Source organism: Vanessa atalanta, chromosome 20, assembly GCF_905147765.1.
Source record: "Vanessa atalanta chromosome 20, ilVanAtal1.2, whole genome shotgun sequence".
Classification (NCBI taxonomy): Eukaryota; Metazoa; Arthropoda; class Insecta; order Lepidoptera; family Nymphalidae; genus Vanessa; species Vanessa atalanta.
In genome coordinates, this window is record NC_061890.1 from 1,744,546 (window position 1) to 1,816,634 (window position 72,089).

At 32.7% G+C, this 72,089-nt stretch overlaps 6 protein-coding genes across 6 annotated transcripts in view; 2 read left to right on the top strand and 4 right to left on the bottom strand.

Moving 5' to 3' along the window:
• Positions 1-11,153: 11,153 nt before the first annotated feature.
• LOC125072094 (esterase FE4-like) lies at positions 11,154-13,179 on the bottom strand. The gene is made up of 3 exons (XM_047682606.1): positions 13,000-13,179; positions 11,426-12,717; positions 11,154-11,337 (listed from the first exon to the last, which is right to left on the bottom strand). The coding sequence occupies exons 1-3, from the start codon at positions 13,177-13,179 to the stop codon at positions 11,154-11,156; spliced, it is 1,656 nt and encodes a 551-aa protein (XP_047538562.1).
• A 5,132-nt stretch (positions 13,180-18,311) lies between these two features.
• Positions 18,312-19,368, top strand: LOC125071901 (aquaporin-like). The gene has a single exon (XM_047682330.1). It carries the CDS (start codon positions 18,439-18,441, stop codon positions 19,249-19,251), a length of 813 nt encoding a protein of 270 aa, XP_047538286.1. The 5' UTR covers positions 18,312-18,438; the 3' UTR covers positions 19,252-19,368.
• A 14,824-nt stretch (positions 19,369-34,192) lies between these two features.
• LOC125072095 (venom carboxylesterase-6-like) lies at positions 34,193-36,689 on the bottom strand. Its single transcript, XM_047682607.1, has 3 exons — positions 36,510-36,689; positions 35,128-36,398; positions 34,193-34,533 (listed from the first exon to the last, which is right to left on the bottom strand). Exons 1-3 carry the CDS (start codon positions 36,687-36,689, stop codon positions 34,356-34,358), a joined length of 1,629 nt encoding a protein of 542 aa, XP_047538563.1. The 3' UTR covers positions 34,193-34,355.
• Positions 36,690-41,697: 5,008 nt separating this feature from the next.
• On the top strand, positions 41,698-45,393 carry LOC125071736 (venom carboxylesterase-6-like). Its single transcript, XM_047682090.1, has 3 exons — positions 41,698-41,874; positions 43,134-44,401; positions 45,091-45,393. The coding sequence occupies exons 1-3, from the start codon at positions 41,698-41,700 to the stop codon at positions 45,275-45,277; spliced, it is 1,632 nt and encodes a 543-aa protein (XP_047538046.1). The 3' UTR covers positions 45,278-45,393.
• Positions 45,394-58,478: 13,085 nt separating this feature from the next.
• LOC125071842 (aquaporin-like) lies at positions 58,479-59,458 on the bottom strand. The gene has a single exon (XM_047682241.1). It carries the CDS (start codon positions 59,357-59,359, stop codon positions 58,541-58,543), a length of 819 nt encoding a protein of 272 aa, XP_047538197.1. The 5' UTR covers positions 59,360-59,458; the 3' UTR covers positions 58,479-58,540.
• Positions 59,459-68,750: 9,292 nt separating this feature from the next.
• The window catches only part of LOC125072006 (odorant receptor coreceptor), a 9,650-nt gene continuing 6,311 nt past the window's right edge, over positions 68,751-72,089 (bottom strand). The window contains exons 10-11 of the mRNA XM_047682471.1: positions 71,896-72,051; positions 68,751-68,900 (exon numbers count right to left, since the gene is read on the bottom strand). Coding sequence (XP_047538427.1) covers positions 68,850-68,900; positions 71,896-72,051 — 207 coding nt within the window. The 3' untranslated portion in view covers positions 68,751-68,849. The remainder of the gene's footprint in view (positions 68,901-71,895; positions 72,052-72,089) is intronic.

Below are 72,089 nucleotides of genomic sequence, written 5' to 3' on the forward strand. Positions count from 1 at the left end.
GAAATCTATTGCGTTTACTTATATTTAAGAAGTTCATACCTCAATAACTTTACTGATTATGCCGTTTAGAACATAAGTAAGTTTTATCTGAGATTTTTTTATTAGTTAAGTATCTATTATATATATTACTTTTATCAAAAAGTAATTTGTAAGAAATAAGATTTTGTTACTGAAAAAAAGTGCAAAAAATTGTTTTCTTCCAAAAAAAAATATCATCTATTTCAATTGTATGCAGGAAAACGAAAGCAAAACGAAAAGAAAGAAATCCACTCCGGAAATTATAACTTTTGACGTATTTCTTTGAATATTAAAAAAAAAAAACAATTCCTCGAGGCATATAAAATTTCGGTCGAGATTTATGACTTTGACGATCATTGTTTTGGAGTTAAAGCTACTTTTAACTATGAATAATGATGGTAATTTAAAAATATACTTTTGACACTGATTGGTCAAATCAAAACGATTTGATAAATCCAATCTATAATTATGATAAATAAAAGTTATTTTATTTTATAATAAGATGTTTTGAATAAGTCCTTTAAGGTATAAAAGTAATATGTTAAAGTTTATTTAAACAATATCGTGTTAATTATAAAAATGTACTTTATTCCGTAGCATAATATGTTACAATAAAATTAAGTCATCGTCAGTCACCTATGATATTCTCAATTCAAATGATATCAAAATGAATTGTTTATTGATATAATTAAATTATTTTTATATAATTGTTAATGTATATACATACTGTGGTTTCTTAGTTATTTGAAATAATTATTATAGGGCTGATTTTAAGTTTTATCTATGAAGCATAACTTCGGTAAAATTTGTACTTTCAGTAGTCAGTTCAACAAACATCTCATAATAACCGTTATTGGAGATATTTTTATTAAGAATGAAACAGATTAATATTTATGAAGGAAAATGTCCTCTTTGGCTGACTATAAAGGTAAGACGCACAAATAGAGAGGCACAAATTGCAGAAATCTTGAAGATTAGTTCCGTAAAAAAATTTATTGCAAAATCTCGATTTAAGTATTGCGTTGCACATAATTTTAAGCTTCATCCATAAATACCATTCCAAACTATTTTCATTGAAAACACATAAATATCAACATCAAGATTTAACTATTTGAATTACACTACAAGCATTAAAAAATAATACCAAACATAATTGGGGGCTTAATATAAATGAGCTTAACTTTATTGATATCAATACAAGTCAAAAAAAGTATTTATTTATCGTATTTTTTTGATTTATAACAATATTTTGAAGGCAATTGTGCAAATTAGCCAGGCGAGGCCGTATAAGCAATATCACATAAGTTGTTAATATTCTACCAACTACGGTTACTGTAATGTTATGTTCCTTGTGTCTTTTGATCGGTTCGCTACGCTGATTCAGAGTAGGACTAAATTTGCTTTGAACATCGATAATAACTCTTACATTACACGGTTTCCCTTCTGGGAACTGAGTTTGTTAATGTTAATTTGCATTATATAGCACGGAGAACCACTGGTGTTTCGCAACAAAGTTCTTACATTTCTGACAATTATAAAGTTCTAACATTAATTTGTGGATGACACTTCGGGATACACAATTCCAACTTTCCGAAGATACCTATCATGGTTATTGAGAAATATACAGGAATGTAATTAATCACTGTCACATCGAATTTTTTTGGATTTTATTGGGTCCTCCCTATTTTTCTGTTTATTATTAATTGCATGTTATGCAAAGTGGAAATCTTTAGCGCTTTAAACAAAATTGTAGGCAAAGTGTAAAAAATCTTAATATATTTTTTTGTTGTTATATATCGGTATTTAATTTATTTCATTTTATTTGAAGATAGATCTTTATGCAAACCCATCTGTGTAAAACTTACTAATAACTAATTCTACAGTCAAACAGCAATCCTCAGTATTGTTGTGGCCCAGTTCTAAGGGTGAGTCAGCCAGTGTAACTACAGGCACATGGCGTAATATAACATCTCAAATCCTAAGGTCAATTGGTGATGTAAAGAATGGTCAATATTTCTTACAGCAATGTCTATGGGTGATGGTAGCTCCTTACCATCAGGTGGTTAATTAGTCCGTCCGTCTATATATGTCATTAAGAAAATGATTTCTGAATAATATTTGACAATTCATAGCAATAAATAAAACGAAAGAACAGAATATGTCAAGTGAGTGCTGAATGTGATTGAAGGTCACGTTTAAATTTGCCTAAATTAGTTTCTTTGGTCAATATTTCATTACAAGATGGTGCGTGTGCCAAATCGATATGAAAACTATTAATCGGGAAATTCGTGTTTTTTTATGTTCTTTTAGTTTTTGTTCAACATACATAATATTACTAGTATCATTATGCTCGCCAGTTCTGTTACTAGAACTTGGCTGACACGCTACCGCGTGTCTAGAACTGATTGTATGTTTAGTTTTTTTTGCACTTGACGAACCATCATCCATTTAATTTCACACTTAACAATAATACGATTGTTGTGGTAGGAAATAATGAAAAGGGAGTCATGAACGATGAATTTATTCCGTCAAATTCTTTGCATTGGTATTCTGAGATAAGAACTCTTGTCTATTGGCCATAACCCAAGCACCAATAATACTAGGTGGTAGAACTTTTTTCAAAAACGTCTGGGTAGGTACCATTCATTCATCTAATATTCTGCCAAACAGCAAAACCTAGTTTTATTGTGTTTCGATTTAAAGTGACTGAGCCAGTTTAACTGCAGGCACAAGGAACATTTCTTATTCGTTCCCTACATTGGAAGTGATTTGATGATGTAAGAATTGGTTAATATTTCTTACAGAACCAGTGATGGTAATTTGCACAAGTCCTTTGTGTGGGTTCTTGTAAAACGCATCGAATGTATTTTAAAGCTAAAGTTTGATAACTTTGAATAACTGTGGTTTGTGTCATACATTTATTGTCTAACACAATATAATAGATACTACCTTGACTCATTGAAATAAAAGCACAAACCATTCCTTACCGTGTCAATCTAAATTGGAAATATATCGCCCTTTTGTCTGCCTGCTTCCTATTATTAAAGACGCTAACTATGAATTTAGTGGAATATATTCATAAACTTCCTAAAATAAGTAAATTAGAAACATCTTTCTAGCACGTAGACACAGATGGAATCTCAAACGAAATTTGAACTTATAATAGCTAAAAACTGCGCTGATGTTAACTGTGCGATCCATGCAAACAGGCGTCAGCCACTTACTTACAAGCATAATTAGTTGAAGATAAATTTATTTGGTCATTTTAGGATAAAAAGAAATATAAATGACAGATAACCTCATACAGTCCAGTGATCTTGATTATGGATATGTCTTATCAATGAACAAGCTTCAAACATTTCTTTCACGGATACTCCACTTCCAGCACTTGGCAAACTATTTATACTCAGTCCGTTTTGAATACTCGTTTTACAAGATTTTGGTATCTATAAAAGTACCATCCCGACAAGAATTTAGTGGTTACTCTTTATCTCGAGTAAAATTGTGATTGTTATCATTTTAATCTTGTACTGTGATTTTATCTCCCTTGTTCTGGTAAGGTATTACACTGACTGGATCATATAGGGTCACATTAACACTTAGACAATTTCTAATATCTTGGCTTGGCTTAAAAATAAAAACTACACTACATTTAAAAACTTTTTATTTTTAAATAAATATTTTTTTTTAATTTCTAAAGTCTTAATCGCTATTTTCCGAAACGTCATTAACAACTAGGCCCGCGAAAAATAAAGATTTAGATTAAAGAGAAGCATTTCATTCAGGGTACTTTTACACTTTTCTACTTCGTAACTAACTTCCAAATTAGAATCTATGAACTCAATAAACTGTTTGAGAGAGATATTGACCGTCACGAATTTCATATTTATATTTGTAAATATTAAAATACATTATACATGTACAGAGAAGTCTTGCATGAATGGTTTTGATTGTAAAATAATTCATTCGAATCATTATTATCACTGACTAATCCGGTGTTATCGGGAAGACTGCGATTCTTATCGTTACTTAGGATAAATCGGAATTATTAATAATAGTATTATGATAACCAGTAACGCTTAACTTTAGTAAGTATTACTAATTATCAATCATATTAAAATTAAAAAAAAAAGACTTGAGTTAATGCGTGATTGCAATATTATGTATTATAATATTTTTTGGAATTCTGGAAATGATCAATGATATTAATTACAATAAATATGTTTTAATAAACATTACTTGAAAACTTGAGGAAATATATTTTGAATATGACGCGAAATTTAGAAGTGTCCGTTGTAGTATGTTGAATATTCGATCATAGTGTTTTTCTTATTTAGTGCTACTTTTCGATTTTGATTTTATTAAATATATTTTTTTAAATATTTCTTAATCGATAAGATTTGCTATTGCTTGCTTACTTTGCTATTGCTTGTCGTGGCAGCAAGAGCTGATTAGTATCAAAAACATATATTATTACCATTACGAATATAAACATTGTTAATAGTTCATTTTCTCAGCAATAGTAACACTTATAAATAACTGATTATTTATGAATATTACTATTATTAAAATAGCACACGTGTTGTATATTGTCTTTATAAAGTATTTTGTTTACTATAAATCCACTCCAATCGGTCGTAAATATAATTTTCCGTGTGATTTATCACCGTATATTAAGAGTAAAAGCGCGTGCGGAACAAAGTTATGCACCTTTTTATTTTCGGAAGGAAACTAACATCTGGAAAATAACGTATCGTATCAATGATAAACCTGTTTCAGTGAAACTGGAATTTTAAAAGAATAAACATATATATTTCGAAGTTGCAACAGCTCTATGTAATTTTGCAATCTTAGGTAAACAAGTACTACCTATTTTAAACATCGATGATATTTTGAAACAAGAACTGTGAAAAATTGGTAACGGATAGAGTTAGTGAAATATTATTATTATTATGGCAAGCTTTGCTTTAAACGACCTCCAGTCGGTGAGGCAGAGTTATATTCCTTTCTGAACGCGCTGGTAAACCAAGGCTGGGACTTGCCACCGATGAGTACTGCAGTATACGGAATAAACAGTTCCATACCCTGAACCACATCAGCGACAGAGTCGCTCGGATCATCCAGCGAGAAACAAACCTGCCCCCATGGGTAAGATGACTCGTAGTGCCACACTCGGTGGCATCCCAGGAAACGAAGTCGTGAGTACCCCGCAACCGGCACTGTGCTCCGAACGAGGCAGTGGTTCGACGAGACGAGACGAGAACAGATTTCTATGTATACGGCCTCTCTAGAATACTAACATTATTTTGAATGATGCAAGCTAAAATTCAATATGACAAGACAGTTGTTTTTTTTTATATCACGACCTATTAATTACTACTGAAGATGATGATACCTAGTCAAAAAGTTCAACTGCTTCAGCTTCAGAGACGTGAGTTAACTTCATTGGTTTTCGTTTTAAATAATAATCATCAATTAATTTACTTCGACATAAAAACTGATGAAAGTACATAAGTGTATTGTGTGTTTTAAATACTGTATATAAAATTGTATAACGTCTATTTATCGCTTTAGGAAATATGAAACTGCCAATATTACTTGTAATTTATTGCTCTTATGAATGTCGACTAATCCTATCGCTAGTGTTTTATTGTTGCTTACTTTTAGCGTTTTGCTAATTAGATTTGTTTTCAAATTTGAATTAAGAATAGTTATGACTGATACCATAAGCCATCCAAAAATAATGGAACTTGGGTTATTTTAAAAAAAAAACTTATAAATGTAATATGAACATTTATATTTTACGTTGATTAAAGTCGAAAATTTATAAAATTTTCCGTATACATATTAAAATGAAACGTAGAGCTTACTTGCGCAGATTTTAACGAGCCATTCTGATCCGATTCTGCTTGTTTAAACTCGGGAAAGGTGCGACTGCGCGTAAATGTTTTAATTCATAATTGGCAGGTCGCGTGAAGTATGCTCGTCCACAAGTGGTAGAGCACAATTCTTGCGGCTGTCCTCTTTCACTACCATAAAGATACTTTATTTAACTTTTACATTATAGAATCATTTACGAATTCGATTTACAAACACGTAACTATTTAAGAATACGCAAAACGCGTTCCAAATTCTAATCTTACCCACACGACTCAAATTGACAATGTATCATATAGTTGTATATAGATTTTCTTATTTATTAGAAATTCATAAGTGTGCCATTTTATGTCCTACTCACACTACTATGACGATAATGTGAAATAATAATGGGACATAGTCATAATTATTTTGTTAATGGAACTCCGAAGGCTTCCCTCTCGTACCCTAGTGCTTCCCTTCTAGATGTACATATTTATAACCTTAATAAAGCTACTATACATCAAATAAATAATTGCTTGGTTGTAAATGCAAATAGTAAGTGTTATTAATAATTAAATAAAGTTTAAAATGTTTAAGATATTAAGAAATAAATGTATTAATAAATTATAATTGCTATTTAATACCGTAATTTCCTTTCTAGTTTAAAACGGAATCTAATTGTAATGTCAAAGATAGTATCTTTAATGGTTCTTTAACGGTAAAGCCGTCTACACATTGTCTATGTTCGTCTGATATGTGGATTAGTGACATTATTGTTATATATACATTCGTGCTGTCCATTAAACTAAACTTCGTTGTGGATATTGTAATATCAGATGCATAATAGTCCGAGAGGCAGCGTTGCACATCAAGGGACACATCATGGTTCCAGACATCATAAGAAAAGATTGGGTTTGTGCATTTATAACAATTTGTTTATTTTTTTAGTTCCTATATTGTGGTTTTCTTATAGTCATTAATTAATGTTTAATTTACTTTTTTTTTGCAATGTATGTTTGTCCTGAATGAACGTGTTCTTATATTTATTCTTGCAATTTTGATGGTATTTTCAGTTCGTTAAAATGTGTACCATCGATATTATAAATACGACAATCGTAAACAGTACTGCTGCAAGAGTCGTGGTACCCGGAAATCAATATAAAAATACAACACTGTGTTCCAGACGATGAAGATTTGCATATGTTTTTACATGCTGCATCAACATATATTTTAATATATATCGTGTATAGTCTAACAATGGTTGAACAATTTAATAATATACACACATTGACAGCTCTATTTGTAGAACCTTTAGCAGGGATTTAGTTAAAAACTGATATCTCTTTCCTACATCATGATTTGCCATTTAAACGAAAGAGAGAGCATTGCTTAACTAATAAAACTAACAACCCCATTTTTAGGTTATTTAAAATTCGAAATTAATTATTTTGTCTAATTTTTTTATTGTTAATTATTATAAATATAAGGAACAATATAATTGTTCTTAACATGTTGATGTAACTGAACGTCGTTTCAGACAAGCTGGAGTTATTTCTGTTATCAAATTAATTCTGACCGATACTCTTTAATTGCTATTTTGACAGATGATAAGTGTAAGTTATACGCATACTAATTTGAAAATCATATCGAAACTACACGAAGTAAACTAAGTTCTTAGACTCGACATTAATTAATAGTAATAAGTTAAAATATTGACAGAAGTTTCATATTTTATTGCATTAATATTTTGTGGACAGCGAGAGTTACACTGCAACCGGTCAATACCCAAACAGCTTAAGTAGTTAGAAATACAGAGCGCGTTCAAACATTTCAATAATTGTAACTGTAAATATATATATTATCGATAAATAAATAATTTAACGTATGGAAAACTTAGGCTTGAAAGAAATCTACCAATAATAGTTATCAATATATATGCAAAGAAAGCCTCCATTTTAACATATATTGAAAGCACATCATAAGATATATTTCAGATGTCGCTTGGCATTCCGTTATTACATACAATGCCAATCGCAGTTAACAGTTACTTAGTATAACACTGGCATTTTATTATTTATTACAGTAAGTAGAATTTTTGCACGAAAATTCGTACAATTTAAGAAGTCATATTATATTACACTGATTTCACAGAATACACACACAAGTACATATATTTAATATAATACGTTAAAAAGTAGTTTGTCGACTCTGACAGCTTCTGTCTAAAGTGGGTGAGAATGTTAGTTACAATACGTTTGTAAATTTCGTAAATATTATATCTTATAGATTGGTCTTATAATACTGTTGAACTGGTTACTCTCTTGGCTTTCTTAACAGATTCTATCAAAAACATATCGCATGTTGAATTTTTGAACATTTTTTTTTTCATGAAGTTAATTATTTACACAACCTATTTGCAGCCATATTGTTCTTACTGAAAGGCTTTAGAGAATCGAACGATTTATTGTTGTGGATAAGTAAGTTATGAATATTATTTTTTTCCAACCGTACTTTTGTTTATCGTTGTTCTTGACAATTTTACTCTACCTACGTCTTCTTATCTCTCTCCCTCTTACTATTAAGTATATAATATGTAAACTATGGATGATATTGCATTTATTTTAAGAATTTTAAATAAAATTTATTTTATGTAATGGCTGCAACTGATTATTTATCAAGTAAAGTTAATTTAATATGAATTCTGAGGAATTTAAGATCTAATAAGATAAGGATAATTTTTTTTTCATAATCGATGTCAAAATAACAATTCCTAATTATGTTACATATCATTTTAAATCTTAATAAATATTTCTTTAATCGGGATTTAAATTGGTGGTGACTCTTTCTGCAAGCACCGTACCTCTTTATATACCCATTCATCAGACATTGTACCGCCAAACAGCACTTAGTATTCTTGTGTTCCGATTTGTAGGGTGAATGCCAGTGTAACTAGACACAAGGCACATAACATCCTAGTTGCCAATGTTGATGGCGCATTGTAAGGTATGATTAATGTTGCTTAAGGTGATATCAGACGGTTCATTCGAGTGAATTATTCATTTTTCTTTCATTCCATGTTCACACGGCTTAGCTGGAATGGCGTAAAAAAGAACATTCATCCGTAGTTTCTTTCAATATGGCGTCGAATGAAGTCGTGTCTCTTGGAATAAGTTTAATTTGTGATCATTTTGATCAACGAGCTAAAAAAAAAAGATTAAGAAGAATGCGTTCGAGACAAAATGGTAAAATCCGAGTGAAAGTTCACTCTGTGTTCAGACTCTGTGTTCTTTCGGAGTAGGAATGAAAGCCGAATGAACCGATCCAACGTCGTTGGATCAGTTCGCTATCGAATTCATTCGGCACTTTTATTTCACTTTGTGCTTAGACATGTCACTTTGAGTGAAAGATGCAAAATAATGAACAACGAATGAACCGTCTGATTCCACCTTTACAGCGACATTGTCCGTGCGCTTTAAAGACTACTTAACATTAGAAAAAAACAAGTGAATCCGACAAAACAAAAACAACGCAATTATATTTTTTATTATTAAGCCGAGTACAATATACGAAATGGTTGACATTGTGTGTAAAATTAAATAACTGTCGATGAAAACATGTAAGCAATTGTTTCTTATCACTATGAATATGTGTGCTAATGAGAACGCACTGTTGATTTTAATTACTGGTGTTTTGAGTTTGTAAATAGTTTTATGTGTGTGCAATACGTAACTTTTGCTGTGTGTCGAATTGGTAATAAACGTTATACAAATGTTACACGGTACAATACAAAGTTGTGAACACTTTTCATATGTGTGTTTTATTTCACCCAATTTGCACCAATGAATTTTCATGCGGTGAAGGAAAAAATTGTGGGGAAACCTGCATGTGTCTAATTTCAACGAAGTTCTGCCACATATATATTCCACCAACCCGCATTGAACAACTTGGTTAATATCCTCCAAGACTTCTCCTCAAAGGGAGAGGAGGCCTTAGCCCAGCTATGGGAAATTTACAGGCTGTTAATGTAAAAAAAATAATATTAAAAGCTCTCATTTTAGTTTAAGGACGTCCTTAAACTAAAATGATCAAACCGAGTGTTTTTTATTCGAGTAAACTTCACAATGAAGCGTTTTTGAATCGTCAATATTTAAACACAGCCAGCGTTTCGAAAACCAGCCTCCAGCTAGAAGAAACGGCAAGAAACTGGCATAATTGCTCTTTTCAAATAAACAGATGTACAAAGGACTTATAATTTTTTTAAATGCTTAATAGATTATATTTCCCGGTATCTTAAGTTAAAATTAATAAGGCCATGGCGTAAGTAAAGAATCTTCTGGAACGGGTTCCCTGTAAAATCAATTAATGTGTTATTAAAAATTAAATTTTCAATCATGTTTTATGTTGGACGTACAAAAAAGGATTTTTTTCTTACCCTGTTAAAATGAAATTAAGCCATAAGTTTCTCATAACTTTATTTATTATAGGTTTTTTTTTTATATTTATAGGTTTATTTTGACGTTTTGTCCTGTTGTCTAACTACTATACTTCTGGATAAAGTACAAGCGAAAACATCGGCTTAATTAAATCATTTTATTCTTAACATAAAATCACTAGCTTAATGAACATATATATTTTTTTTAATTAAAAAAATAAATGAAACCATATAAAATGAATTTTTAATTATGTTTATTCGAAATAATAAATAAAAATAACTTTTTAATTATTGAGATTTTGCAAAAGTTAAAATGTACTAAAAATTTTTGTTTTGAGTAAAGTATTTTGTTTTGTACAAACTTTACAGAGTTTTTTTTACTTAGTTATATGTGGATATCACGATACACACTCAGACTTAAACGTACAAACCTCGAGAGGTTTCTATGTAATGAACAATATAATTTATAAATTAAAAAATGTTATTTTAATTGAACTTATAAAATTAAATTTAATAAAAAAAGAAAAACTATTATTCCTAAGAAGTTATTTCTATTTAAAATAAAAATATTTAAATTAAGTAATTATATAAGAAATACCTACTACACCTGTACTTATTAGTTAAAGCTTATTGTATGTGACAATGTCCATAGTGATCTTATTATAAGTTTATCACCTAAAAACACTTTGCAAAATACAAAAAAATAAATAAAAAAGTATTGAGTTTAGATTCTCTATAAAGTAAATACTAAGAACTTTCTTACTTAAGCAGTTTACTTTCTTACACGTACATCGTCGTGGATTAATTCTTCGTCTAAAATCGTTAGTCGAAGTTTTAGATTAGTTTAGAACTGGTATGGTGCAATAGGTTCCCTATTGCACTTTTCGTAAATTTCATCCCAAAACAGAACACGATCTTGTATAAACCCCTTTTTCAATGTTAGTTCTCTATCTATGAACATGTAGGGAGTTCCATTTTTACCTACAGGAGGCCATGGTGCTAGCGGAGAACCCTCTGGAACAGGTTTCCTGTAAATGTAATAAACGTGTTAATAAAAATTTTCACATCTTCATTTTCAATTTCCCTTTCCAACGTAAAAAAATATTGTTTTCTTACCCTGTTATAATGAAATTAAGCCATAAGTTTCTCATAAGCGCTTTCATTTTTTTGTAAGCATCTGAAAGGTTCTCTTCGTCCTCTAAATCTAAGACTGCGTTTGTCTGCGCACAGTGGGTCGCACCGCGTGTTTGTGTGTGTATAATATAATCACTGTTCTCATCAGCATATCCGTATTCATATAAGTATATTTGATTATTGCCAGCTTCCACTTGTAATTTAACAGTCTTTGCTGTTCCATAAGTAAACAAAACATCACCAAAATATTGTACGTACTTCAAAATATTTTTTTCGCCCACTGGTTCATCTCCAAAGTAGAAATGCTTAATCTTTTGCGTTATGTTATCTCTCTCTTCGTCGCTTTGGAAAATTAAATTACACGGAAGGAAATTAGTAAAATTATCATTCATCATAGTCTTCCACTCCTCAAAATTCGGTAAACGAAACATACCTTCCATCTCAGCGACTCCATACAGCATTGGTACTTTAGAATAGTCACCACTTCTCAATATATTTTCGGGATTTTCGTCTAGAAACATTTCCTGGCCTAAGTAACGTTCAACACATGGAGCAAATACTGTGCTAGAATCGGTTTCATTCACAAACGTTAGAGAGTACAGCTTTTCAAATTCTAAATTCTTAAAGAAAGCTTCTAAATTGCCTATAGTGTAGTCATCGTCGAAATTTAAATTTTTAGCAATAATCTTAGCGTTCGCAATCGGGTCAATCTGAACTGTATATGAACTAATAATGGGACCACTCTCCGGTATTACTTTATGGAATAATCCTTTCGCAAGCTTAGAAATCACGAAAAGGTCAACGGACGAAGATCCAGCACTCCATCCAGTAATTGTTACATCATTTGGATTTCCGCCAAAGCTTGCGATATTTCTTTGTACCCATCGTAACAATGCCACTTGGTCTTTCATACCGGCATTGCCAGGTATATCTTCGGTGCCAAGACAAAGGAATCCATGAGCGCCGAGCCGATAGTTAAAGTCTACTATAATTATTTCCTTGCTGTTTAATAAATTAATGGCTGTCTTAATGTTACTGTAACCTAATTGATATGCTCCGCCATAGAAATAAACAACTACCGGCAAATTACTTTTATCAGTGTCAGGTACGTAAACGTTAGTAATGAGACAATCTTCTTGAAGATTCAAAAAAAAATCGTTAGTCTCACGAACAATGTTTTCCCTACTAACATGTAAGCTTATTTTCTGTGGACATACTATGAACTTCTCAATTGCTTCGAAGGTTACATTCCAAGTCGGTGGTGGAAGCGGTGGCTGTAAATAGAATATGCTTTATTTACCTAGTTTAACATTTATCAAGATTGAGTTCTTATAAATCTATCATATTATGTTTGAATATTGTGTATATTTAAATATACAAGGTAGAATAAGGTAGAATGACCCACTGATGGTTAGTGTTCACAATAAAAATAAAAATATTATCCTGTACGTCTAACCCAGACAGGCCGACATAAAGTACTTATGAGATAAAATGTAGTGTCGTTTCTCCAAATTCTTATTAAGAAGTAGCATTAAAACAGTTCAATCTTAACTTACCTTAAACTTATTAGGGCCGGTAGGTGTGGTAGCATAAGGTATTCCATAAAAAACAAAATTGCCATGAGGCGCCCTATAGCCCTTGACAGGCCCTTGGTCTATATTGACTATACGCCAATCTGTATGATCGGCTAAGATTATATCTGCGCACGCGCACACTACAAACATTTGCCACCACATGGTAATAACTGAAAATAATATATAAAAATAAATATATTTATACTAATATCAAGAGTAGATAACTTCGTACTAATAAGCATAAGCGTTGTGATAATTTTTAACAAGCGCGTTTGTCAATATGTTTGTTGATTTTTTTTTATTTTTATTGGTTTTGGTTTCGTTTGAAACCAAAAACTAATAACATTTTATTTCAAATATCATAAAATTTTAGAAATTTTAATAAATTAAAATATAAGCATTATTACATTACATTAGCAGCCCGTAAATGTCCCACTGCTGGGATAAAGGCCTCCTCTCCCTTTGAGGAGAAGGTTTGGAGCATATTCCACCACGCTGCTCCAATGCGGGTTGGCGGAATACACATGTGGCAGAATTTCGTTGAAATTAGACACATGCAGGTTTCCTCACGATGTTTTCCTTCACCGCCGAGCACGAGATGAATTATAAACACAAATTAAGCACATGAAAATTCAGTGGTGCCTGCCTGGGTTTGAACCCGAAATCATCAGTTAAGATGCACGCGTTCTAACCACTGGGCCATCTCGGCTCTTAAAATATAAGCTCTCTTGAAATATAAGCATAAGAGTAAAAATTTTATACCAAATAGAAATATTTAAATTCGTTTGTAATTTGACTCTTAGTAATATTTTTCAGCGAAATTAATATTTCTAATCCACTAGGACTATTTTTTATTTTCATAAGTATAAATGTAAATAATCGACCCATGTTTATGACCTACCAGGTATGGCAAGTCATTTATGTATATAAGGAAGAGATGTGGACCTAAAATTGATTCCAGTAAATGTAGTCAATATAATGAAGTTCAATACCAGGGTCGGTTGTTTGGTGTTAGTGAAAAATTTAACCTTTCATTTGGAATATTTTTTTCATAGAAATTGCTAAGAGTTAAAAGTTTAAAGATACGTCTATAGTAATTAGATTGAATTTTAAAAATGCATTTTCAGACTATGTTCCATTGGTCCATCCGTCACATGTTTCCAGATGTACCCTCCCAGACTTATTATGTGGTGGTTATCAAAATATTTAATATTATTTTAAGTTCAACCTGCTATGTTTTATGTTATTTAACTTAACATATATGGTGCTCACGTTTTCCCGCCAACCGTGATAGCAAGGGAACAATTCTTCTCGCTGGCTGGTACATATTTTAACATATAAAAATATGATTACTGTATTATTACTGTAATACGACCAAAGCTCGTGACTACGACAGGTCAAAGTCTGGTACTCGGTGTTTAAAGTTTATAAACTCGGAATAATTATATACAATAAATGAAGTTGATAATGAGTGCAATACACGATAAATAAGTAACTTTATTTTATCAAACTTAACACAATTAGAGAAATATTGCGAAACATATTTTTATTGGTATTGATACAAATAATGATTTCGACGCAACAAGTGTTGCGTCAAGTGAACTCTCTGCTTTTTTTTATCTTATCTATTCTGTCACAAATTACACGCACAATGAAATCTTCAAAATATATTATAAAATTTTAAATTTAATTATTTTTTAAGTGCACAAGTCAAAATAAATAATACACTTCAAGTAGACTACTACTAGCCATCAGATTACAAGATTGAATTAAGTTTAAAGTTATACCACCTTTTCGAAATGTATTCTACCGGCAACCAGCATGAATCTTACATTCGATTAATTGATTGATGACAAGTATGCAATCTAATACGACTACGTGTCATCATCAACAGCCTGTAAATTTCCCACTGCTCGGCTAAGGCCCCCTCTCCCTTTGAGGAGAAGGTTTTGGACCATATTCCACCACGCTGCTCCAATGCGGGTTGGATGAATACACATGTGGCAGAACTTCGTTGAAATTAGACACATGCAGGTTTCCGCACGATGTTTTTCTTCAACACCGAGCACGAGATGAATTATAAACACAAACTAAGCACATGAAAATTGCCTGGGCTTGAACCCGAAATCATCGGTTAAGATGCACGCGTGTGCGTCTAACCACTGTACAAGTGATCTATAGGCAGCTATACTAATCTATCTGGTAAATCTACACAGTACATATACGCCGAGATACAGTGAGCGTGAGAGGACGTAACGAATACGGTACCTCAATCAAGCCGGTAAGGTTGAAGTATGATATGTTTATATAGGTTTGAGTGTGGGTACACTCCCACAAGGAAAATCTTAGAATTCATTGTTGAAGGCGCATGACTGTATACAAAGTGATTTATATTTATTGCATCGTCAATGTCAAACAATTAGGTGGTGTTCACGCTCGTTTGGCTTACGCAAAATAAACGTGTTCTCAAATGTAGACATTTGTGCAAACATTTGCACACAATTGCACAAATCGGACACGATTTTAAAGAGTTCAGTCGCAGGACTGATTTTTCGAGTTCTCTCTTCGGCTAAGTTTGTTATTCTACCTTCTTGTCTGTAACGTATTACCCAATCAATATTATAAAATATTACAATAACAGTTTATGTTTATTTTAGTTTTTTTAGTTTATGTTTTTGTGTGGTGTTACGCGAATGGATAGAGTAAGGAATGAGTACATAAGAGGAAGTTTGAAAAGAGTGGCACCGGTAACTGAGAAGCTATCTGGAAACCGGCTGTCTTGGTATGGGCATGTTATGCGGAGGAATGAGGACCATGTTGTGAGAAAGGTTTTGAGTATGGATGTGGATGGATATAGAGGTAGGAGACGACCCAAGAAACGATGGATGGATTGTGTGAAAGACGATATGGTTAGAAAGAATGTTACTTGTGAGATGACGTCTGACAGAGAAGTATGGAAGAAGAAGACATGCTGCGCCGACCCCAAGTAAAATTGGGATAAGTGCAGGAGGATGATATTACAATTACAGCTTATAACCTTGTGTACTTCGAAAAAATAAGCTATTAAATCAAAATTCCAAGTCTAATAAATAATTTTGTCCATTCGATATACGAACTGAGGTTGAGTTGTTGTTGAGTCTGTGATTTTTTAGACTTGTAATGTGTGTTTCTTCGTAATAAATTCATAGCTTTTAAATAAATTACATTTAATATGAGACAATGTCAAGTAAATTAAATTATTTAAATATTTGATAATCAGTAATTATATCGGTGTGTGGAGGCTCGTCACCTCTTTTGTTTTGTATAAATAGATCATTGAGACGTCATAAGTACGGCATGTGACTGAACTAATAGCGCTATATTGACAAATATTTAACGAATAGGATGAGTTGATAATGTTAATGGAATTATATAATAATTTATTTTTATTCATTATATAATTCTAAAAACTGTGAATAGCTTTAGAATTTATTTATGTTTTAATTGGGAATATTTTGACTTTTTAATAATTATGTGAGTTAAATAATAGTCTACGATTTCTAACAGACGTGCCAATAATGACACAAAAAAAATGTTTCGTTGGAGATCTTTGTGTAAGTCTGTTAAGATAGGTAATTAGATAGGTAAAAGATTATAATAGAGAAGCTAAAGAAGAATACTGAGAAGAATCGGCAAGAAACTCAGAAGCTCTCTTGCCGGTTCTTCTCGGTAGAATCTATATTCTGAGCCGGTTGTAGCATTTTATTTTATTCAATCCTGTAACATGACTATTTTTTAATTTTTTATTTATCGATTCTAATATAAGTCGCGATAGCCAAATGGTTACAACACGCAATTCTCAACCAAGAATTCTGAGTTCAAACCCAGGTAAGCATCACTGCATTCATGTGCTTAATTTTTATTTAAATTTAAATATTGAATATATCACAACTATACACATACTATACATGCATTCTAATCAAACAAATTAAATCGGGTTCCATTCAATCAGAGATAAGGATTTGTGAGAGACCGCATATTTCGAATTTAAGGAATAAATTTAAACTTCATATTGATAATGTAAGAACTAATTATGGTAAAAAAACAATTCTGTTTGAGCCTAAATAAGCCTTTTGTATCCAACGGCCCAGATGTTAGAACTGTTTTCTTGCAAATGTATGGAAATATTCATTATATCTCATTTTAAGTGAATGGCAAATTCTTATGAGAAATAAAGTTCTTTATACCTTTTTATGATTCAAGTTCTGTCGCAAGTTTTTACCAACCCGAATTGATATAGCATGATTATGTAAACCCCAAAACCTCAAAATAAGAGCAAGAGTTTGCCTAGCAGAGGGACATTATCAGGCTGTTTTTACATTTAATGCCTAGATGGCCTAGTTGTTAAAAAACGTTATTATATAGGTGAATTACTAGTTCAAACCCGCATCGCTGTTATTTTATTAGTAGCTACTAGTTCCGGTTTTATACAGGTAGAATAGCGCAACAAATAAATCGATTGTATCTGAAGAAAAACGTATAATATAATATTAGTTTTTTTAGGACAGAAACCTTCCTTGGCTTTGAACAAAGACTTACCAAATTTATAGCAAAATCGAATCAAGAGGACAAATATTAAATTGTTTTTTATAGAAGAATATTACTTATGTTTATCATTCGCATTTACATACTGTTATATTACTTTAAATTAATATACAAGTAAAACTTTGTGGAAACTATCCTACATAGAGAGAGATACGTCTGTATATATATTTGTAACATGGATTTAAAACACATAGACAATATTATGCATTCAGCTTAATCAATGCAATACAAAAGTTTAAATCATGGGCATAATTCGAAAATCGAAAAAATATTAAAAAATGGCAAGGCTGAAAAAAAAAAACAATGATTGTACATTTTAATATACAGTAAATAAAGTCCAAGTTACACATTATCGAAACGATAACTCTTGAGATTCGATACTGTTTTCCTTTTTATTTTACAGTAATGAGTTACTCGTACACACAACGGTTTAAATACTCCAAATGTTTATACTTCTTATTAGAGTATGATAAAAAATAACTTAAAAATCAAAGTTCAATGACTCCTTGATACAAAATAATGTCGCAACATTTCCGATCAAGTCTAAATATTTGATACCAATAATAGCACTGTACAGTATAGGTTTAGTTTGAACCAGTTTATCAAATTGTTTGTTTAAAAGATGACGCTCTGATAAAATATATGACATGCGAGTGTATAATTGCTCTGAAATTGCCATAAATAATGATCAATGAATCTTTACACTGCATTTGAGAAACACACGTGTGGCGAAAGGCCAGGTCTGAAGTCAGTATACTGTTAAATGTCGATAAACCTGTGATTCACGTAACAAAAATTGTGATATCTAACTCAGACCGAATTTGTTATTGTAATAAAATGGCTGTGACTAGTCGTACCGACTGTGTGGGTAAGATCAAAGTCGTGGAAGAATTAAAAAGTCGACCGGCACTCGAGATCTCGTCCTGGTGGTGCAGAAATTGGAGAGCGATACTCGGCGAACTGGTAGCAACCACATTACTAATATTTCTTTGTTGTATGACATGTATACCTATTGATGGGGTACCTTTAATTACGCCCATGTACAGCCCAATAGGTTCTGGGCTAATCGTTTTGTTCATAGCTCAATCTTTTGGACATATTTCCGGCGCTTTCATGAACCCATCCGTGACGTTACTTGCTGTTATATGGGGTAAGATATCCTTGCCTCTTGGAATAGCGTATGCCATCGCTGAATGCTTGGGCGCAACTATAGGATATGGTATGTTAATGGTACTGTCACCATCCGATTTGATCGCTGGTGGTATATGCACCACCCAACCGCATGCGGGACACACAGTATACCAAGCGTTGGGAGTTGAAGTAGTGTTCACTGCCGCATTGGGTTTTGTCATTTGTTCTGTGTGGGATCCAGTTAACGAAGAAAAAAATGAATGCACTTCAATCAAGTTCGGCCTAAGTGTGTCTGGACTAGCAATTGCTGGAGGCCCATTAGCAGGAGCTAGTATGAACCCGGCAAGGTCACTCGGACCAGCTATATGGACTGCTAGGTGGTCTTCACATTGGATTTACTGGGTCGGTCCTCTATTAGGCGGGGCAATGACTGTGACGCTATACAAATTGGTATGGCTTAAGAGGGAACCAGTTACGCAGCCTCGATTGCTCGCTTGGAATGATGACAGTGAAGCCTAGTTTATGGATTATTATTATTTTATGATTATAGATATTGTGTGACATATGTGATTTTTAATTTAGTGACAGAGTGATAATTTGAAGACTGGTATTATGTGTTGTTAAGTTAGTTAATAAGTACGCAATTTAATTTAATTATTACCTTTTAAATAAACATATTTCCACGTGTAGTTTGTTCATATTTCTGGTGTTTTTTTGACGAACTTTACTTTTGTCATCAAGTTTGTTGTCAAATTAAACTTAAGAAAAGTTAAGAATAATTAATATTATTTTCAGTTGTTTACATACACAAATGTAATACGTGTTGAATGTTTATATTAATCTAAATACATCTGCAGCTTCAATCCATCTAAACTACAAACTTATCAAGGTCTTAAGGAGAGCTTTAATCGATTTTTAGATAACTTATTGCTCCAGAAATATGTATATAACCAGTACGGCACGATTTTCTCTTCAGTTTGTCCACCTATAGTTTTTCTATCATTTCTGTTCGCTATTAGTTAGTAATACCAATAAATAAACATAGTAAATAAGAGTAGAATAAAATGTAAACCTATAATATTTTCCTCAAAGGAAATGTGCAACGGCCCGTACAGACTCGGCCAGCCAATTGTAATGGACACATAAAAAGAACTTGTATATTATTAAAGTAAACACTGGTACTAAATATACTACAGAATATCTTACATCGTTCACAGTTTTCAGTAATTAGACAATACAAACCGCTATGTCCCTGCGTTTTAAATCTGTAATATCTTCGAAAATATTCATTTGGATTACATGCTGTAAAGAGCCATATTGGTCTATATTAAACGCACAATGTATTTAAGGTACTTAATTGGATAAGGATTAATGCTGTATTGTTTAAAATTGCTTAGAAAATAAACCATTATTTCTCGTAAAAAGTAAAGGATTAAAAATGGTTATTGAGGGTTATCCCTGAGAGATAGACATATACCATCGCGGACTTTTTTGAGAACCTTTTTAAAATGTACAATACTGTACTATACTATTTTGCTAGCGTTTGCAATGTAAGCGCTAGAAAGGGGTTTATTTACGACATCACTTTAGAAACCTCTAAAATTATCAGTGTTTCTCTACTATATTGTGCATGTATTATACATATAAACCTTCCTCTTGAATCAATCTATCTATTAAAAAAAACGGCATCAAAATTCGTTTCTTAATTGTTAAAATCTAAGCATACATACGGACAGACAGCGGTAAGCGACATTGTTTTATACTATGTAATGATTAGTGATCTTTTGTCTTGTATATTTTTGCAGACTAAATATTCGAGATTCAGACATATTCACTTGAAGTGAATATTATCGTGCTATTGAAGTGTATTACATACAGGGACATTGTTCTTTTGTTGCTATAGACTAAATGATAACAGAAAGTATTTTAACTTTTTATTTTCAAGAACGTTATCTACACCATGTTAAATTGATACGTTATTGAGATGCGGGGAGGCGGATTGGTGGTCCAAGATGCGAAAAGTCAACTTAATTAGATATTCAGTTCAAAATTAACTGCAAGTCAGTTGAATAAGCAAAACAACAGATGTCAGGTAATACAACTGTAAACGTAATTAATGTATATATTTCAATTTATGAATACTAGATGGCGTTATGTCAAATTGTAGACAATTCTAAATAGCGATGGCAAGATTCGCTAATTTTTTGTATATAGCACTTTGGAAATTATTAACCACGCGACCTCACCCAGCAATGACCGCTTCCTCGTCACGGGTTGACCGGCGCTCGCCGAGGCTCGATCGCTCTGTGGCGTGAACCCCACCCGGTTTATACATCACGGATAATATCCACCTAGTTTGTAGTTGCAGACAGCGTTGCCATCACTGTACTGGGCAAATGCGGGCCTGCGTGGATATCTCATGAGAATAAATATGATTACCAGTGGCACCTAATAGTTTTATTAGTAAAACATTAGTATTCTGGAGCATCCTGAGGATCGAGTGAGCTAGTTGTTCAACAGCCGAATATGCTTTGTCAAGCACCACAAGAAAAATATTTACCATCCGAGTCACAATATCATATAAATAAATGAAATGAAGTTCTTCAATTCGTTTGATGAAGCAATTACCCATTCAGTGATTTAAACAAATTAATATTCTTATATCAATTAATTATTATTGTTATTTATTTTTACGTTTGTTATTTATTATATGTATATCACAATAGTTTAGTCACTTTTACTGGCTTTGTGTAAGCCCGTCGGGTAGGTACTACCCACTTATCATGATATATTCTACCGCTAAACAGCAATACTAATTAAATTGTTGTGTTGTGGTTTAAAGCGTGACTGAGCCAGTGTGACTACAGGCACAAGAGACGCCTTAGTTTCCAGGTTTGGTTGCATCGACGATGGAAAGGAAAGCAAGTAATCAAGTAAAGTAAGAAAATAATGTCTATGGGCAGTGGTGGCGTTTGCTAGTCCGACTACCTATGCTATAAAAAAATAAATAAATATATTCTAAATATTATACCCGTAAAATTCGCTTGTACGAATTACCAGAGAGATAAATACCATTTCATAGACTGGTAATATCCAAATTTTCCGAATACCAAAAAGGTAGTGTAAATTAAATAAAAAAAAAAATAACATAAATTTGTTTAAATATTACACAGGTATTTCTTAGTATTATGAATGTTCAGTCAATATAATATTGTGGTCGAATTTCGACAACTTCGATAAGTACCTTAGCTATAAATTCGTCACAGTCGATACCAATATGTAAAATTATTAACTATATTCGCAACGACTTGAACTCGTAAGAGGTGAATGGCGTCTAATAGCTCGGAGCAAGTAAGTCCGCCCTACAAACAATATGAAGACGGTTTCCGTTTCCAGACAACTTAATTTCCAGTCGCGAGGAAATTGACAAACAGAAACTTAAGCACGATAAAGCAAGTCTTGGAAAACTAGTTTACACTTACTTTAAACGTACGCAATCTGTATAAACGAATAGAATTGAAGCGAAGTAAAGTAATATCGTAATAATATCCATCAATATGAACATTTATGTATTTTAATGTATATCACATCTTATCATTATCATTGATTTTAGGACGGAATATATTTAATACATAATTATATTTAAATTAAAAAATATATATGGAGATTAATTTTAATAATTTTTGAGACATACTTCGATGTTCTCTATCCGAATAATATTAAACTAGTTAAAATGTAAAGAGAGCAACGTGGAACCAGAAATATCTTGAATTCAGAATATCATGACAATTTTCTTTTCGCAAATCTTATTTATTAAGATACGAGGCACGTTGTAAGCACGTAATGAGATTAAGAACAAGAGATCGTTATCAGTAAGTGCTGTAATTATTAGGGAAATTAATTACGTAGCGGATGTCAAAATATCCAGCCCAATTAAAGTCTTACAGTTCATGATTCGTAATTGTGTAAGGAAAATGGAATCTTTAGATGTTTTTGTATAGAATTAGTTGTCGCACGCGGCTTCGCTCGCGTTTTAGTGGTCGGTTGTTCATGTGCTAGGCAAAAAAAGTAGCCTATGTCTTTCCTTGGAGTTCAAAATTGCTTCATGACGAATTTCGTAAAATTCGGTTCATTGGTTTGGTTGTGAAAAAGCGACAGACAGACAGACGGAGACACAGAGTTACTTTCACATGTATAAATTATACTTTCACATGTATAATTTACACTCCTGACGGTTGCTGATAGCAGTCAGGAGTCTGGTGCACTATAATATGTCCTACCTGTCCAAATTGGCTGGTCTTCATTGATATTAGCTGAAAAATCTTTCGTGTAAACTATGTACAAAAATGTAAGAGTAAATAGATAACAATTAAATTAAATTTTCATAAAAAAGCTACATATTTTCGAAATAAGGTTCAAAAGATATAAATCGAGTTCCGTTTTCCTATAAATAGTGATTATCGTATTCGCCTAAGCCACATAAAGTCATTTGTCTATGAGAAATAGATAATGCGTTCGTTCGTCTTGTGTTATTTATACGACATCATAAAAGCAAATAAAGTACCCAATATTAAGATATTAAAAATAGTATTACGTTTCATTTCATGGGAACGAGTTCTTTGATGCCAAAGTCAGAAAATTTTATTCCCTCATGTAAATACGGTCTTTGATATGCAAATTCAAGTACTTTTTGATATGACAAACTAAGGAATAGAATGATTGAACAACGAAGACATCTATTCAAAGTAAAATTGAAGTATAAAATGACGAACCGCTTTAGCCACGAATTATAATGAGTGGTAGGTACTTTGGTGGAGCTTATCAGGGATGGTACCACTTAAATTAATACTTAATTTGCTGTTTTCCAGCCTAAAAGCTAGTGTGACTAAAAGAGAGATAACATCTTAGTTTCCAAGGGTTGGTAGCGTATATCGATGTAAGGAATGGTTAATATTTTTGCAGTGGCTATGGGTGGTGGTGGCCACTTACCATCAGGTGGCATATTCGCTCATAGAATTAGAGATCACTATAATATAATAATAATATAACAAGGTAAGCCTAACAATAATATATTTTATTAACTGAAGGTAATCAACGAAATACGAAAAAGTTCGAATCCCCTGAGCGACCGCGCCGCCCGCAGAATGGGCAGAGTCTACTCCATCGCTCGTATTAATAGGCTACCGTCTTCTTTATCGTCTGTGATTAACTGTGTTGTTGGTAACAATATATAAATATATTGGTATTGAAGTTCAAATATCGTTACCGACCAGCGTTTTTCATCATCTTGACGTTAAAGCTCCCACCGGATTTTCGAACTGGTCACGAAGTCAACTAAAAAACCTCAACACTTGCTGTCTCACACGTAAATTCTTGTCATCGTCATATGCTTAACTCTACAAAGTTTGATACACTCGTCTTAGGCTGCATGTATTGGTTTTATTACTCCTCTAAAAGGGAGAAAAAAAAATAAATAATAATAATCTGTTGGCGCGAAAAAGAAATATTACAAAAATAAGCTTATACGAGTATAGGTGTATGAGTTTACAGAATAAGATTGACTTTAATTAAATATTACTATTAGCTAAGTACTCTATTAACACGTGGTTTTTAACAGAATTCAATTGAATACTGTCGGAAAATAAAGTGTATTTCAGCAGTAAGATTTTTCACAAATAAAATAACATAAAACAAAATACAATTAATATATTTTTCATATTATTCATTTTAGACTCAATTAAGATAAGATTTTCAATGAACATTGACCATGATATATTTAATTTATTTTTTGTTGATTTCATGTTTTATCATACTATAAATATAATAAAAAAATAAAAGCACATTCCCGTCTTATTTCAAGGTTAAAACAACGTAACGTTTATCAAATAAAATATTAACAGCGCCGTACGTAATAAAATAGCAAAAGAATTGAATTAAACGTTTTGTTCTAATTTAACGTGAAGGCGTAAAATATAAAATTTCGTGGATTACATCACACCCAGTGTTCAATACAAATATAAACTAAAGTAACGGCCGGTAAACTCCTCTCAGCCCTCTCCAATCGTGAAGAAAGCTTAGAACTTACTCTACCACGCTCATACCGGTTTCCCATAATTGAGCACGAGATGAGTAGTTAACATGAAAATTCCATGTAGCTTGCAGATGTTTTTTGAGTGTACCATCTTGGCACTTATACTCCTGATATTAAATCTATATAAAATTGCTTACTCGCTTATTCAGAAGCCTTAGCTGAAATGCATTAGGAGCGTATTGCACGGTCCAGTGAAAATCAATCGATCAACGTCGATCTAGTCCAGATAACCTACCTAGATTGACTTTGAACGCTTCAAACGACACAGCTTGAAAATCTATAGAACTGAATAGAATATTTTGATTTGATTTGATTTGATTTGAGAGAATGACGACGTTGTATACCCTTGTTACTTTTAATTCAAAATGTTTTAACAATTTTCATATAAAACGTTAAAAATTAAGTTGTGTGATTCATTCATAAATTTTTCTTTTGTTATATTTTGAGTTTAGTTCGATATATATATATTTCTTTACTAGAGTACTACACCTATCTTTTAAATAAAATGAATAATTTTGTTAATAAATGAACTTCAAATTATAAAACACCGAAATCATATTGAAATTACCGGTAATGCGAAATTACGTGTCTTGTTCTTAATACGTTAATAAATAAATTTAGATATCAGTTTTGAAATGTTCACCAAATGGAAAATGGCAACACGCTATCGAGAAATTGCATAGATTTTAATTATGTATTCGCTTTCGTTGATTCACTATAATGGTCAACGTGGTCCGTCTGTCTTTTGTTTTAATTCAATTCTTAGTTTAATGGCTTTTAGTTGTACCGACAGGGCACAGATTATTACACCAATGTCACGTAGGATGGAGAAGACACGAGATTGATCGGTACGGTTGAGGTGACAAACTCAATTAAATTTTGAAGTAAGTAATAGTTGTTAATCCTTAACCTAGAACAACACAATCATTAAGAGTTAGTAATAAGGTAAATAAAAATTACTGTTAGTATTCTAAACTATATACAATAGGATATGAGACTCATTTAGACAATTCACAAGTTAATTTTATTACGTCTTTTGTTTTATATGAGAAATTACATAGATACATAGACGTCAAAATGAACGCCATTTACGCGAACAGCATGGCGTCGTTTCTCAATGTCAGCATATTTCATAATCAAGACAAAATTAAACGAGAAGCTTTTAATTGATAGAAAAGAATGGGTTTACAAAAAGAAATTTGAAAATGTACATCAATTTTAATTATTCATAACATAACGCTACGACTTAAACGGCTTAGTTTATATTTTGCTTTAAAATAAACTAGCGATTAGCCGCAGCTTCGCACGGGTATTTTTAAAGATAAAATTTTACGATATAAATATATTTTTTGCAGCACTGAGGAACATTACTTGGTGGTATGGCTCCGTTAAGCTGGTCTGCGTAGACCCACTCATCAAATATTCTACCGTCAAGCAGCAATCCGATGTATTGTTGTGTTCTGATTTGAAGAGTAAATGAGCTGACTCAATAACAAGGGACATACCACCGAGTTTAATCTTAAAACAAAAACGTCAAATTTTTAAATAATAATAATAATACGTTTTGTATTTCAATTAAATGGGATATTTAAATTTAGAGTTGGCAACACTGATTTCATGCAAATTCTTCTAGAACGATAAACTTTACTGAGACCATTTTGTACAGGCTATAGATTAGTAAAACTCGTACGTAGTTATTAAGCCTGGCTTTACTTGGATTATTTTTGTGTATGCAATATGGTTTTAGCCGCCAGCTTTAGAGAATGGTAACATTGGAATATCGAGTTGGGCTTATCCTCAAAACATAAACGCTCCACGGAGAATCGCGATGTTGAATTTATATTTAACATAGAATTCCTGATATGAATAGAATTTTGTAATAAACTAACATCTTGTATATGTTCCACTGCTGGTCTAAGACCTCTTTTATTAGGGATCAGGATTGGAGCATATTTTATATTACTTTTCCATTATATATTAGGGGGAGCCTCAGGATATGGTATTAAGTCACGATATATTCCAAATACCATTTATATCTCTCCAGCTGTTGCGTCAGTAACAAAAATAAAAAATTTCACATTGACAATAATAGTAGAATTTACAATAAGTTTTATAAAATAAAATTAAGAGAGTATTTCTTTGAGTCATGTCTCCCTGGTACAGGACTCTTCCAAGTGTCTCCATTAGTCCTATCTTCAGCCAGTCTTCCTAAGAGTACATACCTTCTGTCATCTTCTTGTTCATTTCTCTTCTAGACCTGGATTTGTAGCAGTATAAATAATGCAATGTGATGCCTTTATTACATGAATTTGAATTTAAATTGAATTTGTAGAACTGAAAATTGTATATTAACTACTATGAAAATTTCAATTAACTATGAGGAAATGTTCTTATAAAGATTTACGACCTCATATTTGCGGTATAGAACGAATTATCTGCGGGCTATTGGATATTGGAAACTTAAATCCCATACATCTTCAACTTCAACCCTCCTAAAGATCATCACTACAATTCAACATACATTGCGTGTTTCTTCTTTAAATTACCTTGAAAGCTTAAATAAAACCAGCAATCAATGTGGAACATTCTGTTTGGTTCAGAGAATTGGCAAGGTAAACGAAATCCCTATTAAATTCGAGTTGCCACTATCGTTGGCACAACTGTTACCTATAGACCCTTTAACTAAATTTGTGGTTGGAAAACGTTTGACCTATATTGCTTAGTTTTGCGTATGAGTGTTTGATTAGTATCGATGGTTGAAATTAGCCAAACACAGAACTATGAACGATTTATTAGTAGAAATGACATATTTATTCAAATATGTTCTGCCAACTTTTCGAACGTCCTTTAACTTATTTTGATATTTCATTATTCCTTGTCATTTGGTGGTAGGGTTTTGTGCATGCCCGTCTGGATAGGTACGACCCATTCTTTATGTATTCAGCTGCCAAACATCAATACTTGGTATCTTTGTGTTCCGGTTTGAAGGGCCAGTGAGCCAGTATAGGCACAAAGGGCAAAACATCTTAGTTTCCAAGGTTGGTGGCGCATTGGCGATGTAGGTAATATTTAATATTTATGACAGCGCCAATGTTTTTGGGTCACTTAACATCAGGTGGCAAATTTGAGTTTCGCCTAACTATTTTACATTTAAAAAAATCCTTTGTATATCCAAGAGGAGTAGTTAGAGAGTCTGACAATGAATTAAGAATAGGAAATATTTTAATTTATTATTATGGTTCTGCGAATAAGTTCAGTTTAGTTTGTGTTTGGGAAAATTCATTGAGTCAAGAATAGTTTTGGGCTTTAAGTTATGTAGAGAAGTTCGTCGTTTTGATATTTCAAATATGGTAATTGATCAATAAGCAACGCAGATGTCCAAATAAATATTTATGAGAAATTCGATTGGTTTCTTTATAATGTTTCCGGTGGGATATCCCATTGGGTACGTGTTTTTATTAGATGGGTAAGATGAACGGCGGTATAAAATGGCGGATTTCATATTCGTGTCAACAGGTACCTACTCGTACCAACTCATCAGATATTCTATTCTATCGTCAATTTTATGTTACAGTTGAAATAAACTAACTCATATCATCAAAAATATTGTATCTTATCGACACACCTATGTTATTTAATAAAAGTACTTAGTTTCTTTTTGATAGCGCTAAGGACTGTTTGGTATTAGGGTGAATAAAAATCATTTGGCGTTAAAGTTTTCCCCTCAAAACTTGGGCACATCTTGTATTGAAACCTTACCCCTTTATTGGACTTCTAGGGGATTATGATTGAGAAATTAAACTGCAACAAATTGACGGAAAGATAACCTTTTAAAATAAGCAGTGAATAAAAAATAGAGTCAAAAGTTTATTTATCCTCTAGGGGCGAATTATAGTGTCCATAGCGCAATGATTTAAGCGCCACCCAGCGATGCAAAAAGTCTCAGGATTGATCCTGACCTCTTGGGCTATTGTCGTCCCCACACTTACACAAGGTTAAAGTTTAAATGAAGGGAACAATTGGAATATTAGTGACAATGCTACTATTCTAATTAAGATCTAGGCTCTACATTTTCGTCGGCAAATTGGTTAAGCAGTCAAGGTTTACAGTCAGACAGACATGCGCAAAAAAAAACACGTGGCATTATATTAAGAGGCGGGAAATGTTACAAAATGTATAAACTCATTAAAAAATCATCAATATCTGGACGATTTGACAGTGATAAAATTTGCATGACATAATTCGCGAGACTCATCCTTCGAAAATTGCTTAAGCTTCAGATTTCCACAAACGTTACTCACTGGATATGTCATTGTATTTATTATTTATTTGTATCTGCAGTGTGGTTCTGTAAGAATTCACTTCGAATCTCATTTAATCTCTCATTTAATATTGACAACTAACTTACAGTGATACGCCATTTTGATACGTGTATCCTATAAATTTTATATTTATTAAAGTCAGTGTCGTATATCGTAATCTGACATTTCACGCTCTTGTCCTATGGTGGGTTTCGAGTTTATTGTCACAGAATAGCCCCATTGTAGCAAGATCTTAGACATATACTACTTATTGGTATATATATATTTAAATACATGCTCGCGATGTTTTCCTTCACCACCGAGCACGAGATGAATTATAAACACAAATGAAGCACATGAAAATTCAATGGTGCTTGCGTGTGTATTGTAATATATTATTATTATTGTAATATATAGGTATGTATATATTTATGTTTTATATGTTTCACAAGCCTTACATCTACTTAAACCAAATATATACTATCAATTATAGGAGAACACATAATTCCTGACTATAGTAATTGTATCTAAAATCAGCTTAATAGAAATTTAACAATTAGCGTTACATAAATTATTCGTAAACAGTTTTATCCATGCCTCGTAGAGAAGTCTATAAGAGTAAATAATGGAAATCAAAAATTTATATACGATATAAAAATAGTTCAATAAAAAATATGTTAACACTAAATAGTTAGTTATTTTCTAAAGTAAGCACCTCGTCACACTTTTATAAACGATGAAACTCCGTCACAACAAATGTCCAGTGTTTACTGTGTATGCAAATATGTAATTCTAGGTTAATATGCCTTTTTTATTAATTTATTTATTTCATCTTTAATATTTCCGGTATGTTGTTATCACACAGTCCTAAAAACTAGTTGACTGGTTTGACTGAGAGATTAAAATTGTAGCTTTATATCACAAACTTACGGCTAACAGATTAAGTATAATTATATAATACTATAATAGGTTAAATGAGACTGACATACATATAAAAAAATATATAAGTAATTGTCTGGAAGATTTCGCTTTTTAGTGATAAGAAAGCCTTTGTATCTTTCTCGGCTTCAGTTATAACTGTTTTTTTTATTATGTGTTGTACAATGAATAGTATTTATATTCTATTGTTATGGACTTTGTGAAATAATAATAAGAAACAAAATGGAAAGTTAAGTACACCAGAATGGTGCCCATAGTTCTATCATCCACAGGAGTTATATCCCATGCCAGTTTAGATTCATACTACTTTTATAAAAAGCTGTAATTTTAAATACACGCCACATTGTCAGTTGGCCCAGGGCCTTGCATAGTTACATATGTAACTCTTTTGAAAAAAAAAGTTAATCAAAGATGCTAAATAATCATAAAAATAAAAACAATAACACACACCTTCTAGGCTTTAAACGTCACGTAAAATTAGGCAGCATGTTTTAAATGTAACCTTATGTATATTAAATTTATCACTTTGACGTTACTGCTTATATTTCACTATGAATATACTGTTAAATTTAACGAACTACATCTTTGTTCGGTGCACTAAAATTTTCAGTGTAGTTTAACAATAGTGGGTGACACTGTCTTTTGTTTTAAATTCCTCGTCGATCTTGTGAGTATCTTTGAAAACAGATCTAGCTCGTGAGTTCAAAGCACGGGTCTTGCCAATAAAAAAGTTTGTGTTTTCATTTAAAGTTAAATATTTCCCGTTGAGAAGTTACATTACATTGATTGGACTCTTCCAGATAATTATATTTCCTTTGATAATAATTTACGATGCGACTAATTCAGCAAATCGGTTAATTTATCGTTACAATGATCATCCGCTGAATCATTTAATCGAAATCCGGGAACAAGTTTCGGTAATAAGTAACTAACTAAGCACAGAACTGAGCTAATAATCTGGTTAAACGAATTTATTTACATTACATTACAGTAACGGCCTGTAAATTTCCACTGCTGGGCTAAGGCCTCCTCTGAAAGAAGGAGGAAAGAAGTTTTGAATAATATTCCACCGCGCTGCTCCAATGCGGTTTGGTGGATACACATGTGGCAGAATTTCGTTGAAATTAGATACATGCAGGTTTCCTCACGATGATTTACTTCAACTCTGAGCACGAGATGAATTATAAACACAAATTGAGCACATGAAAATTCAGTGGTGCTTGCCTGGGTTTGAACCCGAAATCATCGGTTAAGATGCACGCGTTCTAACTACTGAGCCATCTCGGCTCAAACAAACAACAAATTTATATCTCATGCTTAATGTGTGTAGAATATCTGCACAGGGGTATCCACCAACATGCTTTAGAAAATCTTGGCAGAATTCACTCCAAAACTTCTCCTCAAAAACCTTAGCCCTTAGACCTTAGCCCAGCACTGGGCTATATACAAATTGTTACTTAACTCTTTACATTATTTGTGTCTGTGTTTTTTGTCACATGCACGTTCATGTTTACAGTCACGTATCTAAGTGCAGATAACGAAAAATGTGTTGATTATTCCAATAGACAAACATATATGGATTATCTCGTCAAATATCATACTTTTTCAAAAAACCACTTTTATCAATTTCACGGCAAAATGAAGCAGTCCATGCGATAAACCTTATTTGTTAGAGAGATTATCAGACAAATTACTAGGAATATGCTACGTCTACTTCCGATCGTCTCATTCATTTTTGATTTGATTGTAATCAAAGGTTTTTGTGCCTTTGTAAATTTCTCAAATAAGGTTCAAGAATTAGAACTGAAAATATACGGAACGATAAAACGTTAATGAATTAAATTATTTATAAAATCTGAATGTATGTTTTATGGAAATCTGGTTAAACGCCACTGGGATTAATATGCTTTATTTATTTATAATCGATTTTTAGATGAAAACGTGGTAGAATAACCATCAAATAATTTCTTATCAAGAAATAATACCATTAAGTAGAGGTAGGTTTAGAGGATTTGATATTTTGACGCGCTTAATTTAAAATCACATGTGTGGACTATTATGTTCTATCGCCATATAATATAAATTAATAAACTTTAATTGAATGTATGCTCTTGTAATGGTAATACCTCTTAAAATATAATATACTATTATACCCGTCTACGTATATCCTTATACTGTATATTACGCATTAAGTTTTGCGATAATCCGGTTAAATTCAAACATTAATACTATAAATTATTAATAATTATAGTCAAGTTAATGGCAAACTCTATGTCTCGCTAGGGTCTTCAGGATAAGCTTCTATCACGAAGACGATGCTCAGATGCAGTCCAATACCGGTCACGAGCAGGAATTGAATTAACAAATATTAAGCATATGAAAACTTTGTCAGGCCAGTTCAGTTTTGGAACCGGTAGCTTGAACAGGTTTGAATTTCCGATCTTAAGTTATCTCTTATCTTATCTTAAGTTAAGTTAAGTGAGATGACGTCAAGTGAGTTAATTTTTAAGTTAAATTAACTTAAGTTAAGTCTCTTATCTTAAGTTAAAATTCATGGGTTCTAACGCAGAACTATCTCAGCTTATCATTTAGTAATTTCTCAGCCAAGTATAAATATACACCAAAATACCCTAAACAGCTTTTTGCACAATTTAAATCCATATTTTTCGCACACGGAGCTTGGAAAGATTCCAAAGTTCATCCCGGGATTCTTCAGTTGAATTCCGATCACCAAAGTAAATATTTCACCTTAACTATTGCCCGATATTACATCCTTGCAACGTGTATATTAAACATATTTAAGATGTTTCTATCGTGAGAATGTAATTTGTATTTATTAATCGTTTCTGTCACTGGGTGGTGAATAATTTATTGTTCCTGTCGAACACACACAGATAAGCTACTAATATATTGAATTATACAAAAGAAAAACATTTTCATTCATTTATATGGATGGACTGTTAAATATACCGCTGTTGTTTTGTGGTTTTGTGGTCAACGCTGTCCGTAGACTACGAACTGTAATAAATGTTGATCAAACTCAAACTCAAATTCCTTTATTCAATATAGAAGTATTACGTTTACTTATTAATGGTCAAATTAAACACTACCACTAGTTTGGAAAAGGAAACACCCTGACCTGAGAAGAACCGGCGAAAGAAACTCAGTGGGTCATATCTCATATCCCAATGTACCAATTTTGGGAACTAAAATGTTTTGTCCCTTGTGCCTGTTGTTACCCTAGTTCATACGCCATTTGTTTGGTGATGAAATTTATGATGAGAGGTTACCTACGGATGCGCTTGCACAGAGTTCTACCACCAAATACTATATCATAATTGAGTTTGTAAGCCATTCCATAAGTACGCATGTAATCATCAATAATTGGATTAAAAGCCTATCTTGCTTGTTGGTGCACTGACTTGATCCCATTTTACTAATACAAAATAATGACTTCGTCGTTCGAAATTGGACCATTATTTTTATATTATTATTTATATTTTTATTATAAGTTAAAGTTTATTTATGACATGATTATTATACAATCAAAAAGTAGACAAAAAACATTACTCATTCTTAAAAAATCTAAATATTATTATTATTATTATTGTAATTACAATAAAGATATTTTTTTTAACAACAACTATCGAAATGGTGTCCCAAAGAGGTATACCATTTATCTTCCAGGGTGGGTTCCAATTCAATGGTACCCTTGGTAGTTGTGACGGGCTATGTCAATATATGTATTATAATAAATAAATGGATGTGGATGGATATAGAGGAAGAGGACGACCAAAGAAACGATAGATGGATTTTGTGAAAGACGATATGAGAGAATGTTACTTGGGACATCTCCCACGTCTGACAGAGAAATATGGAAGAAAACATGCTGCACCGACCCCAAATAAATTAATAGGATAAGGGCAGAAGTATGAAATCAAATACATATAAAATATTATTATATAAAATTTCGTATTATGAAATCAAGTTTCTAGTTTTCATTTTGTTTTTATTCCCTTTTTTTATTGATAAAGTTTTCCTATTTAAATATCGACAATATTTTGTGATCCTGCAAGAATAGCTTATTCCATATATACAATAATTATCATCGATAATTAATATTCTAAGAGCTGAGGAAATTCTGAGAAAGCAGAGTGACTTGAGAGTATATTGCGAACAAGATATTATTTCAACAGTATATAGTACAAAGGCAACTTCGGATATTTAAAAACTACTATTATACATAAAAACCTTTTTAATATCTTATTAAATAAATAAAATAACCGACAGAACTAATGCGGCGGCACTGGTGGCTTATAATATTTGTCGTAAATATTGTCCCATAAGATAACACGCTGATGAAGGAACGATGTATGCAGTTCAGGAGTGATATTTAGCGACATATAAGGTGATCGATTCTCATCCGTAGGAGGCCATTCTGGATAAGGAGAATCTTTTGTTACAGGTTCCCTGAAAATAGATAATCTCATAACGATGGCTGTTTTTTTTTTTAAATTTGTATCATAGATTGGTAGGCCACGTGATAGTAAAAAACCACATTCATCTATGTGTTGAAGCTGCGAGAAATTGCTTAAATGCGCCAACGACCTTAAGGACTAAAAATCAATGTCCCTTATGACACACTCACGCTTCAATTGTGGACACAATAGTATGAGTGTGTGTGTTGCTGTTTAGCAATAGAATAAGCAATGACTGGTACATAATCAGAGGCTTGCCCATAATCCTCATATCAAGTGATCGTATTATATTTCTTTCAAGCAATTAATCTTACTCTTAACACATTTTAAGAAATGCTAAAAATAGTCATGAATAAGATAACAAAATAACGACAAATCTATATTTATAAATGCGATTTTTTTTTATATTACCTTACTGCAATGTTACTAAACCACAGGTACGGAGCATTTTGTTGAATGTTTTAGTACATAATACAATGAAGGCAAAATCTGATAAGAATAATCTTTGGGTATTTATAAATTATTCTTAGATATAAAATTACGATTTCATTGGATAAAGTTTGGCAAATTGTTTAATAAAACTCACCCTGTTGTGATGAAGTTTAACCATAAATCTCTTATGATATTCTTCATTTTTTTGTTTTCTTCCGATATGTTTTTCTCGTCGGGTGAACGGTCTAGTACTGCATAATTCTGAGCGCAATGTCGGGCGCCACGAGTATTTGTGTGCGGAATATAATCTTCATCATCGTCAACAAAGCTATAATAATACAAATAAATTTTATCGTTGCCAGCTTCAGCCTGCATTTTAATAGCTCTTGCTATTCCATATGAAAACATAGTATCCGTGAAATAATCGACGTAGCTTAAAATGTTTTCTTCACTTATAGACTGATTGCCAAAATAAAATTGTTTGACTTCTTGTGCTACTTCTTCTTTCTGCTCATCGTTTGTAAACTCTAAATCTTGTGGAAGAAAAATAGAAAAATTTTCGTTCATCATATCTTTCCACGTCTCGAAATTATCTATTCGATATTTACCTTCTCGGTCAGTACAACCATACAAAGTTGGTAGTTTTGGGAAGTCTCCTCTTTTCAAAATATCTAATGCATTTTCGCCCAAGAATATTTCATCACCCACATCTCGTTCGATACATGGTGAGATTAGAGTAGCAGCATTCGGCGTACTTAATACATCCACGTTAATTAAATTCGAGTAAGACATATTCTTGTAAAATGCTTCTAAAGCATTAATATCGTTACCGTGATCGAAGGAGAATTGATTTGCTACAAATTTTGCGTTTTCCAATGGATCAATTTGTAAAGTTATTGCTGATATACCAGCTGAACTTTCAGGTATGACTTTATGAAACAAACCTCTAGTGATTGGTGAAAGTACCAATAAATCTATAGATGAAGCCCCAGCGCTCCATCCAGCTATTGTAACGTCATTTGGATTTCCTCCAAAAGAAGCAATATTCTTTTGAACCCAACGTAGTAATGCTACTTGATCTTTCAACCCAGCATTGCCTGGTACATCTTCTGTCCCCAGGCAAAGGAAACCGTGAAGACCAAGGCGATAATTAAAGTTGACTGCTATTATTTTTTTTGTTTTTACCAAGTTAATTGGTGTTTTAACTGAGCCAAATCCATATTGAAATGCTCCTCCATGAACATAAATTAGCACAGGAAGATTTTTAGCTTCTGTATCGGGCACATAAACGTTAGTAATGAGACAGTCTTCTTGCACTTTTATTTCTTTGCCTTGAGTATGTCGTTCTTGAGGCACTTGTGGACATATAATGCTGTTTTGAACTGCTTCGAATGGTTCTGACCAAGTTGGTGGAGGAAGAGGGGCCTGAAGATTAATAAATTTAACGTTTTATTTTTCCATAACATAATGAAGGAATGATAGAAAGGGCTTAAAAGCACTTCCAAAATTAATTATTATTTGTCTAGTTTCACTCACTTTGAATTTATGTGGTCCAGTCGGTGCTGTGGCGTAAGGTATCTCATGAAATACATAAACGTCATCACCGGGTTGTTTATAACCCCTCACAGGTCCTTGGGCTGTAATGACGAGACGTGACTGCGGCTCTCCTGTTACAATAACGACGCTCAGTACTATTACTAATATTCGAAAAATCATCTTTTACTTCACGAGTAACTAAAATATTTGTTTTCTTATTCTTTATTTAAATTTTTTTATATCGAGATCAGCTTAATAACTTAATAATATTGTTTTAAGTTTCAATAAACTTTTTGCATTAAGCACTTTTAGTATAACAAACACATCATTCAATAAATGATAAAAAGAATTGTGTTTGTGGTTACATTTATTTGTTATGTATAGGACAAAATAAGATAAAATTATATTTAATGATACATCTTCGAAAAAAGAGACAGAGCAAGGTCGCTATCTCCCGAAGAATGATTTTAAATAAATTTTTAATATATTCTATTTAGCTCAACCTATCAATGATTTCGAATATATTTATCAGTCGAGTATTTGATTATGAGATAGGATATTTTTATCGTTTACGTGTTTTGATAAAAATTGCGCTAAAAGAAGGTGATGAACGAATGCATCGCAATAGGAACCTGTATTATTAATATGTTTTTTAAAAATAGTCTAAGAAATCCCTTTGTTTCTACAGTATACATACTATTTAATACTAGTTAATTATTTTGGACTTATTGTGACAATGATCAACAAGTGTAGAGGGAATTAAGATAAACATATAATCGTTATAACGGATTAATGTAAAAAATAATCAAACAATATATGTACGAGCTTTACAATAATAAAACATGCAATAATACGAGAAGTACTACTCTTGCTAATTATGTACTAACAAATATTGTCAAGGTCAAGTCAAAGTCAAACATCTTTATTCGATATAGAAGTGTTTACACTTGCTTATTGATAGTCAAAAGTCTACCATCGGTTCGGAATTTAGCACCTCGGACCTGAGAAGAACAGGCGAAAGAAACTCAGCGGGATGTTTTCTTTTCCATGTTACATGTACAACAATAATTATATTTCAGTTATTTGAAACAGCCTGGAGGCAATCATTTCATTCCCAAGGTGTGCAGTCAACTAAAAAGTCATTAGTGTTGTAATATCATTTAGCACACAAACGCTCTTTAACGATTCTTTTGAATTTTATAATTGAATAATTTTGAACGTTTTCTGGGATCCTGTTGTAAAAACGTATAAATTGTCCCAAAAAAGAGTTACTAACCCTTGGAGTAACAAGTTTATTCTTGTTCCTAGTATTAATAGGTTCCTAGTATTAACAAATAATTTATAATAGGAACTGATTCATCTGAAGTTGCATAATAAAAATGATATCAAGAATGCACGCGATAAAATAGAAATGAAAAGAGATATGATTAATTTCGATACTGGTAGACACCGCTTGCATATCCGAATTTACTTTGACCACTGATAACATAACATGAAACAATTTTGTTTTTTATTACAATTATCGTCGTTATCTTCATACATGGAGCTACTTTTTGTTTTGATTTACAAATACCAATAATTATATTACCTTTTTTCGTAGCTTGGGAACGACTACAGTTTTTGCTACACACTGATAGAGCATATTATCTCGTGAGATTGTAAGCCATCGAAAGATTGTGAACCGTAAGATATTAGTTGTAATTTTTTGCAATATTTTCCCGTCGGTTATAACCTATCGAAGTCAATTTCAGTAAAAGCTATGTTAGAACGTAGGTTCCGGAGAGAAGAAAAAAGCGCTACGTGCACCTTTTCCCCCCGCCTTAATGGTGCCGTAGGGTCTAGAGAGGTTCTCAGCACCCCGAGAATCTCCCCTAGGAATTGGAGGCCCGCTTAGGCGGACCGACCGTCAGGGCGTCACGGTAGCAAAAGCGATCCCGTGGCGCCCGTCAAAGGGACCCCCGGATTTTCAAGTGGGTATTTTGGTGTATGCGCCCTGGGAACCGGCGAGTCCCATATATCCCCCCACTTTACGTAGGGGAAACGTTTTTTTAGCGCGAAATAAATAGGTTAGAGCCTAGGTCAGTTAATCAGTCAGGCCGAAAGCCTATCAAAATTTTATGTTTTATTATAACTTAAATCACTGTTTCGCAGTTAACAATATTGCGAGATTACGGGATATATATTTATGCTACCAAATCTCACGCTAATTTTTCAAGAAAAGGGCATGTGTTAACTTCCTGTGCCTTTCAGTTTGGATGCCATTTCTAGCGATCTCTTGTTTGAAGGTAGTGATTTTTAGGTTCTAGAGTATATCTAGAATGGTTCTCAATGGCTCCAAGATTGGGTTAAGGATGGTCTTGTAAAAAGTTATCCTGCTTTCATGTGACAGGTTCGATTTGCGACCTATCACCTGGTACATCGATCTGACTTTTGCGATTCGTCTGTTTACGTTTGGTCCAGATATGCATGTGTGTCATCGATCCAGAAGCATACAATAATTATATAAAGAATTCTTATGTGAATAAATTATATACTTAAAAAATCGTTTTGTTTATAAAATTACATTGATAACACGCAGCGTGTGTTATCACTTATCTGAATATTATTGACAGCAACGTATCAAGTGATATATTTGTATTGCGTAAACAGAATAAGAGCTATAATCCATTTATACGACAGTTCACACAATGCAAATCAGCGCTCGATTTTTAAGCGCGTTTTTGACACTAGAACGTGCATAAAACTACTAAAACTACATAAAAACTTATACCAAACGCGGCGACACGAGGCAGTTCCCACGCGACATGCCGCGCTAATTCATTATAGCATTATCATTTAAAAAACATGTTTTCGACTGACGTATCAATCGTACAATCTGTTTTGCGTAGCATGTTTTGGAAGATAGGTATATCGATCCGGTCACATTGATCATGGAATTTGATCTTGAAAAAGCAAAGATGGATGGATGCTGATGATGATAACACCAGCTATATATGTACATATAATTTCTTATTCCACGGATTTCCATCCTTATTTATTTATTTTTATAACTCGTATTATATAACAATGACATTATAATTATCGAGTATATGTTCATTGATATGTTATATCTGTTCACAAAATGTGCTAACTGATGGTAAGCGGTCACCGTCGTACGTGGACATTGCCAAGATCAACCACTTCTGTGTCATAAGTTGACTATCAAATGTGTTCCGGTGGTTCGATTTTTCTGGCCAATTATTCTTAGCGCGTTAGTGACTAAACTCTAAACAGTAATACAACAGTGCCAAGTACTACTGGTTGGCGGTACACCGTCCAGATAGGTTTGCATAAAACACTACCAACAAATAAATTGGTAAAACAACAAAACGAGTAAATGATGACTGGGTAAAACTCTACTGCCGAATAAACACAACACGTCCGAACGTGATCGTGTGTAAACATACGAATTTACCCAAATGTTAGATAACAATTTATTCACCCCGTTCCTCATCAAAGTCAAAGTGGGTTTTATTTATAATTTATCGATATTTAAAACGTCACGTCGGATTGTGTTGTGTAACGAAGTTATGAGACAGCTGTTATGATAGAATCTAAAAAGTGAAGTGTCGTCTTCAAGTGTATTGATGTTTATCTAGATGGATTTGCCTGTGGTTAAATTTTATTTGTATAATAATAGTACACGTTGGAAAATATTGTAATACTTGAGAGTTTTTAGTTCAGTTGTGTTGGTCGTCGTGGATATATATATTAAGGTATTTAATTGTCAAATTTAACTAGTTTTATAATTACTTATTCGTCGTAAAAATAATAAGTTCATCTGAAAATTTATTTTTAAATCCACCTGTGCAGAAAAGATTTTTTTTTCAAAAAATCTTTTACGGCTGAGGCTACTCGATTGTGGAATGCCCTCCCGCTTAATATCAAATCTGCAACCTCTTTAACATTGTTTAAAACTAAAGTTACTAATTATTACCTCACACTCTCATACTGAATGGCGACTAGATACTATTTGTTATTTGTATATATCTGTATATTTGTATGTATTTATGTATGACTTTATGTATATATGTATGTATAAATGTATTTATGTACCTAGCTATATGTATGTAGTAGTTTATGTATGTATTATATTATTTGTATCTATGTATGTAGTCTATTTTACACCACCTACCATCTCTCTGTTGGCTACTCCATATCACCTCGGTTGTCTGGAAGAAATCGCTTTAAAGCGATAAGACCGCCGGTTGTACCATATTTTCTTTGTATACACTTACTATAAGGCTAATCTGTTTAATTTGTGGTGTACAATAAAGTATTTAAATAAATAAATAAAAATAAATAAGTACTTCGGTTCGGAAATTAAAATACTTTTATCTGAAAAGATTCGGCAGAGGAAACTTTGCGGATAGTTAACACCTTCATCGGTCTAGAGTTACTAGCGTATAAGGTAAATGTCCTTATATGCTAATTACTCTCAAGGTATTCCAATTCCAAGTTGGGCGACTGAAAGTTATTAAGTTTTTATGTTATAAAATCATTAGTAGGTTTCATTTACGCAGTTGACAATATATCCTGTTTGACTTGGAAAGCACGGAAAACTGTGGACTCTATGCCAGAATATCTACCATCCGATTGTGTTCTTAAATATCATTCATAGTTGCCATAATATTATGTAATATATTCTAAAATTAAGATACTATATTCTAACGCATACATATAATTTACTTCTTAAAATTTATTCAGAAATGAAAATGTCATTAAAATCCATTGCAATTTCCGCCCATACGTTATTATTAAGAGATTTAATCGAACGCGATGATAATTATATTATCTACTATAGCTGAACCTGCGGCTTTACCCGCGCGAAATATATATAACACAACTTACCCCAGTAAGAGAGTAAAAGCACAGTTTCATAAAATCCTATATCCTATAAGGATCTATCTACCTGCCTAATATATATGATCTATCTATCTACCTGCTAAATTTCAAGTTTGTAGGTTATATTTTCTGAGATTTCTCGATTAATCAGTGTGTGGTATTTTTATTATGTATATCTAGATATATTGCAGAGATAGCATATAAAGCGATCAGAAATTAAATGAGCAACGATGAGTAATTACTATGACTTTATCAGATTCTGATATTGGTATAAATGTAATTATTTCATTCATTTCTTTTAGAGATGTGGCTGCAAGGACTTGTGGTGTGCGCGTGCGCAGTGTTAGCCGCAGCGGATCAATCATGGCGTATAGTTAGTACAGATCAAGGCCCCGTCAAGGGATACAGAGCGCCTGAAGGCCATTTCGTATTTTACGGGATACCGTACGCTACGACACCGATCGGTCCTAATAAGTTTAAGGTAAGTGAACGTCTAATTTTTTTTTTTAATTTTGTTTGCCAGTTATTAAATTCAAAAGGTTAAAAATTCTTAAGGACGATACAAAATCAAAAATCAAAATGTTCTTAATTCAAATATCCATAAGAACTTTTAAATTGTCACATTACAGTATTCATTTAGATGTTATAACATTACAATGGTTCAAGGTCTAAATAATGCTTAGAGGAAACGGAAAAAAAACATTACAAGTTACTCAATTCTGCGAATTTAGACAAATGTCTTAATTAAATCACAAATACAATATATTTACGGACAAATTAATTTAATTAAATATACTAATGAGGTTTTTGCCGGTTCTTTACAATAGAATTATCATTCTGACTCAGCGCTTATAATATATGTATATTTGAACATAAAATCATCTATTTATATACATAAGAATTATTGACATTAAGTCCTTAAATATAATATAAATATGAATTAAAAATAGTTACTGTGTAATTGGTGACCGCATGAAATGGTGGCAAGAATGCTAGAAGCATGTTCCCGTTGAATCGCAATTCCGATCCTCTGGGCTAAGAACTCAGTGTTAGTTACACATATAAATTAATACTGTAAAATAATCATTTGGGACATAATATCTAAGTTCCCAAAGTTGGTGGCGCATTGGTGATGTAAGGAAATATAATTGGACATAACATCTTAGTTCCCAAAGTTGGTGATGTAAGGAAATATAATTATTTCTTACAGCGCCATTGTCTATGGGTGGTGGTGACCACTTAGAACCAGGTGGCACAATTGCTCGTCCGCCTACCGATATCATAAAAAAACTATTCAAACTCCTCGTGTCAGCTGATCTGAATAAAGCAAATAAGCTCATTCCTAATTAAGTTAAGATTATGTAATCGAAAGTGCAAACAAACCCTTAACTTTTCAAAATCAAATGTGTTTGACGACCTCCGTGGTCGAGTAGTGTGTACACCGGCTTTCATGGGTACGCCACTCCGAGGTCCCGGGTTCGATTCCCGGCCAAGTCGATGTAGAAAAAGTTCATTAGTTTTCTATGTTGTCTTGGGTCTGGGTGTTTGTGGTACCATCGTTACTTCTGATTTCCATAACACAAGCGCTTTAGCTACTTACATTGGGATCAGAGTAATGTATGTGATGTTGTCCAATATATATAATATAAAACTAATTTATCCAATCAAAATACTAATAACAACTAATATCGTGTAATATGATTCTACGTTAATATTTTAATGATGTAATGATATTTACAGCCACCACTTCCGCCTCCGTCTTGGGATGAACCATTCGAAGCAATTCAGAAGTACGTAATTTGTCCACAAAGGATTCGGGATCGTGATACTGTAGACGTCGTTTTGAATCCTCAAGAAGATTGTCTCATTACGAACATTTATGTACCTGATACTGAAGAAACGAACTTGCCGGTCGTTGTTTATTTCCACGGCGGGTCATATCAATATGGTTATGGTAATATAAGGACAGCAATAAATCTATTAAATAGTAAGAAAATTATTATAGTTAATTTTAACTTTCGCATCGGTGCTCACGGATTACTTTGTCTTGGAACCGAAGATGTACCCGGTAATGCTGGTATGAAAGACCAAATTGCATTGTTACGATGGGTACATAGGAATATTGCAAGTTTCGGTGGTAATCCAGATGATGTTACATTGAATGGATGGAGTGCGGGATCTTCAGCTGTCGATCTTGTCATGATCTCTAAACTTGCGAGAGGATTATTTCATAAAGTAATCCCAGAAAGTGGTTCTAGCACCGCCTCGTTTAGTGTACAGGTCGATCCAATTGCTAATGCCAAGATGATTGCAAAAGAGCTAAACTTTCATGACGTTCATAATATAACTGCTTTAGAAGATTTTTATAAAAGTATTCCATTTGAAACGCTATACTCTGTAGACGTAGGAAATCAACCTAATTCTGCCACAGTATTTGCTCCATGTATCGAACGTTATTTTGGTCAGGAAATGTTCCTCGACGATTATCCAGCAAATATATTAAAAAGTGGTAACTATCCTAAGGTACCGATGCTTTATGGGGTGACTGAAAAGGAAGGTATGTTTCGTTTATCGAATTTCGACAAGTGGAAGACTATGATGAATGATAACTTTGCGGATTTCCTTCCGGAAGATTTGGATTTTGAAAGAGAAGAAGAAAAGGAATACGTTGTACAAAAAATTAAGCATTTCTATTTCGGCGATGAACCAGTAAGCGAACGAAATGTTTTACAGTATGTACAATATTTTACCGACGCGATATTTGCGTATGGAACGGCAAAAGCTGTTAAATTACAAGTCGAAGCTGGAAATAATCAAATATACTTGTATGAATATGCATATGCTGATGAGAATAGCGATTATATTATACACACACAAACACGCGGTGCGACGCATGTTGCGCAAACTAATGCAGTCATGGATTTAAAGGATGAACACTTGCTGTCAGACGCATACAAAAAAGTGAAAGTGCTTGTAAGAGACTTGTGGCTTAATTTTATTACGACTGGGTAAGAAATTGTTTTTATTAAATTAACAAGTGAGCCATAATAATTAAGTATTGACATATTTAACTAATTGGTTTTATAACAAACTGGAAGAATACACAGCAACTAGGGTAAAATTCAATAAGGCTTCAAGCGTCAAAAGCGCAATGGTTTACTGGCCGCCTAGCGATGTAAAAAGTCGCAGGATCGATCCTGACCCCTTTGGTTATCGTCATCCCCACTTGTGAGGGGTAAATAGGAATATTAGTAATCCCTTAATTAATTTGCGGCAATTCTTTATTAATACTAGAAAATATAAAAGTTTTTGTATTGACTATACTAGATGGTCATTTTCAGAAAGATAAAATTATTCATTATTACATTAATACGGTACGGTAAGGTATCAATTCAACAGTACTCAGTATTGTTGTATTCCGGTTTGAAGAGTGAGTGAGCCAGTGTAACTAGAGGCACAAGGCAGATAACATCATAGTTCTCAAGGTTGGTGGCGCATTGGCGATGTAAGGAATGGTTAATATTTCTTACAGCGCCATTGTCTATGGGTGGTGGTGACCACTTATCATCAGGTGGCTCATATGCTCCGGCAAACTAGGCCATAAAAACGATTAAGACTATTTTTAAGGTATCCTTAAACATATTTTTTTTATGTATAATGTCAGTAAAATTCTATTAACAGTCATATTCTGTTGCAGGAAACCTGTTCCAGAAGGTTCTTCACACATACCATGGCCTCCTGTAGGCCAGAACAGAACTCCCTTCATGTTCATAGATAGAGACCTAACATTGAAAAAGCATTTTATGCAAGATCGTGCTCTCTTCTGGGACGAAATTTATGAAAAATACTACAGAGTGCCTGTTCCACCATTCCCTTACTATTAACATTGACTTCTGTGACGCTTGGTGGTCTGACTTTTTTATAATATAAAATATTTTAGTTATTTTTTTATAATTTTTTATCAAAAGTTCAACAAAGATTAATAGGATAACTAAAAATAAAACTTTAATAAATATGTATGAATAATAATAAATTAAGGAAAAATTTAAAAACAATTATTTTTTTTCGATATCCCTTTTTTTATTTTTTATGTAATAAGATTAAATATTTGGAACTTGTTATGAAGAAAATAAATCGGTTATGATGGTATCAAATATGAGCCAATAAGAAAGCCTCTGGGCAATGGCAAGTGATTCTCTGGTCGTTAATAGCATCAAAAATTGCTATAAGTATTTGAAACGGGATATTTACCATGTTTTTTTATTTTTATATGGTGGAGCTCGATATTTCGACATTATCTACGAATGTCTTGTTCATGAACAGTTTCATTGTTTCCGTGTTTTCGTATAGTTTTGTTCGTGGTTTATAGAGCAGAACCAATCTTTGGCATTTCTTGTTCGAGGATATATACCAGCTGCTTTTGAAAATAAATTATTGGACTTGAATACAAAATAACATATTTCTTAGTACATATAAGATAGGTAGAGTCAGGAGATATTTATTTTAATGGCGGTTTGCACGTTGAATATGGAGGGGCACCATATGTCGCTCTAATATAACAAACACAAACTTAACAATGACATAGCTGTATTTATTTATTTATCGGAACCACCATCGGCGTATTCACAAAAACAATGCAATCAAAAGTACACGGACCGATGCAGTGTGATACACCACTACAGGTATTTACGACGCAATTGAATAACAATAAAAAATTATACACTCTTAAATTAATAATAAATACTTAAACTAGCACAAACTTGGACAAAGATATGGCTTAAGTTTTAACATAAACATAACAATTGTAAACAAAAACAAAACAATGAAATTTGCCTCTGACAAGCCTCTGTGACATGCGATCCTTTTTAGTGTAGTCAGTACAAGGTATGGATAGATTAGGCAGTAAGAATATACTATATGTAATATCATAAGCATTAAGATTCATAAGTCATTTTAAAAGACTAAAGTTAATGTTACTACCGTTTATGAATAAAGAGTTAAAACTAATTATACTATACTACTGTAATACATGCGAAAGCCACTCTGTCTATACGTCTGTCTGTTGCTTTTTCACGGCCAAACCACTGAACTGTTTTAATAAATTTTGGTATGAAGCAAGTTTGTATTTCAAAAAGGCTTTCATATGCCTAGTACTTGGCGACAAAGCCCTAAAACGCGAGGAAAGCCGCCGAGAGGAAAGAAGCCGAATACTTTTATAATAATACGCCCTAATAATTAAAGTTTTATTACAATGAGTACAACTAACTATGGTAATAATAATAAAATAATAATATTAGTATAGCTGTAGTTTGATTGCAATGAGTTTGTGGGTAGGCTCCCCACAAGGTGGTCTGACGACCTGGTGAAGTTTGGGTAAGGGTGGCGATCTTTGGGGAAGGCCTATATCCAGCAGTGGACGTACTTCGGCTGAGAGAGGGAGAGACAAAATATTTTAAATTTATTTATTGGCAAAAGCTAAGAAGGACATAAGCAAAATTTAAGGCTACTTATGAATCGAAATTCTAGGTCACCTAAGACATAGTGGAAGTTTTTTTTTTCTTAATTTAATTATTTGAATTTTTGTGAGTATTAATAACACCACAGGTACATTGCAGTCATATCCTACTGTTCAATTATATGATGTTATTTAAAATCTTCTATAATTCATCGTACATTGTAAATAGGTACAGCCATGATATTATATTCTATTGTGTGTAATATTAAGAAATCCATATAAATGCTTTATCCATTCTTCGTTCCTTTTCTTGAAGCGCGATTTTATTACGAAGTTCTCGTATAAAATTTCTAGGGATTCATGATATCATCGAAATTGGAATGAATACTATAATAAAACTGTATTATAAGAAATAACCTTTTTATGGAATGTTTGTGTAATAGTAAAGTAGAGTCACAACCTGTAAATGTCCATTACCTGGGCTAAGGCCACTCTCGTTGAGGAGAAGGTTTTGAGCTTATTCCGCCACGCTGCAATGCGGTCTGGTGAATACACATGTGGCAGTTTCATTGAAATTAGAACGTGGGTGTCCTCATGATGGTTTAAACCCGCAATCATCGTCAATAGCGCAATGGCTTAAAGGCCGCCTAGCGATGTAAAAAGTCGCAGGATCGATCCTGACCCCTTTGGTTATTGTCGTTCCCACTCCTAACACTAGTATTAAGCTTAAACAGAGGGGTACATAATTCATTAAATAATTTGGTGCATTAGTTCATTTTTTTTAATTCATTCTATCTAGAAAATATTAGACAGTTTTTGACTATCGACTAGAATTGACTATTCGAAAAAGTAATTTTTAGAAAGATATAATTATTTATTAAATTAATACTAAGATATCGTGCGGAATTCTTGGTGGTAGGGCTTTGTGCAAGCCTGTATGGGTAGGTACTATACACTCACCCATTGAGGTATCGCTACTATTCTTTAAAAAAAATCATCGGTTAAGATTTACGTGTTCTAAGCACTGGGCCATTTCGTCTCATCATTTCCTGGGTTCCTGTGGTAAAAACGTATTTATTGCATCAAAAAATAGTTACCGACTCTATACAGTTAAGTAAGTAATAATATATTTGTGATTATCATATAATGACGAAACCCCTCAACCTAAAAAATATTCCAACTTCAATGTTCCAAAACTGTTCCGAAACATAGGTGCGGCGCCTGGGTTTTTTTTTACCTGCAATGGTAACTGGTAACTTGGATTAAGACGAGCGATCTCATCGATATCGATAATAGTCTTATTTATAAAGGATTTCCGCACTGTCGAATCTATCGCCAACTCCTCTGTATGAAATTCCAAACTATTATCAACCGAATCGATCATAAGGAAGAGCAAAGCTGATTCTGTTGGACTGGTGTTCTTATTGACATAGAATTATGTTTCTACATTTAACCTTTAAAACGTCAATTTATATATAAATACATAAACACATACTAGAAATGTAAGTGTCGTTTTGGTAAAAAACAATTTATTTTTCCATTTACGAATTCTTCGAATTAATTTAATTCTGTCGATACTTGTTCACAAAAAGTTATTTGCATTTAAAAGTATCAACTCACGTTTGTACCGAAAAAAAACTTCATAGCATTGGTTCCACTTAATCATAATTCCATGACATTATTGGTTGATGTTTATTCAACAACGACTTAATGTTCCAAAGGCACCAAGTATAAAAGAAAATTCATTACCAATATGACCTTTTTTGTTTACGTTACACGTTAGCTTCGCAAATTGTATCTCAATTACAATGTTTTTTTTTTCATTGCGTCGTTTATAAGATTTTAAAAAATCTGCCGCGAAGGTCGGAACGGAAGTTTAAAATCTTATGACGTACCTTTTTTTGTAATATTCGCCTTCAAAGGGGAAATTTAATCAAGGAATAATATTTGGTATAGAAATTCATTTCAGTTACTAGAAAGTTGAAAACGTCAAATGTTTTTGAACATCACTGAAGAGAACGACAGTTTGTACAGAACTTCGTCATTTGGATAAGTAAAAGAAATGAGATACTGGTATCATTACCCTAGAACCTACAGAGGTGGTAATTGAAAGCAATTAGCCTAACGACGCCGCTCCTTCAATCTTTATAAAACTATTTTTGAATAACGTAATTAATAGGGGAAAGGTTAAAGTGTTTGATGAACTTTCCTCGACATTGGACGTGCAATTTTATAATACTCTGCTAGGAAACGAAAGGTTCAAAGGCCAGCAAAAATTGAGTGTGAAGTTTGTATACATTAAGTTACTTGTGTCTTCATATAGATATATCTGAAAGTACTGAGGAAACATATATTTTTATTTTTATGTAATAGGTAGGTGGTCGGGCTCGTAGGCCAGCTGCCTGCCTGCCCCGCCTCCGTATCAGCAGTTACACCGTTGCACTCACTCGTCAAACCGGACTACAACAATAAGTATTGCTGGTTGATGGTAGAATATCTGATGAGTCAGTAGTACTTACCTAGGCAGGCTTTCACAAAGCCCTATCAAAATTTAGTTTATTACATTTTAATAAAGTTAAAGGCAATATTTTTTTTTGGCTTACGAGCAGGAGGCTCACTAAGGAGACTGATGGAAAATGACTACTACCGCCCATTTGATCTGCAACATAGCGAAGCCAAGCCCAAGCCAAGCCCTCCGGGGTTTGCAGCTTGTCGGCCTCTAAGAAATGTTTCTTTTCTTGAAAGTATACTAAAACTAATATTATAAAAGTATACTCTGAAATTCAAACGTAGTCAACGGACAACTAGTCATTAATATATTATTACATATTAATTATTGAACATTATATTTTACATCAGAATTATAATTCATTAAAAGATTTTGGTAGTGCGAGTGGTTTTGTAACAAAATACAGTTCCTTAAAAGTCGAATAATAGTCACAATAAAATAGGTAAAAAAAGTATTTTAAAGTAAACATTTTTACTGAAAAGAAATTTAATAATGATGTTGATTACGTACTAAAGGTAAAAAAAAAATTAGTTAGGTACAAATTGTCGCACCACTCTTTATATCAATCTGGGGCATTGACCAGATTTAAAAATAAATTCTTGACTCATGACGTAATGGTCTCGAATATTCTACTAGTCATGCCCTTTCATTTGATAACCATATTATGAGGTTATGAAAAAATATGATATCCGTCATTTTGTGGCAAAAGGCCACCTTGGATTACAAGATCACTGAATATATTCAATGGCATTGTTATCAGTGGGGTTATTACACTGTGGTCCGCTGCTGGACATGGCCTCTCCAAATGCACGCCACTGTGGTCTTTCTTCGGCAACTCACGTTTGCCGAGACGCGGTTTCCACTCTAGAACACGTTTTCACCAACGGTTATCGGTTCTACGACAAATATGGCCGGCCCACTGCCACTTCAGCTTACTAATCCGGTGGGCTAAGTCGATGACTTGGGTTCTCTGACGTATCACCTCATTTCTGCGATCCCTCAGAGAGACTCGGAGAGTTGTGGATTGATATCAAACCAAAAAAATATGAATCAGTATTATGGACCTAAGTAGTAACATAATACTCCATAGTCCTGATTTGTCGACTGCAACATTTGTCGACTGTTCTTACCGAAAAAACGAACATTGATAATATTTATGTATAACATCGAGTTTATTTCTATATAAATATAGAATTGCTTGTGGTTGGCGAACGAGCGACCGAGCAAAGACAATAATGTTTTATCTGTATGATGATGAAAGGAAGCTTGAATGGGAAAACATAGAAACTGAAATTGGAACGATGGATTATGAACCGGGAGATTAGGTGCAATTAAACTTATAAGAGAAGATGATATTTAAAGATATAAACCTACGAATTTTTGAAAGGTCATAAAACGATCGCTAAATTTTAACACTTTGAATCGATGTCTATCAAACTTCCATATTTTTAAATATCGCAGAATCATCAAAAACATTGCTTGCTGATATGTTAATTATAAATTTGTTAACATTTTATAACTGAGCTCATTACAAATCAATCAAACACGTGATCGTTAATATAGGCGTGACTAATTTAATTAATTAATAAAAATAATTTAATTAAATGCGCAATTGCGTACCAAAATTTAATATATGATCTCATTGCAATAATTTTAGTCTTCACCGCTTTTTAACAATTTTTCCGATTATTATGATGCATAATTTTTTTTAATTACATTAACAGTCTGTGAATTTCCCACAGCTGGACTAAGCCCTCCTCTCCCTTCGAGGAGAAGGTATGGAACATATTCCACCACGTTGCTCCAATGAGGATTGGTGGAATACACATGTAGCAAAGTTTCGTTGAAATTAGACACATGCACGTTTCCCCACGATGTCTTCCTTCACCGTCGAGCACAAGATGAATTATAAACACAAATTAAGCACATGAAAATTCAGTGGTGCCTGTCTGGAAGTGAACCCGAAATCATCGGTTAAGATGCACGTGTTCTAACCACTGGGCCATCTCGGCTCTTATACGTAATTATTTACGGAAATTGAATTTGTAAAATATTCTGTAAGGTACTTATTTAAAAAATATATCATCGATAGATTTATCAAGTACAAACAATGTTCATGTTACGTCTTATTTCTCCTGGGAAATTACACTCGCGAATCAATGTGTGATGAGAAACTCGATCAGCTATAAAATAAATTATCCTCCAGCTTGTATTAGTGATTGAAGTTCTGTATAGTAAAGGTATAATATGTTTCGATTCGAATTAATAGCAAACATCAACTGATATAAATTTAAATAATCATGGCACAGACTTAAGGGTAAGGAAGTGTATTGAATCATATTTTCCAAACAAAGCCAAATAATGGCATCGAATTGGAGCTTTACTTGCCAGTGCATATTAGACTATAGAATTGGGAATGCTTACACATTGTCAGAACTAATTACACAATCTATGTATTTAACTAGAAATATGGATACATAAATTCAAATAAACTAAGGTGTACCCTGTCGACCTCAGCTGTGAGTCGTGACGTTTCGCCTGTCAAAGATTTAAAATTCCTCTGTTGCCAAATTAAAAAAAAAATTGAAGATCGCTTGTGTGCGAAAGTTTACAATTAGTAAGTTGAAATTAGTAAGCAGAAACAGCTTGAAGGATTAATGATGTGTACGGCGTAAATTTCTACCTTCAGAACCAACCCCGTCGACGGCCAGAGACCAAAGTGGAAAATGAACGAACCATTGTAATATCTGCGACACTCAACGGACTCCCTTGTTCCAACAGATTACCATTTTTTCCGAAATTTGGACAACTTCTTATAAGGAAAAAAAATCAACTCCGATGCGGCAGGCCTAACCGCCTTCAAAGAGTTTATTGATTCTCGCCCTCATGGTTTTTTTTGGTAAAGGGATCAATGAACTACCTATGGGATGGTAAAAGTGCATAGATAACAACGGTGTATACTTTGATTAATTAAATATATTTTACGGAAAAAAATTGACATTTATAAGTACCTAATATTATATTCGAGATTATTTTCACACAATCAGTTACATAGATAATACAATTGACTTAATAAGTACTTATTCTGCATGTAAATCAATAAATACTCCAAAAGTTTTTATTATGTAAATAATCTTTTATCGATTAACAAAGATTGAACAATACTTACGAATGAATTACAAACACGTATCATGTTTTTTAAGGATTAATCTTGCTGTTTCATGCCTGTTTAATTGAATACTAATAATAGGCCTTTGTGCACCATCTTACCACCACATACTCACAGTTACACCCCCCATCACGTATTATATTGTATTGTATTGTAACCCCCCCCCCCCCCCCCTAGTGAACCCCTAGTAACAGCTCCGTATCCACATAGACACTAACAAATACTTGCAAGGTTGTTTTAAATAAATATAAGGGATAAAAAAATAGACATTTATGAAGCTAAACAAGGGCACTTAAGGTCATGTTTTGTCTGGATTCAATGAAACTACATCTGAAAACAATTGACAACACTCGATAAAAATCAAATGGCAAGATATAAAATTGTTATCAAAAAACCCGTGGGAATTACAATAATATAGAATAATAAGTTTAAATAATGTTACATAAAACCTATCTGTCTCTTTCAATTTTGTATATGATGAGAGAGAAAGAAAACGACAGGGAAAGGTCGCCTGGAAGGAATGACGCTTTTTCCTAACGTGACAACTTCTGCCAGATAGAACTTCTACTGTAAGGTGCGTAAAAGAACTTCGTTCGATAAAGTTTACAATTTTGATGGTTATTTACTGCGTAGGTTTAAGTATAATTTTAAAAATAATATTATAGGTGATATCTAAGGTATCTAATCAGTTATTTTTAGAATGAGTCTTAGCTAAGAAAAGACAAGTTAAATCTGTTTAAATATGAACGCCAACCGAACAATATAAAGGCCAAATGAAAGTTAACAAAGATTAAATTTATGGTATTAAATAATTATGAATAAATAATACTTTATGAGCTTTGAATAAAATGTTATTTCCTTTAAAATGTTTGTGTATTTTTTATATGGAAAACACGTACACACAAACACAGAAATATACATTGTTTTTATTTCATCGTTACTAATCTTCTAAAAGCGTAGAAGACTGAGTTGGTTAGGATATCAAAGCAAGCCCCCCCCCCTCCGCGACCCTTCAAACCAACAACCAAATTTATACAAAAAAAATATGAAGTTTGCATCAATACTTCGCTCACGAATCACTCCGTCCCTTAGTCAAAACCTTATCAAAATCCGTTCGTTCGTTTTTTAAATTCGTCCCGTACAGATAGAGGAGTCATTTAAAATATATGATATGGTAATCAAATATTGAAGAAAAGTTAAAGAATTATTTAACTTTCCAAGCGTATCAGAAAACGAAAATAATTCAGACTTTTTTGTATTCAGCAAAGAGGTTGATAGGTTCAGTATTATCAGAGATTAGCAATCAGCATCGCGATTGAACCAAAGCGATAGCCTCGAGAGAATGAAGTCGCTTGCGACCTATTTAAATTTTAGTCCATAGGCGATACATAGATTGTAATAAGCTTTCATTGTTAACCAACTTGTAATAGGACGTACCCATATCTGACTTAGATTTAATAAATTCTTGCTTTTGCCACAGTTTCGTTCGCGTATGAGGTCATACTCCTCTGGAGTCGAGATGGCCCAGTGGTTAGAACGCGTGCATCTTAACCGATGATTTCGGGATCATACTCAGGCAAGCACCACTGAATTTTCATGTGGTTAATTTGTGTTTATAATTCATCTTGTGCTCGCCGGTGAAGGAAAACATCGTAAGGAAACCTGCATGACGTGTCTAATTTCAACGAAATTCTGCCACATGTGTATTTCACCAACCTGTATTGGAGCGTGGTGGAAGAATATTGGAGGCCTTAGCCCAACAGTGGGAATTACTTTCAAATCTAATGATATTAGTACGATGACGGAGTTGAGTAGAAAAATGATGTGTAAACGCGCGTGTTTGATTGATGTGCTTTATTTTGGACGCGATTATATTTGAAGATAATAATATCACGATTTCCAATCAACGACACAGATGCTATTTTAATTCCAATTTTTGTAATTTTTCTCTTACAAATGTTAACCCACTCGAGTTCAATGACAAGTGCAAAAAATTGTATTAAGAATTGAAGAATTTCATGTATGTATTTTATTATTATTAATAAGATATGTGAAATTAATGTAATCAGTAGGTTTTTTATATGAAATAGACAGACAAATGGGCCACTTGATGGGACACTGTCACCACTGCTTATCAGAGCCGTCTCAAGCTATGATGGGGCCCTTAGGCACCCATGAATTTGGGGCCCTTTTGGTAGATATTTACTACCTGTAAAAATAATTTGCTTTGGGCCAGGCCTTAAGTATAGTTTCAAATAAACGGTGCGGTAATTTTCGTATATTCGTAGGAATCTGATTGGTTGTACAATCTTATGGCCATTTTATAGCCTTTTTATGATAAATTTGTTAGTTATTTCTTACAAATATATCACTTTCGAAAATATACGTAGCAGTCAACGTGAGCTTAAATGTGTGAAGGAAATTGTTGGTTCTTCGGGGCCCTCTCAGGATGGGGGCCCTGGGCACGTCACCATGTGCCCTATGATAAAGACGGTAACGTTGACGGCGCTGGGAGAAATATTCACCATTATTTTAATAATAAATGCGCCCCTAACGAGGATGTGCTCTCTTGTGTCTGTAGTAGCACATAACCTTATCACCGAGTTTTGTTTTTGTCTATTTTAACAATTTTCAAGTCTGGAGACGATCGTTTTAGTCCTAATATAATATCATATTCTTCATAGATAGCTTAAAGTTACACATATATATGTTATATATTTTTTTTCTTATATTTGTAAAAGTAAAGTAGAGAAATTAACTCGCATGCATTTTGTCATCTTAGTTACCAATTCATATTAAATCCGTTTTATTCGAATCCTCATTCAAATTTATTTTTAATATTTTGTTGAGGAGCAAATATTTCTCGACTAAAATTAAAATAAATGAACTCAATCTCGAGCAAAAACGGAAACAATACGAGAGAGACTTAGCGTCTTATTCTAAAACTTTCCCTTGACCCTCGGAGGACGACCGTGGGAAAAAAAATTGATAAAAACTTTCTATATCAAATATTCCCTGATTTATAAGCTAAGAAACAAATAAAATTTAAAAAAAAAAATGGCACTTAAGAGAAGAAGTTAATAACAAATTAATTTTCGATAATCATCGACTGTCTCGTAACATAAATTATTTATGAATATACTATAAATCACATAAAAATAATGATTACAAGAATGCTAACAGTATTTTTCCTCTGGGCAAAAAACTTACCAGCCCTCTTGTCACTAGTGGAGGCAATAAGGCAAGGTGTTATACTATTAATAAAGAATCATAAATTCATATCATTTGTAAAAAATACCTTAATAAAAAAGGCATATCATTCAATGCAAGATTTTATAGATGATAAGAAAGCGTCGAGTGTGGATGTTAAACATAATTGTATTTAACTAACGTAACTTTGTATTTTAAATGTTGAAAAAGAGTAACTTCTGAGTTCCTTGATAGTTGTTCTCGGTAGAATCTACATTCCTTGTTATTCGTTCCTGTATTATGATTGCGCAAACTATTTTAACGTTGCCTATCAATAAATTTAAATCTTATGTCAAAAATAACATTGATAAATAGGCCTTATTATTCGATAAGACTATAAATATAGATGATAAGAAGTTTAGAGTTAGAATTTGTTTATTATTTAATAATTAATTGTATTTCATTAATTTAATTATTTTACGGTACTAGGCCGATGGGCAATTAGGCTACCTGATGGTCATCATTGTTTCATACATAGGTGAGAAATGAGATGTTATGTCCCTTGTGTTTGTTACACTGGCTAACTCAAGCTACGGCGGCAGTTAAATTTATGAGTGGATGGTACTTACCAAGACGGGCTTCAACTTAGCCTTACCACCAAGTGTACCAAATTCCAAATAATGTAAGAAGTGCTACCAACTCCACAGTGTTAATAAAGCAAGTTGTAAAAGGCGCTAGATCACGGTATAATGGGCGTGGCCTCAGAACAATTCAGCGAAAAAGGAATTCATTCAATTGAGGTCAGTCTTCATTATGATTAAGGAAAATCGCTATAATTCCATAACCGTATAAAAACATGAAGGTACCTGGAGGTTTTTTTACACTAGTTACGAGTCCTGACTATGAACGAATGGTTTTTTACCTTGCATTAAATTCAATCTTTAACTCTTACTTTTTCTAGTGATTAAATATATTAATTAAGCCTTATACTCGGAGGTTTGAGTCACACATATTATAATTATATAAATTGATATATTTCGTACAATACGACAGCAAAATTGACTTAAAAACTCATCAAAGGTTTTCATTTACAATAATTTTCCGAACAATATATTTTTAAAATATTTTTTTGTAACAATATCATAATTTCAAAAAACTCAAATGTATCCAATCATTAGCTTATTTCGAAGACAATAGCTCGTTAGCATTGTAAAGGAATAGTATGAAATTTTATGCAATATAGTGGCAAATATTAAACAAAGATTAAAAACGCCCAAAAACGTCTTAAGAGACTAAATACAGGAGTTTTCGATAAGTCATTTTTATTTCGACGGTTTTAAATTAACATTTTTGGTACTGATTTTTATTAAACGCTAATTACGTTCCCCATTTTTCGTCAGTCTTGGCTATCAGATAATATGAGTTTTTAGGAATTTCATCAGCGATAAAAAAATATTGATAATATTTCAAATTAAACGTTGATAATATTTTGCGTTTTCAGCGTAACATAACCCATATTTACATATCAAACACAATTATTGGAGACATTTGTCGGTTATATTATAAACGTCTAAAACAATTTTGGATTTGACACCACCCCGGACGAGGGTCTTGACTTTCATGGGTATTCCCCGTTGTAATCATTAGTGCGGCCTGTGTGAATTTCATATGTGTTGTTGTACATACATTGATTCCATTCGAATCGAAGAATAAATGAAGATAAACAAACCTTATATGTAAATACAAGGTTTACATATAAGGTATGCCACGGAATTAGCTAATGGCTCAACTATATTCTGCACTTCAAATATTTCTTAACTAATATATCTTTGTTTATAATACCACACTATTCGATTTAACTACTTATATCCACTTTAATTTTACATCCAAAGTTCCGATAACAGTTTATCACAACGCCATTTTTTTACAAATCCATAATGAGTACCTATCATAAATTGTTCAAACTCTCGGCCAATGATATTGCGTTAATTCGATGTATTTCCAAATATTGTTTATTCGTCTTTTCTTATACTATAAATAGACAATAAGAGCATACTTTCTTAGTATGAGTCGACTGTATAGAAATATATTGTAAAAATTGCAGTTGGTCGTAATTAGTATCTACATACGTCTGATTACGCGTTAATTTACATCAGAAGTTTTTTTTTTATGGCATGTGTTGGCGGACGAGCATATGGGCCACCTGATGGTAAGTGGTCACCACCGTTCCTTACATCACCTATGCGCCACCAACCTTGGTAACTAAGATGTTAAGCCCCTTGTGCCTGTGATTACACTGGGTCACTCACCCTTCTAACCGGAACACAACAATACAGAGTACTGATATTTGGCGGTAGAATATCTGATGAGTGGGTAGTACCTACCCAGACGGGCTTGCACAAAGCCCTACCACCAAGACAAGTTAATATTAGAGTTAAAATTATTAGATTATATGTGTAGCTTCCATCACACGTACATACAATACAATACATTATAGATAAAAAGAAAAATATGTACAAATGTGGAAATAATTATTATTATCAATAATTCTTATCATTGGAGATTATTTAAGTAGGTAATTAATCAGTAGCATTTATATCTGTTGCTGTTTATTAGCTCTTGACTTTTTAATTATTATTTTAATAATAAATATATTATTAATAATTATCAAATAGTTTTCTATTCTTAAATGACAACACGATTTAAAAATAATAATTAAAATAAAATTAAATAATTCTATTAAATTGTTTATTGTAAATTAATTATGACTATTTATTAACATAATGACTATAATTTTATATAAAGAAAACGTTATTCGATATGGGCTAGACTAGTTCATGACAATTTCGACTGCCGGTCCAGGAGAATTCTGGTTCTATCACTCTTTCAGTTCGTAACCAGACGAATTTATAGAATATTACAGCCACTGTTCCTCCAAGAAAAGGTCCTGCCCAGTACACCCAATGGGAATTCCAAGTGTTCGTCCAGAAAGCCGGAGCGAAAGATCGTACTGGATTCATGCTAGCCCCGGTCATAGGACCGCCAGCTATCGACAGTGCTGCAATTGTCAAACCGAACTTAATAGATAGAGATTCACCCTTATCTTTATTGACAGGATCCCACACAGCACAATTAATGAGCACTAATGCCACAGTCAAAAGTATTTCAATGCCCAAAGCTTGATACACTGTGTGTTTTACATGGGGTTGGGTGGTACAAATACCAGATGACATATCTATTGGTGATAATATCATTAAAATACCATACCCTATAACTGCACCAGCGCATTGAGCGACGAAATACGCTATTCCAAGAGCAATGGACATATTCCCCCAAATAATAGCAGCTAATGTCACCGTTGGATTCATGTGAGCTCCAGATATATGTCCAAATGTCTGAATGTTCATAAGAACAATCAAACCGAAGCCAATCGTGCCATATAGTGGTGGGTTGATTGGTACTCCATCGATAGGTATACAGGTCATGCAGCCGAAAAATAGCAGCGATAAAGTGGACATCAGTTCCGAAAAAAGTGCTCTCCAATTTTCCGAGAACCACGAATTACGCTTCTTCTTACGTTTTTTCTTGATTTCTTCCACGATTATATTCTCTGTAGCGTTTACGAGATGAGAGTCCACGTCCATCTTGGTGAATAGATTAGTTCTAATTGTTGGTGCAATACTAAGTGGACATTATATCCACTTTAGTTGTAAATTCTTAGCATTTCAAGTAAACGTGCAAACACAAACTCTCTTCAGTATACTCTAGTATCATAATTTATCATTAATTACAATCAAAGCGTTAAGTTATCGCTATCAAAGCGCTTGTAAATCAAACAAATTTGATTAATCGAAATCAAATACTTTATTTATACAATTTTATTAGGTTTAAATCACGTTAAAAAATAATTTTATTTGTTAACATTACATAAGTTGAAGTTTTTATAACAATTTGCTACAAAATTTGGAGAGAAAACTCTTATATACAAATATGATGATGTACGGCTTTATTTATTTTTTTACAAATATATTTTAGAGAATAGTATTTGATTTTCTTCAATTTGGAGTAAGTTTTTGGCTCTGGAGAAAATGATAATGCTCGACATACTGCAGATAATCATGTTTGCACACTGCAAATAATATAAAATATTTTGATGTGCTAACATTAAAGTACAATGTTGCTACGATGACCAACCAAATCTGGGACTGAAAACAATAGAAGGTTCAACTCCGGTGAGGGATGAGAAAACTTCTTCGCAGAAGCGATGTTTGAATAATGTTTTGGGTGACTAACACAAGTGACTACCACAATGTTATTTTATTATTATAATGAAATAACCTTCTCTGGGTCTAACATCAACTAATCTCTCCGATCAAAATTGTTAACCTGTTTGTCCACCACGTAAGAAAATGACCGAATAACAGGGCAAACATCAACGCCATAACTAGAACGGCAGTTCAGTGTAAGTTTCATTAATACTCTATTTTATATTAAACTAGTGACCCGCCCCGGCTTCGCACGGCTGCAATGTGGGTAATCCCTAAAAGATATGTCTCTTAGGGATTACCCACATTACCACATACCATCGCGAACTTTTTTGAAGACCGTTTTAAGGTGTACAATACTAAAGTACATTATTTTGATCTATCTCGTAGGGTTCAGCCAGCGTTTACAATGTAAGCGCAAAAAATGTATAAATTTACGACATCACATTAGAAACTTTTAAAATTATCAGTGTTACTTAACTATATTGTCTATGTATATACTATATACAAAAACCTTCCTCTCGAATCACTCCATCTATTAAAAAAAACTACTTTAAAATCCGTTGCGTAGTTTTAAAGATTTAAGCATACAAAGGGACATAGGGACAGAGAAATCGACTTTGTTTTATACTATGTAAAGATATAGTAAAGATAGCGAAGTTTTTATACAAAATCATACAAGATACGCATGTTGAACTCCTACATAATTATAGCACACTCAAAGATTTATTGGGCTATAAAAACTCCTCGTGTGTCTATTGTGTTTACCTAAAATAATAAACTATATTAAAAACTGCATAAAGATATGTAATGTACACCATAAGTGTTGTATTAGCTGAGTTTATTTAATGTATTCTTAGAGCATATAAGTTTTCTAAAAAGATGATGAATCAGAAGAAGCGAGTGCAGAGGAAGATCTTTCAAATTGGAATACAGTAATACTAAGTATTGCTATTTGCCGGTAGAATATGTGATGAGTTTACCTATACGAATGAGCTTGCACAAAGGTCTACCCGCCGCAAGTAAATACCCCACTACTGGGTTAAGAATTTTTGAGGAGAATGTTTAGAACGAATTCCACCACACTGCTCCAATAGGGGATTACATATATGCGTCAGATTTTTATTCGACTATTTATTAATATAAACTCTCAAGATATATTTACTGGTGACAAAGCCTCGTGCAAGTCATACTATTTTGAAAACGGAGCACAGTGATATGCAAACGAGTCTTGTAAAAGCAGTTTTACTTTAACCGTATAAAATTCAATAAACGTGTATTAATTAAGAACCGCGTATCAAAATTAAACGATCATTAACCTATCTCTTTATTACGGGAAATAAATTAATTTCAACGAAGATATGCTCGGTTTAATTTAAACGAAAGACTGGCTCAAGACTCGGCGGGTGAATTACGGAGCTCGTAATGAGATAAATTGATTGCGTCGAAACGCTATACTGATGATTTAATTTAAATATTTAAACGCCTATACGTTGTTTAGTTTTTTCATTATGGCAAATTAATTACATTTATTTTTAATTTTAAATTGATTATCGGTAACGGTGCTATGAAATCTCATAAAATAATATTGGCAGTTATAGGGACTGTCGTTAGAAGGGAAAACATAGAACTTTTAGTACTAAAATTTCAAATTTCATAATATTTAAATAAAGAATTCAAATAATAATAATGATGTTGCACAATACATCAGATGTATAGCTACAGATATATTACTATTAAGCATATGGATATCCAAGAAGCGTCTAAAGCGCACAGCACACGGCCGCTACGCTTGCGCCAGTCATGAGCATGTCGGTGACGCGAATCCATAAGATTTTTCCCTACCAAAAATGCCCAACGTGGCTAAAGAAATTTTCACTTCAAAAAGGTTTTATTTAATACATCTACTACAACGACCAAATTGTATAATAAATTATATAATTTATTATATAGACAATATTGTCACCAGCACCAAATGCTTGCTAAAATTCAGCTTAATCGTATTTGTATTCGACAAAGTTATTTAAATGTTATTTGGTATAAACTGTTTTAAATCTGACTCAACCCGATAAAAAAGATACAAATATTCAAATATTATTATTATTTTTCTCACAAGAATCTACATTCCGAACTATTTTTGCTTTGATATGAATTTAATCTTTCAAATCTCTCAAACATTCATATTTTATACTCTATACATAGGTACTTATAAGTTTTTTACGCCACCCTTATTTTACGCGGAGGCAATCTTCATAAAATACCGGGCGCCTGGGCGAGAAGCGCGTTATGTGTGATATTTACCCACTAGTATCTCTCCAATGGCCGTCCTTGACACGGATCTGAGGATTATCGTATTTTAAAAGTCAAATATGTCGTGTTTAATAATAAAAAGAACCGTATCATTTTATTTACATCATAAATTGGGAATGTATTTGTCTCCACAGCTCGACGAAAACAATAGGACACCGTCAATAGTAGGAGCTCAAGGAAAGCAGATATATTTATTTTTCATACAGTTATCACAGTGCACTGAATCTAAAGTAAGATAAATTAAATGAACAACTATAAATACAGGAATCTGTGACACCAAATTTTCATACATTCTTAAATATTTATCAATATTGGAAATATTAATCGACTGAATTTCTAGCAGATAATTTCTAAAAGATACCCTCGGAAGATTAATCTTGCTTAAACGAGACGGGTTCTAATTAGCAGCCATAAATAATGATTATGTTTAAATAATACGTAGCTTCGGTGTAAATTAAAATGATCTATCCACTCTTTTGAACGATATTGTTTCGCTTGTGTTTATTCTATATCTAGTGTCCCAAATCGTTGATCTAGTGGCTATGTATAAAGCCCGTTGTTCTGGGTTCAAGCACTAGGTCGGTCCGATACAAGTTTATGGGTTTTTCTATCGAAAAATTCTTAGTAACTGCCCGTTATGGAAGTGGGAATTGTGGTGTGGAAAAGTACGTAAAGCTGTTGGTCCTACGCCTGAACCCTATTCGATAAATCTTGGGAACCATCAAGAAAAGAGCCTACACATTTTTAAAAGGACGTTAAAGCACCTTTAAGCTGTTCAGTACTGCTGATATCTATCGACAGTGGTACTTACGTTCCAGCAGACTTATAAACTTGTACTACTATACCAACATCCATAAAACAACGACATAATATCACAAAAACTACCTGATACAGAATTAATTAGTTATAGTAAAGTTTGCGAACTGAACAATATATTTTGGTTAAGTTCAATCGCGCACGAAGTCGCGGGAATAGCTAGTTAGATAATATATGTTCAAAAAAAATATAGATATTTTTGAAAAAAATAAAATAGGAACAATCATTGTATACACACGAGGAGAAAAGGTAAAGTACTAACACCTAGTTTCCAACTCAAATACATCCTACATCCACAGTCATTTTAACTTGGTCAGGCAGAATATAAATAAATATAATTGTACTTTATGAACATAAATACCGTAATTAAAATGTTGAAAATATTAACTACTGAGTTTTTTAACTTCTCGGTATAGGAATGAGCCTATTTGAATAAAAATAACTTGGGGGATATTTGATTTCGATTTGAAATAATGGGTACATCGATTTTAATAAACATTTAGTTAGGCAATTAATTACATTGGATGCAATTGGCACGGATGTGTTATCATCAGGAAGGAAACCGGAATGCGCTGGACTTATTTCTGCCATTATAGACACAGTGACCATTCTCAATGGAGAATAACAGGAATACATAGGAGATATGACAAAAGTCAAGTGTGTGCACAACACTTATACGCTCTATTTCCTCACGCTCATTATGCGATTGAACAATAAGCTGACACAGCCAGGGAGAGTTAAGTAGCAAGACTATCAATGTAAGTGCTTTCCATGCGGACTTCTACTGGGGATTCCCTCCTCTTGATCTGAACTCTCAGAAGCTAACCACCATCAGTGATTCGGCGACTTACTTACATTAGCAAGCTATATAAGAGAACGAAGAGTTGACAAATATAATGTCATATACATTTTTAATCTATCAATACATATCATCAAAAAATACAAACAAGCGAATGTTTATCGATAAAAATGCCAATATCTTTCATTTGTTTCACGTAGATAAGATTTAATTTTACATATTTTGGGCCTTTGATGCCATTTTAAGACAATTTTTTTATTGATACCGATAGGAGATCACGTTTTGCAAAAGTTCGAATACATAATCTTAAAAAATGAAGCACGTGCGAAATATTTTTTTTATTATAACTAGCTGAGTGCCGCAAGCTCTGAAATTAACCGTTTTGCGTTAAATATTGGAGTTTTCGGTATCAGGCTTTGTCAAAGCCTGAATACGATCAATATGATGAAGTCGAGGTGTACATTGGCTACTTTGAGGAGTTAGGAGAAGTATAGTTCCTCATACTGAGCCAATGTAGCTACAGGCTACAAAGGATACATTTTAGTTCCCAAAGTTGGTGGCGCATTAGCGATATAGAGAAAAATATAATTTTTTGGGGCTTATTTTTATTAGCGGTGGTGACCATTTGACCATCTGTCAATGTCATATAAAAAACCTATTTTTCTCAGGTATTGTATACGATAATAAAATTGACCTACTAATGATATGATATTGATATAATTTTTTTTTACATCTATTATTAAGCGCAAAGGAATATGGTTCTACGAATTGGGCTAGCAACAAATATATGTTACAATCGCTTAGATTTAAATTTTCGATCTCATCAGTCCATTTCTCTGTTCAGTGAATCGCTAAATTGTGGATCCCTTACGGATTAATATTTCCCGAAAATCCCTTAAGCCACTATCGATTCAAATACATACGATCTTATATACAAAAGTTCTAGCGGATGTTTAGTTAAAGACTGCGGGTCAATTCTACTAATAAATTGACACTTCGCAATGCCATTTAGTCGTTTATTATTGTATCACAACAACGACATAGTTGTAGAACGGGGTACGTATCGCTTTATCTCTTTCTGTCATCAATGATTTGGCATTCAAAAGAGGAAGACAGAATTGTTCAACTAATTTCCCTCTCAGCAAAACATTATAAATCAGTACATTACTTTTGAGTGTTTTAATCTGATAAAACTCAAACGTAAATTAATTTATTCAATATAGAAGCATTACGCTTGCCTTTTGACATCCGAAGTTAACAATTCCCATGAGGAACGAGAAATTAGGAAGCCATTATGGTTACTTAACATGTAATTAGTTAACATATATAAAGAGACAGACTATAAAATACAATTTTATATCCTAAAAGGACATCTCAAATGAGATTTTAAGTATTTATCAAATTAATGCAAACCAAGCAAAGAGCAAGTGTGACATATATATGTATATATATTTTTAGTTGATACCCAATACGGCATATTTATTAATCAGTTAGTTTAGTAGCAAGCTTACGTGTAAGAAAGGTTAAAGGTCTGGGATGCATGAGTAATGATGCCCTTCTACTATTCTTCTTGGCAATAATAAAAAATAAAAGAGCGATTAAATCCACATACAAAACAAATAAAAATCCAATTAATAGCATTATCGTTTTCACGTAGAATTATTATTAAATGAAAACCGCGACGGATTGTTTTCCAACCGACGCCTGTCCGAAGCCTGCTCCAATATTATACGGAACGCTCACAAAACCGCTTGTAAATTTACTCCTTTGGATATTTCAATTTAAAAACACAATTGCGTTTATATTATTAATATGATACGATTATTTTAATACGACCGAATTAATATTATTACTACATATAAAATCGATTTCATGTATTATAGCCTTAACAGCTACACAGCATTGCACATTAAAAATTAACGGTGTTCAGATGGTAAATAGAAAAAATGTTTAAAAAGCTATTAACTAACTCGATATTGTATTTGTTTATTTTCATGCAGATTTTGGTCAGTATTTTTTTTATTTTTTATTGAATATATAAAGAAACAGACTATCTTTCATGTTTATAGCCTGAAAGAATATCTAAGACGGTATTTTATAAATGTCAATGTCATCCAGAGGTCACCATATTGAATTTATTGTGACATTAGATAGTCTATTGTTACAAGCATGAGCAAATGGTCAAGACGCTCGTTTATTAATTTATGATAGATAGAGCTTAGAAGATATATGAGAAGAGATCATACATACCCTGCTGACGGTGTGTTATAATACACTCCTTCGGTTTCGTCGTAGTGGGCTAGTAAAAAATACTTTTATATTTGTTTTCTGAGATTCTATTCCTGTAAACGACCATTGCGCAGCTCGGTAGCTAGTGTATATATAAAAATAGTCCAGTAATTATTTACATTTTTTTTGCGACGGATCGTTAATTTTTAACATTTTCTTTATTTTATTTTTTTTAATAGATTCAGTGATTTATGTGTGTTTGTTTATATGATTTATGACTGATGTTGATGACTATTGTGAATATATATGTGTAATTGATTTGTTTAATTAAAAACTTACTGAATTTGTGGATCATTTATATATAAAATCGTTTAAATATACGCTTACTTATCTTGAATAATACTGAAATCGCTACTGAAATGTTTATAAATAACGAATACTCTCGGTAATATGTCAAAGTCAACCTGTCTTTGCATAAATGACAACAATGACACACATTAAAGATTGTAATCGATTATGTAAACATTCATTTAATCGTAAAAATATAAACGTATTTCATTTAAAAATAAAACGAATATTTTTTACCTTGTACATACATTGTATGTAGTATACAATATCTTTGTCTATGAATAGATAAATTATTTTGAAGTGATAGGGAAAAGACGTTGATGACAGGTTCATTTCCAGTGAGACAACAGTCTGGCTGACATTTGGGAAGACACCGACAGTCTGTCACCCTGGAAATAATACAAGTGTAGGATAAACGACTTCCCAGGCACAGAATTTTTTAAATGAGGATATATTTTTATGATATTATACATAGTTCAATCCATTAACGTATTTATATCTTATAGTGTGACGTTTAAAATGAATTACTTTGTTTTTTTTTTTTTTATTTCAATCCAATTTTATCTCACGATGACGTAGACATTCTGTTCATGTTAGAAGATATGTTATAATCTACACAGTATTTTGATAACACATAAAAGTGTAATATTTCAATTTGAAAGAGATAGGTTCTTTTATGATTTGAAAAACGTTTAAGAAGATAGAGCTCAATCGTAAGTGACACTCGAAAACGAGGTCGCAAAACTTAAACGAGGTCACGGCAGTATCTCAGAAGATGACAGTTCAAGACGCAGTGAAACTATGATAATACTGGATATTATCCAAAAAGTCTGATTGAAAAGAGATATTATTAATACTACGATGCTGTTCATATAAATTAAAAATTACTAATGTTAGTTAGTTCACTTGTTCCATTGGTTATAACGCGGGCGCCTTAACCGATGGTTGGGGTTACAAACCCAGGCAACTAGCGTTGAATTTCCATGCGTTTAACTTAACTTTTATTTATAACTCATCTCGTGCTCGGCAGTGAAGTAAAACATCCTGAGGAAACCTATATTTGTCTAATATAAAATAAAATAAATCCATTTGTATGTATAACCCACTATGCCGCATTGCAGCAGGGTGTGGGAATTACACCCAGTTGTAGGACATTTATAGTAAAGAAGTTATAGTTCACTTCTTTTTTTAAGCAGATGTTAAGCTTTGTAAGCGTTCAAGTAAACCCTACACTTAGTCACAATCAAAATCTATTTTACTCAAGAAGGCTGTTACAAGCACTTTTAAATTGTTATTATACAAGATTATTTAAAAAAATATATATCAAAAAACTAAGTAGAAACTGTTAGATTGAAACTCATGTAGTCATTAAAAATATATATCTTTTAACGACTTCAAAAACAACACTAGCTTTTTATTTATCATGTATTAAAGCCTTACTGTAAATAATTTTTAGGCATAAATATTTTTAACATAAAATGTAAATTTATTAATTATTAGCAAAGTTAAAAAAATAGCGATATTTTATTAAAGAAACTACTTATGTCCAGTCACGGTGTATTGTATTAAAAAAAAGGTTTTATATGAAATAAAACGCATTAATTTTATAGATAACATTTATTATATAATATAAATATGTTTGAATTAATATATTAACTATGTTAAATATAACAGCTTGCAATTTAAATTGGAACGAAGTTCTTTTACGCGGCATATAAAGTGACCTATCAGAAATCATCACGTTACTTACCTCCAGGCGATCTTTCCCTATCTCTCTGTCTCTTTCTAGTGTAGTGTTTTATACAATACTAGCGCCCCGGCTACGCACGGGTGCAACGCTGATACTAAATATACTACAGTATGTCTTATAACATTCACAGTTTTTCAGTCATTAGACAATACAAACCGCTATCATAAGCGACTTTGTTTTATACTATTTAATGATGAATATTATTGAGAATTATATTTTGTATTGTTAATCCACACAGGATTTTTAATAACAATTTTTTCATTGTCTTTTAATTAATCTCAAACGTGGTTAATTTGGAGATTATGGAGAGCCGAGATCAGAGGTTCAAACCCAGGCAAGCACCACTGAATTTTCATGTGCTTAATTTGTGTTCATAATTCATCTCGTGCTCAGCAATGTAACATGCACGTGTATCACCAACCCGCATTGGAGCAGTGTGATGGAATATGCTCCAAATCTTCTCCTCAAAGGGAGAGGAGACCTTAGCCCAGTAATGAAAATATGCCTGTTAATGGGGTTAATTTATATTATATTTTCTGTTATTTAATAACTAATATACAGCGAAAGTAACTTCGTTCCAAAAGTATATCTCAAGACATCTCTTGTGATTTTTATATTTATTTTAGTTGCACTAAAACCATGAAGTATGTCACTACTGCACCTAGTACCTGAAAATGTAAGAACAAAATCACACGTCAATCATATTATATACAGCTAATCTTGTTAAAGACAAACGATTAATATTATGACAGAGTTTTTACAACAAAAACATAATTCGAGTAAATTAGGTTCTCGTCGAGTTACAGGTTAAAACAAGATATATAAATAAATGTATATGATGTGGCCCAGTGAATCGCGAAACGTCGTTTTTCCATCAATCAAAAAATATATAAAGTGATTACCGACGAATGTGGGCTCAAACACAGGTTTTCATGAGTTTTTTTTTTTTGTGTCTATAATCGTAAGGAAACTTTCATGTGTCTGTTCTGAGAGCAGCGGTCGAAAGTCAAACCTTATTTTCGATAAGTTTAGCTTAGACATTTCCAGTTTTACTTATTTTTTTTTTAAGATCAAAATTATGCTCTATTGAAAAATATATGTTGCGGCTTTAATTATTTTTGAAGTGCTTAAATCTATAGTTATTTATATCTTCGAATTTACTGTAACGTGCTCAATGAATTTAGTTATTATTTCCGGCGCCGTGTTTATCTAAAGTAACTCTATCTTTTTATCTGTCTGCCTGCTAGGCTTGTACAGCTAAACTATTACACCGAATTCTGCGTTTGTAGTTTGTACATGAAACCTACCTACCTTACATAACAAGCGATAGATGCCACTAAGGAAACTATTTTTATTTTGATAACCTATATAATGACTTTTGAACTCGAGATGAGTTCAAAAGTCATTATATTTAATCAGCAACCAAACGCTATAACTGAAATATTTCTATATTAAAACATCGACCAAAAATAAAAGAATAAAGATTCCAATTATTTTTGTCGCTTCAATACAATCAATCGAGAGAATTTCTTTTCGGACGAGGCGGAAAACAGCGTTCTTATTTCTTAACAGAGTACTTAAAACAATAAATCTTGATGTTTTCTCTAACCACAACGTAAAGGGCTGTTCACATCCAAGGGAGCGAAAGAGGGGTAAATATTTCATTTCATTGGCTTGTTTCTAAATTTATTTAAAGACATGCTATTAAGAGATTATACTTAAATCCACAAAAATTATTCATTTTCAATCATAGTTTAGAATGTCGAACAAGACTCGTGCAGGTTATCTGACGATGTTTAATCACTCAAGTTTATTCAGTAGAGCTTTGTGCAAGCTTGTCTTGATTGTTATTATTAATGTATATTCCCGAATTCCCATATTATCGTATCAAAAACACATTATCAACTATTTGACTGTCGGTAACCACAAAGATACTTACTAATATTATAAATACAAAAATGGAAGGATGTTTGTTATTCAACCACAGCAGAACGGTTGAACGAATCTGAATGAAACTTGGCACAAATATACTGATAGGGTACTTTTTATTCCAAAAAAAAAGTACCTAATAACCCCATACTGCCCGTTAAACTATAAAATAGAATAATAATATTACAAAACGCTATTATTAAAATTAAAATAATATACTCGCTTCCTCTTGTTGCCTACGATAGGCTTTATATTCAAAATGAACGAACTTTGTAAAGTTTGTGGAATCTTGAATTATAGGTTCTTAGCCGAAAAGCTAAATAGCTGTTTATTTTTCATTAATTTATAATTAAATTACTCTGAAACTCTACTGATTTTAATAAAAAAGTACTTAATTTATCTTAATCTATCTTTATCTATTATTATAAATGCGGAAGTAACTCTTTTACCTCATCACGCTTAAACCGCTAAATTGGCTTAGATGAAATTTGGTGTGAAAATAGTTTGAGTCCTCGGCAAAGACAGCTACTTGTTTTAATTCACCCCTCGTGGAGGTAAATGGAATATGGACAAATGGGCTGTTTGTGTGCTGTAGATATAATTTTTTTAAAAATTCGCGTGAGTAACACCGCATTTTCAGCTAATTATATAATAAATTACAATACTTTTTAATTAGAGTAAAAAGGAGACTTTAAAATAAATAAATGGATACAAAGTAATTTTAAAAATTAATTAATTAATTTTGAGTCAGAAATTAACCAATATAAAAACAGACTATTACTCAAGTATTCAAAAAGGAAACAAGTGATCAGTCAAGACCAGTCAACGATCAGAAACAGATCAAGTCAGTCAGTCAGTCGGTCAGTCAAGAAACCTAAAAGCCTCAAGAGCGGCTCTCATGGAACGATGCGTTGTTTAAAAAAGAAAGCAAATGATTTTTTTTTAATTTATCATGTTATCATCTCCACGTATTGTACGTGCATTTGATGAATTTCATTTAATTTATTAGAATGTGTTTTTATTACTAGGCTTTCTGTCTGGTGTGCAGAAAGAGTGCAGGTCGAAAGTCAATGTCAAAAGCATCACTTACTCATCGGTTGATGAACAATCTTTATTATCTTATTTCGTAAAAAAATAACCCTTAAATATTTTATGATTTTATCAATTTTAAAATTATGAACCTTTTGTAGAATTGTATACATTGCCCAAGAAAATAATTTTCACCTTTTACAGTCGATGAATATTCGTAACTAGCTTAAATTTGATTCTATTATTATTTAATTTCTAAAAAATATTTATAAATTTTTACGAACATACTTCACATTACCAAGCATATTATTGAGAAGCGAAAGTCAAAATTTTAATTGCTTTAAACTTGTTTCTTAAAGAAATTTTTGGGCCCAAGTCATAAACAAGGCGAGACACGTCAGTCAAACCCCTAATTTTTCTAAACTCAAATGCAGACTCAGTCCACTGGCTAACCCATTAATCTGAGGGGCACATTGCAGCTTAGAATCTTTAGTGATAGCATAATTTGAAGGAATAAATTACTTTAGAAACGTTAGCATAACACAGAGACAATTAAATAATTTATTTCACTTAAGATAAGTAATATTTTCCATTTGTCTATTTGAATATTCATTTGGACAATAAATTAACTTGTAATCAAATGGAATCTTAAATTAAATTGAATGCTAAATTATTCCGAATTTTATCCGAAGTTCAATTACTTACAGAAGCGAACAGATCCAGAGAAACCGTAAAGAACTTGGCGCCCGAGATGCTCATGGCCTTCTGACACTGTTGACAGACTATCTGCACGAATGTCTTAGCCTCCTCCGAGCCATCGTACCACTGACACGAGTAAGCTGCTTCCATCACAGATGAACTCTACAGACGTAAGATTCATTAATAAAATGTGACTACAA

Coding starts and splice junctions, on each gene's coding strand:
- LOC125072094 (XM_047682606.1), bottom strand. CDS start 13,179: ATGTGGTGGCAAATGTTTGTAGTGTGCGCGTGCGCAGATATAATCTTA. Junction 12,718..12,999: donor CCGGCCCTAATAAGTTTAAG/GTAAGTTAAGAT, acceptor TTCTATTTACAG/CCACCGCTTCCACCACCGAC. Junction 11,338..11,425: donor CTTAATTTCATTATAACAGG/GTAAGAAAACAA, acceptor TTACATTTACAG/GAAACCTGTTCCAGAGGGTT.
- LOC125071901 (XM_047682330.1), top strand. CDS start 18,439: ATGGCTGTGACTAGTCGTACCGACTGTGTGGGTAAGATCAAAGTCGTG.
- LOC125072095 (XM_047682607.1), bottom strand. CDS start 36,689: ATGATTTTTCGAATATTAGTAATAGTACTGAGCGTCGTTATTGTAACA. Junction 36,399..36,509: donor CTGGACCACATAAATTCAAA/GTGAGTGAAACT, acceptor ATTAATCTTCAG/GCCCCTCTTCCTCCACCAAC. Junction 34,534..35,127: donor TTAAACTTCATCACAACAGG/GTGAGTTTTATT, acceptor ATCTATTTTCAG/GGAACCTGTAACAAAAGATT.
- LOC125071736 (XM_047682090.1), top strand. CDS start 41,698: ATGTGGCTGCAAGGACTTGTGGTGTGCGCGTGCGCAGTGTTAGCCGCA. Junction 41,875..43,133: donor TCGGTCCTAATAAGTTTAAG/GTAAGTGAACGT, acceptor TGATATTTACAG/CCACCACTTCCGCCTCCGTC. Junction 44,402..45,090: donor CTTAATTTTATTACGACTGG/GTAAGAAATTGT, acceptor ATTCTGTTGCAG/GAAACCTGTTCCAGAAGGTT.
- LOC125071842 (XM_047682241.1), bottom strand. CDS start 59,359: ATGGACGTGGACTCTCATCTCGTAAACGCTACAGAGAATATAATCGTG.